Source organism: Nicotiana attenuata, unplaced genomic scaffold, assembly GCF_001879085.1.
Source record: "Nicotiana attenuata strain UT unplaced genomic scaffold, NIATTr2, whole genome shotgun sequence".
NCBI lineage: Eukaryota > Viridiplantae > Streptophyta > Magnoliopsida > Solanales > Solanaceae > Nicotiana > Nicotiana attenuata.
The window spans coordinates 167,837-225,560 of NW_017671976.1; the positions used below are offsets into that span (position 1 = coordinate 167,837).

The following is a 57,724-nucleotide window of genomic DNA, read 5'->3' on the forward strand; positions in this document are numbered from 1 at the left end:
ACAGACACGAAGCGACAGATAATTAAGAGAAGCATTAAATGCCTGCAGCAGGCGTGGTCAGAGCACTCGATGGCTTTTTCACCTGGCGTATGGCCATACGTCACGGGCATCACGTCACCGGTCATATCGTTTATTATCATTACTCTCTAATAAACGAGGGGACTATCTGTATTAGGTGATACCCTTTTTTGCTTGAGCCCGACCGGGTTGGGTCCGGACCGGAGCAAATCGGGGCCATCAAACCCGACCTGGATGCAAGGTAGAACGACGGCCACGTCTACAACCGAGGTCGAGTCATTTCGAGACCGTTACAGAGCTCGATAGGAGTCACCACCGGATGGAGAAACACACAAGGTCGAAAGCCGGACTCGTAACGGATAACCAAGCGTCGCCGGATATCTCGCCCAAACGTGATTTTCTCAACCACTTCAGGCCATTAAGGCGTAATTACAGGGATCCACGATGTAATCAATTGACCTACCTTATTTTTACCCTTAATCAGAATGTATAAAGGGGGATCTCTCTAAATTCTTGAGGATCATCAAGCACAATTGTTCTAAGCAATATTATATTCTGCGATTATTTACTTTAACAGCAATTGTTGAGTCTTTATCTTTATTTTCCTTAACCTAAAAACCTTTTGTATCTTTTAGTTCACGGATCCTTAAAACCCCATATAAATTCAATTGTTATCCGGATTCGAGGGTAAACAATTAGTATAATTTAATTTATAAAAGTAAACTTCATACGAATTTTTTGAGTTACCCAATAGTGTTTGTTATATGCAATCAAACAAAAATATATTTGTGACATAATTATGAAACAAAAAATATTCGATGATGTCTTAAATTAACTATTCTTTAACTTTATTGATGGGCTTTTTGACATGTTAATAATGGTAAACATTAATATTTTTGTAAGTTTCATAATAATTCTACCTGATAACTATTGTCGGCATAATTTATTTTAACTCATTGATTTATGACACTTCTACGACATTGTGTTATTTAGGCTACGGCGAATTTTTAAAGTAATGATAAAGAAGACAACAAAGAGGTGGATTATATATATTGAAGAAAGAAGGAAAACTGAAGTTTGAATTTTACAGTAAACTTGAAATAAATTATATAGCATATTTCTTTTTTTTCAAATTGTGACACACATAACTTTACTTCAACAAAATGAGAAATTTCATCCCTTGAGACAATTTTTGTATAATTATTTAAATCTTGTCGGAGATATCTAATCATAGTGAAGTAAAGTAATTACTTCCGGTTATACAAAAATTTGACGGGGATAAAAGATAGGTGGAGATAGAGCAAAAGAAAATCGTTGCCCTTTTGGCGCTATAAGATTGCAATAATTAAAACTATTTTAATTAATGTGATGTCATTCAATGACCAAGAAACTATAACGAAACGATAGAATAGCGAAAATTTGTTGAAACCAAAGGACATGTCTTCGTTGATATTTACGGTGTTGATTGCTGGAATGAATATTATCATGTTTTATGCACCTGTTCTTTTGGTAGGTAGATACTCGCATCGAATATTTATACCAAATAAAATAATTAAATTTATAAATCAATAATTATATTAAAATGTATAAAACTTAACCAAAATTAAATTTTAAAAGGTATTTATAAAGATATACCCCCTTAGTCCATTTTAATTGATTTTTTGTCCTTTTTTGTGGTTTATAATTTTTGATTTTTTTTCAGATATCAAGAAGGAAATTTTTTTTTCAAAGTTACCCTTGGAGTAAAGAGTTTCAGAGTATGTGTTATATTTTTAATGAACAAATTAAAGAGATAATAAAAGTTAATATGGTCAATTTTATTGTTAATTAATGTTAAAACGTGAATTCCTTAGTATGTGTGAAAACACCCAAAAATCAATTACAGTGGAGCAGAGGGAGTATATTTTGTATTCATTCGCTCGTTCTTTTGTATCTCCTTCATAAAGGGTTTCCCAATAATAGCCATGACAGTTACTTCACAAATAATTAAGGCTTAGCTGTTCGTATCACTATCTAGTCAACTAGAACAAGTATAACTTGACCCGATTAGAGCGGGCCATTTTTTGGTATATATACAGTTTCACAAATAAACTGACCAAGACCAAGTATTTTAGATGTCTCTTTATGATATTCGTGATAGAGAAAATATCAGTTCAAGTTGAGTGAATTTAAGATAATGTTACGGCATGTATCGGGATTAAAAAAATCCGTTTTCATCCCTGAAATAATATTTAAATTTAATCACTTAAAAACTACTCAAAATGTCAAGTTGCAAAGATTTTAATTCTAAATAATATTTAAATTTAATCACTTAAAAACTACTCAAAATGTCAAGTTGCAAAGATTTTAATTCTTTCTTTTTTTTTTCTTGTAAGTCCTGGTTGACTGTATCAGATAGTAAACCTTTGTAATTAAGCAGTTCTGAAACATTTTTACACCTATGATCTTTTTTTTACCTTCATATTATTGTTTGACTCAAAAGATACTAATTACTTTGTAAGCGAAAACAATCAAAATGAATCAAAGGTAAATCGTAATCGAATATAATTAGACCTAGAAATATGTATTATTGTTTCAACAACTTGGATATTCGAAAGAGAGTAAGAGAAAGCTTGTTGAGAGAGAGAGAGAGAGAGAAATAGAAAGAAAAGATAGCTTATTATTGAAAAAGGTCTCCCCTTTACAACATTGGGATTCTCCTTTATATAACAAGAGAACCCCCTCAAAAAATAATAAAATAATACAGGGATAGGTCACGTGCTTTCGAGGAGACGACGAGACTCAAGGGCATACTTTCGCTCTGACATTCTTAGGTCGTCCCCTCTACTTCGGCTTTGCTTAGTCGGGGGTCGTTGCTTACCATAGTGGGCAGAATTTGACCCCATACAGATAGTCCCTCCGTCCGTTGGTGACGTAACGAAGTGCGTCGCCGATGGACGGAACCATGATCCTTGTACTAGGAAAATTTTGACCATGTTTGGAGACGACGACGTGGGGGGGGGGGGATCGTTTGAATTTGTTGATCTATTGGCGCGCAATCCCTTCCCTGAGATGACGTCACCATATGCAGGCGTCATCATTACGCGTGTTCCCGAGAAAGTACAAAAGGTGTTCTGATGCTTGGTTTCCCGCGCCTGTTTGGGGTTTTGCCTCTTCGATTTCAACGCTACCCAACCCTATAAATAGGGAAAGGGTTCAACTTAACCTAACTTTAGATGATCTGCAAATGTTTTCCAACTATTTCATGAAAACGCTTTCTTTTTACGAAAAATCACCGCTTTCCTGAAAAAACACTTGTGGTTGCGTAGTACATCACTCCTTAATCGGAAACCATGACAAAACCTAAATGGGATAACGCTCCGGGGGTTCGTAATAATAAATCATCTGACATACCGCCTCCATCCGGCGGCGATAAGGGAGAGAAAGGGGAGGATCTCACCCCTCTTACCGTAGATAACGTGCTCCCGAAGCAACTCCTTATTAGGAGGGACTTTCAAAGGGATTCTCCCGAACAACCTTGGGAGAAATCTGAGTTAAAACAAACCGATTTAGATACTCTTCGTGCGTCGTATGATATACCCGCTCACGTGGAGATGGGTTTAGCAGGAGCGGACTACGCGAACACCCATAGACTGGGATACTGTACGTTTTATGAATATCCCTTTTTGATCGGCTACGGCCTCCCCATTTTTCCATTGGCGGAGGAACTTTGCCGTTACTACAACATGTGTCCCGCCCAGCTCACTCTGTATACCCTAAAGGTATGTAGGGTAATGTCTACATACGCGGAGCTGGTCGGGCTGGAGGTCTCCGTCCACAACCTATTGCAGCTATTCAGTGCCAGCTATCTGAGGGGCACCATGCTGCATCTAAAGAATCGTGGCTCGAAGGGGTTGGTTGTGCAAACTGACGATCGGGCTAACCGGGGCTATTGGCGTAGATACTTCTTCATCAAGATGGAGCACCTGGTGTCTAACCCCATCGGATTTCCTGAGAGGTGGAATTCGAGACGTAAGTATTACTATCCGTCGAGTCATTTATCGTACATGACTTTAGCGGTTCCGATTATACCATCCTTATGATTTTTCTGTTATTTTGCAGCTATAGCTCACGTCCCCCGGTTCATAATCGATATTAAGCAATGGGTGTCCGATTTGCTGCCTCTCGCGGAAGAGACCCGTACGTGGGCTGAATTCATTGAACGTTACGGTCCCGCAAGCCCTTCAGGTATTTCTTCGACTTTAATTAGTCGCTTTCGCAAACTTTATCGGCTAAATCACTTTTATTGCCAGGTCGAAGTGCTCCTAAGAGGAGGGCGACGGCATCCGCCTCCTCCCGATCAGATGTTGGTCAGACTATGCAGGAAATACTTTGTGCTTCTGTCAGGGAAGGGGTGACCGTAGCCTCTTTACAAGAGGCTGCTCCTGCGGAGGTGGCTATAAATGAGGCGGGGTCGTTGACATTGTCTCCGCAACCTGCGGACGAGCCTTCCGAGGGAGAGGAGCCTGAGGAGAGAAAAAGGAGGAGGCTCGTGATGGGTAAGGCGGTGGCGACTGGAGATGAAGAGGGTGACGCGCCTCGCCAAACAACTAGGCCCGTCTTTATGGCCGACGCCATCCGTTCGGGGAGGCCGGCCAACCAGATAAGTGCTAATGTTGGTACCAGCTCGGCTCGTGTTGCCGAGGGTAGCTCATCGCCCCTTGTTGGTGGCGACGCTGGGGGACCAACTGCTGAGGCCGCCCACGGGAATGTGGAAGAGGTGGTGGAAAACTCTGCACGCGTGGGGATGACAGCAGACGGATCCGGCCGCCGCATCGTGATTCCAGGGGCTTACAACTTGTTACAGCACAGCGAACGGGCTGCACTGGAGATGGCCTTATTGTGTGCTGCCCCTGAGCGCGAGATGTTGAGCGTTGTCAGCTATGCGGAGTTGTCACGGAGGGTCGCTGGCATGGCGTTACAGGTAACTTCTCTGTTCTTCCGTGTGTCGTGAAGTTGATTTTGATGCGTACTAACTTACTTGCATGTATATATTTTCTTCTTTAGACCCTGGTTTTGGAAGTGGAGAGGAGGCACCGTGAGGAGAAGAGAACAACCATTTTTGATAAGATGGTGAAGAAGTATAAACGGTATCGCTCCAAGCATCAAGCGGCGGCGGATCTTTTTCGGCAAGATCCACAATTCCAGGTGTTCCGGGAGGGCCTCGAACAGAGGGAGGCACAATTGAGCCGCAGGGCGGCGGAGCTGGAGAAAATGGATGAGGAGTTGGTGAAGGTTGTGGCTCGTAATAGCGAGCTGGAGGAGTTGGAGCTTAGCCGAGGAGTGGCGGCGGAGGTAGTCGATCTTCACCGTAGGGTGGTTGCTTTGACAGCCGAGCTCGAAGCTAAGGCGGCTGAGATCGATGTCCTTAGGCGTACTGCCCCGCCACGTCCCGGGACGCGACCCAAGATGCGCACGAGATATGGGTATATGCGGAGGCCAAATTGGACATGTATAAAAAACTTCTTGTTGCGGGACGTGCCTCCGAGGAGGAAGTTCGGGAGCAGTGGCGTGAGGCTCGTGCCGCTCGTGTAGCTTGTGGGTACAACTCCGACTCTCCTGATCGAGAGGGCTACACTTCGGAGGACGTCAACCGGCTCAAGTCCGGCCCATGGTTTAATGAGACTTACCGTCTCGGTGGCGATGGTCGAGAAGGAGAGCAAGCGGATGGCGATGGTAAATCTGGCGAGGCTCCTTAAGATTTGTATAGGTTTTGCCTTTTTTCTTTTTGGAATGTAATGGGAGTCCTCCATGGGACTAAATGTATATAATTTTTGTCATAGTGAAAGAATTATACTTTTGTTGCTATTCTTTTGTGTTGTTCTTTGTTTATACATATTTTGTCACCGTCGAGCTTGGCTGGCGCATCGGTTGTGACGGCTTTTGGCCCGCAGGACGTAACTTCGACTGTCGTTGAAGTGTTATTCGTCGTTGTCGATCGTGGTCGACGATCATTGGCGATGGCCTTTGGCCCATAGGGTGTAACTTCAACTGTCGTTGAAGTGTTACCTGTCGTCGTCGAGCGTGGTCGACGATTATTGGCGATGGCCTTTGGCCCATAGGATGTAACTTCAACTGTCGTTGAAGTGTTATCCGTCGTCGTCGAGCGTGGTCGACGATTATTGGCGATGGCCTTTGGCCCATAGGATGTAACTTCAACTGTTGTTGAAGCGTTATCCGTCGTCGTCAAGCGGGGTCGACGATCATTGGCGATGGACTTTGGCCAATAGGATGTAACTTCAACTGTTGTTGAAGAGTTATCCGTCATTGTTGAGCGAGGTCGACGATCATTGGCGTTGGCCTTTGGCCCATAGGATGTAACTTCAACTGTCGTTGAAGTGTTATCCGTCGTCGTTGAGTGGGGTCGACGATCATTGGCGATGGCCTTTGGCCCATAGGATGTAACTTCAACTGTCGTTGAAGTGTTATCCGTCGTCGTCGAGTGGGGTCGTCGATCATTGGCGATGGCCTTTGGCCCTTAGGATGTAACTTCAACTGTCGTTGAAGTGTTATCCGTTGTCGTCGTGTGGGGTCGACGATCATTGGCGATGGCCTTTGGCCATAGGATGGAGTTGGTGGCCTTAGCCGCTTACATAATGGAGTTGGTGGCCTTAGCCGCTTACATAATGGAGAAGGTGGCCTTAGCCGCTTACACAATGGAGTAGGTGGCCTTAGCCGCTTACATAATGGAGAAGGTGGCCTTAGCCGCTTACATAATGGAGTTGGTGGCCTTAGTCGCTTACATAATGGAGAAGGTGGCCTTAGCCGCTAACATAATGGAGAAGGTGGCCTTAGCCGCTTACATAATGGAGACTCAACTAGGCTAATCCCTTTATTATATCGGCCTGGAGAACGCGTCGACTGGCTGGTATGATAAACCTGTCTCCATACGCCCCTGGGTGTCCCCTTCGCCGCCTCGTTAAAAACCTCCCCGAGAAAACCCAATTGGGACAAAACTCAGGTAAGGGAAAAAGAGTACGACTCGGGAGACGCCCCTTAAAAATGGAAGTACTTGAGGTGGGCGATGTTCCAGTTGTTTTGGAGTATTTTTCCCTCCATTGTTTCCAACTGGAATGCTCATTTGCCTGCATCTGCTGTTATTTTATATGGCCCGCTCCAATTGGTGCCCAGTTTCCCTTCGCTTGGGTCTTTTGACGCCAAAGTTTTAGCTTTGAGGACGTAGTCGCCTACTTTGAGCGGTCGTATTTTAGCTTTTCTGTTGTAATACCTTTCGACCTGTTGCTTTTGAGCCGTCATTCTTATGTGGGCCATATCCCTTCGTTCTTCTGCCTCGTCGAAGTCTTGAAGCCTACCTATGTCGTTGTCTTCTCCGCTGGTATGTGAATATCTCAGGCTCGGTTCTCCGATTTCAACTGGTATAACCGCGTCGGTTCCGTAGACCAGTGAGTACGGTGTTTCTCCTGTGCTGGATTTGGGTGTTGTCCGGTATGCCCATAGTACCTCCGGTAGTAATTCGGGCCAGAGTCCTTTGGCTTCTTTGAGTTTCTTCTTCAGTATGTTTAATATTGTTTTGTTGGAGGATTCTGCTTGGGCGTTGGCGGCGGGGTGATATGGCGTGGAGAGTATCCGTTTGATGTGCCATTTGTCAAAGAACTCCGTTATCTTTTTGCCGATGAATTGGTGGCCGTTATCGCAACTGATTTCTTTGGGGATGCCGAAGCGGCATATGATGTTTTTCCATATGAAAGCGATGACTTCTTGTTCGCGTATTTGGACGTACACACCTGCTTCGACCCACTTGGAGAAATAGTCAGTCAAAACTAACAGAAATCGTACCTTTCCTCGTCCTGCTGGTAGGGGACCGATTATGTCCATCCCCCATTTGATGAAGGGCCAAGGTGATGTTACTGAGTGTAAGGGCTCTCCCGGTTGATGTATCATGGGGGCGTACTTTTGGCACTGCTAGCACCTACAAACGTACTCCGCTGCCTCCTTTTTCATTGTGGGCCAGTAGTACCCGGCTTGGATGATGCAACGGACGAGAGCGCGATTGCCGGTATGTGCGCCACAGTGGCCCTCGTGTACCTCTTCGAGTACTTGCCTTGTTTGGTGTGGCCCCAAGCACTTAGCGAGGGATCTGCCAAATGTTCTTTTGTAAAGATCGTGACTTATTAGGCAGTATCGGGCAGCTTGTACGCGGAGCTTTTTGGCTGCTTTTTTGTCGAGCGGGAGTGTCCCGTCCTGCAGATAGGAGATAAATTGGTTGCGCCAGTCCCAAGTTAGATTTAAAGAGAGTACCTCAGTGTGATCTATGGCTGAATGGAGGAGGGTGACTATGTTTCCCTTGTTGATGTTTTTGGTGGCTGCAGCCAATTTGGCTAGGCCGTCTGCTTCGATGTTCTGCGCCCTCGGGATTTGTTCCAGGCAGTATTCGTCGAATTCGGGCATCAACTTGTGAATTTCTGATTGATATTTCTGCAGTCTCTGTTCCTTGATCTGGTAAGTCCCGGTGACCTGGTTTACCACGAGTTAAGAATCGCAATGGAGGATGAGTCGTCGGGCTCCGTACTCGATGGCCAACTTCATACCTGCGATCACAGCCTCGTACTCGGCCTCGTATTTAGTCATCTCGGGGCATCATATGGACTGGCGAATTATTTCTCCCGTGGGGACCTCGAGTACGAGTCCCAGTCCCGATCCCGAGGCGTTGGAAGCGCCGTCAATGTAGAGGGTCCAGAGGTCGGTACTAGGAGTGGCACGAATGGCCTCTAGTTCCGCTTCCGGGAGAATGTCTGTACTAAAATCGGCGACAAAATCTGCAAGTACCTGCGACTTGATGGCGTTTCTCGGGTGATAGGATATGTCGTGCTCGCTGAGCTCTATGGCCCATCTGGCGAGCCTGCCCGATAGCTCGGGCTTGTGTAGGATGCTTCTCAGGGGGAAAGTCGTTATAACTTTTATTGGATGACACTGAAAGTAGGGTCTAAGCTTTCGTGAAGCTACGACCAGTGCCAGAGCCAGCCTCTCAAGGTGTGGATACTGTATTTCGGCGTCCACTAGGGTTTTCCTGATATAGTAAATAGGAGACTGCGTACCTTTGTTTTCACGGGCCAGGACTGCGCTGACGGCGACTTCGGAGACTGCCAGGTATACTAGCAAGGGTTCGCCAGGGTTTGCGTTAACTAGCAATGGTGGCGAAGACATGTATTCTTTCAATTATTTTAAAGCCTTGGCGCATTCCTTGTTCCATTGTATTCCGCGATCTTTTCTCAATACATTAAAAAATTTATGGCACCTGTCAGAGGATCGCGAGATGAACCTAGATAGGGCGGCTATTCGTCCTGTCAGCTTTTGTACCTGTTTTTTACCGTGCAAGGTCTCGGGTATTGCGTCCATTGCCTTAATCTGGTCAGGATTGACTTCGATACCTCGTTGTGATACGAGGAAACCCAAGAACTTTCCTGATGCTACGCCGAAGGCGCATTTTTCTGGGTTTAATTTCATCCCGTACTGTCGTAGTATCTCAAAGGCTTCTTTCAGATGGTCGAGGTGGTCTTCTTTGTTTGCCGACTTTACCAGCATATCGTCGATGTAGACCTCCATGGTCTTGCCAAGCTGTTCCTTGAACATTCTGGTAACTAGCCTCAATCGCCCCTGCGTTTTTTAGTCCGAAGGGCATCACCTTGTAGCAATACGTTCCCTGGTGGGTGATGAAAGTTGTCTTTTCTTGGTCCTCCTCGGCCATCATGATCTGGTTGTAGCCGGAGTAGGCATCTAGGAAGCTTAGCAGCTCATGTCCTGCTGTGGCGTCGATCAACTGGTCGATGTGAGGTAACGAGAACGAGTCCTTCGGGCATGCCTTGTTATGGTCTGTGAAATCTACGCACATCCTCCACTTCCCGTTTTTCTTTTTGACCATGACGACATTTGCAACCCATTGGGGATATTTTGATTCCCTTATGGACCCGTTGGTCAGTAGTTTATCTACCTCTTCGCTGACGGCCTCGTTGATTGCGGCGTTGAACTTTCTTCTAACTTGCCGCACGGGTGGATATAGTGGGTCGACGTTCAGTTTGTGGGTGGCAATGTCTCTTGGTATCCCCGGCATATCTGAATGAGAAAAAGCAAATAGATCTGCGTGGTTAGTTAAAAATTCATGGTATTTACTTGGGTCGCAGAGGTTGTGTCCGATGTAGGCTTTTTTTGAGTGGTCGGTGCTGTCCAGTTGTACTGGGTTGAGATCCTCGACCGTTGCTTTGCAGGCTTCTACGATGTCCGGATCTTTGATGGCTTCCGTTTTCGGGTCGACCTTAGTCCTCGACACGGCTGATTGCTATGCTTCCGCACTTGCTCCTTTCAACTGCTGGGTGTGTGAGTAGTCTTGAGCGATTCGGTAGCATTCTTGCGCGGTGCGCGGCTCGCCCCGAATGCTAAATATTCCCCAAGGGGTGGGGAACCTAACACTTGGTAGAAGCTTGAGGGGACTGCTCGCATGGCGTGTAACCACGGGCGTCCTGTGATGGCGTTGTAGGTTGTTTCTTGGTTCATAACGTGGAAAGTGGTTTCCAGCATAACTCCTCCTGCTAAAATCTGCCATGATACCTCCCTGGAGGTTCGTTCCACTGCATTGTTGAAACCTGTCAGTGTTATGCAACGCGGTATTATCCTATCTTCGAGCCTCATTTGCGCGAGGACCCTTGGATGGATAATACAGGCGCCGCTTCCGTCATCAACCATGATTCTCTTAACATCAGTGTCAGCAATACGTAAAGTTATGACCAAAGCATCATAATGAGGAAAAGACAAACCGTCGGCATCTCACTTATCGAAGGCGATACTTTCTTCGAAGTCATCATACCGTTCGTGGGCGATTGTTCGCTTCAATTTGTGCGAAGTGGTGAACTTTACATGGTTGATTGCTAAATCGTCGCCTCCTCCGACGATCATGTTGATGGTGCGTGCTGGCGAAGGCGGCTTTGGCGGCCCTTGAGGTTGATCCCGCCCTTGTGCGAATTTGATCTTTCCCTTATCGCTAAGTAGCTCCCTTAAGTATCCTTGGTTCAGCATTCTGACCACCTCCTGCCGTAGCCCTATGCAATCTTCAGTTTTGTGCCCTCGTTCTTGGTGGAACTCGCACAGGACATTTGACTTTCTCATGGCGGGGTCTGATTTCATCTTCTGCGGCCATTGTACCTTGGTGCCCAGCTTCTCCAGTGAGTACACTATTTCTGAGGGAGACACACAAAAGTTATGGGCGGATAATAAAGGGGGAATACCTCTTTCATTACGGTGTGGGGCGACATGTCGCTGCAGTGCTTCTGTGTGTCTAGGCGGTGGTGGATGCGAGGATCTGACGTAAGGCTGCTGCCTTTCTTTGTTGAAGCGCGAGGATTGTTCCCACCGGCCCTCGCTGCGTCGATCCCTCCTTGCTTCTGACTGTATTGTCGTGAGCCGCTGGGTTGGTCCGTTGAGGTCATCCTCGTCTGCTCGTACCTCGGACAGTAGGCTTTGTGGATCTCCTCCCATGTGGTGGGAGGATACTTCATGAGTCGGCTTAGTAGCTTTTTGGTTGCTCTCGAACCATCTCTGCTCAGCCCGTTTTGGAAAGCTGCGACCGCCATGCCTTCCGATACGTTTGGTAGGCTCATCCTTACTCTGTTGAATCTGGCCAGGAAGTCCCTGAGTCCCTCACCTGCGGTTTGTCGGACGGCGAAGATATCGTTGACCCTGGCCTCTGCTTTCTTAGCTCCTGCATGGGCGGTGGCGAACTTATCCGCCATTTCTTCGAATGTTGATATCGTTCTGGCTGGCAGCTGTGAGTACCATGTTAGACCCCCCCCCCCCCCCGGTCAACATTTCTCTGAACTTTTCAGCAGTACAGATGGTACTTGCTCCTTTGACAGATCATTACCCTTCACAGCGGTCACATAGTGGATCAGGTGATCTTCGGGGTCCGTCGTCCCGTCATAGATCCTTAAATAGGGTGGCATCTTGAATGTCTTTGGGATCGGGTGAGGTGCAGCTTCTTCGCTGTATGGCTGTTCGACGAACCTTCCCACGTCGCGCTTTGGTAGTAACTTAGGAGCGCCGGGAATTTTGTCTACTCTTTCGTGATGCTCTTTCATCTGATCCCGAAGTGCCTTGTTTTTCATTTCGCAATTTTCCTCCATTTTTTTTTAAGGATGGCTGCAAGTGTGCCATCGCTGGTCTGGCCATTGGTGTGGTTGTTGTTTGTACGTACAGTATCGTGTTCACTGGTGGTAGCGATGTCTGTCGTCAGCGGGTTCTTAATGTTGCTTTGGGGCGATATTTCGAGCAAGCTGCCTAGGGTGTTCGCCAGCCATTCTTCCAGTAGCTTCTTGACCACCGGGGTGGTGCTTCTTTGACTGCAGACGTGGAAGCCCCCTTTTCTTGCATGATCGTCAGATCTTCAGATGGGGAGGGTGATATTTCTCCCTCTTGAGTGTTACCAGGTGTTGTGCTCAAGATGTTTTCTCTGCCGGCCTCGTTGAGGGGGCCATGAGGTTGGTTGTGATGCCTGCTATTACTTTCAATCTTGCGTCATTTTTCGATTTCAGTAGGGTGTGAAGGAAGGTGGTTTATTTTTGATGTTCTAGGTGCAAACTATGATTTCGATTGCCGAAATCCCCACAGACGGCGCCAAATTGTTTGACTCAAAAGATACTAATTACTTTGTAAGCGAAAACAATCAAAATGAATCAAAGGTAAATCGTAATCGAATATAATTAGACCTAGAAATATTTATTATGCTTGTGATTGTTTCAACAACTTGGATATTCGAAAGAGAGTAAGAGAAAGCTTGTTGAGAGAGAGAGAGAAATAGAAAGAAAAGATAGCTTATTATTGAAAAAGATCTCCCCTTTACAACATTGGAATTTTCCTTTATATAACAAGAGAACCCCCTCAAAAAATAATAAAATAATACAGGGATAGGTCACGTGCTTTCGAGGAGACGACGAGACTCAAGGGCATACTTTCGCTCTGACATTCTTAGGTCGTCCCCTCTACTTCGGTTATTGCTTAGTCGGGGGTCGTTGTTTACCATAGTGGGCAGAATTTGACCCCATACAATTATAAGTTAAATTTTGCCATCGCATTTACAATTGTGTATAAGATTTTATTCATGTTTCTAGATGTAATAAAATTGGTCACACCTCCTAACTAGTGAATTTGACATAACAAAATTTTGTTAGAATCTGACTAAACTTCATGTATAATTTTGTATCAAACAAAATTATATATCTATACTAATATTATGATTTTATTTCCATTACTTTGGTCATTTGTAATGTGTGTGAAATGGAAATATATAGATATATATTCAAAGAGGCTCAAAAGGCGTTGAGTAAAAGGCAAGATTTGGAGTTAGTTGAGTCAAAGGCAAAAGGGTTTAATAATGAATATATGAATGAAGTCTTGTCAATACTGTATTTCTTAATCAGCATTGCAACTTGTAATTTGGGGTTCTTACATAAGTTGGTCCCACCAAAAGCTAGTCACATTCTTAATTAATCTTCCTCAAAATTCTTAGGTGGGAAACGTGTATTAATAGTGTTATATATGCTTGCCGTAATAATGTACCTAGTGCTCCATTTATTAGGTCTTATGGTTATTGGTAGTAATGGTTTCTGACTCCAATTAATATCTCTACAGTTTTGTGCTTATCTATTTATCCCTTCCTTCACTCCTAACCCCCCCCCCCCCCCCCCCTCAACCCCAAAAAGATAATTAAGTTAACTCGTTTTTTAATTGGGAAAATGATAATGTATGGTCGCTTTCCAAATAATAGCCGGAAAATAAATAAATAAATAAATGAATATATATATATATATATATATATATATATATAAAATTTTATACAATTTTTCGCTACGAATATAAATAGTTTCTGACGCGGGCTAAAAGTGAATAAAACCCTTTTTTAATTTTGTGTTTATAAACACAGTTCACTAACAAGTCATACGTTGTAGTATAGTAAGTCAATTCACTTGATAAGAAATCCCAAAATTGTTTTTAATGCTTGTGTCATTAAAAATAATTCTCAAGTGACATGACTGTATACATGAATTTTCTTCCCTTTATTACGAATGCTTAGAAATTTGATTTGATTAGCTGATGAATGTTGTGGTGCATAATGTAATCCGCTACTGTGTTAAAACACAAAATCAGAAAACTGTTAGAAGAATAAAAGAAATTGGAAAACAGTAAAGAATAAAAAATATTCCGAGTCCACAATTTGCTTGTGCGTCCTTAAGGAATTTTAACCCCCTCACACGTTGCCAAAGTAATGGATTAAATCCTCCCAGGATGAAATGGAATAAACCTTCCCGCAACAGTGGCAATACAAACTGCAGGATACCAACGAACTCAAAGAACGGAGCAAAATCACACTTACGAATTTGAGAGAGAGAGACTGCGAATTAGAATGCAGTATTTTCAGAAAGAAGGAAGTTTTGTAACTTTTTCAGTGTGTTAAAAACGAAGCCATGCCTCAGAATTTATAGGAAATTATTGGAAGAGGTGTGATGTTTGTTCTGGAAAAGGTGTCTGTTCAAAAGTTTGCGCGTCCTGCCGCGGTTACGCCAGGACCGCGGCCAGAGTGGCCTTCTGAATTCAGCAGTGTTCTGGCGCGGTCCTACCGCGGTCACGCCCGGACAGCGGCTAACTAACTGACATTTAATTAATTATTAAATAATTAATTAAATAAATTTTATCCAAAAATAATCTTATCGATCGATCATTTGACAAATCCAAATCCAAATCCAAAGCCAAAGCCAAAGCCGAAGCCGAAGCCGAAGCCGAGCCGAGCGAGCGACGACGACGGCGGCGCGAGGGTTCATTCTCTTCAACTCCTTTTAAGAGCTTTAAGAAGTGATTCTATATATATACACACAAATGTAGTTGTCCCTCACTAATGAGGGACAAAGTTCAAGACAAAAGCTCACTTCATTCAAATTTTCATTTCCCTCCATTTTATTTCTCACCATTTCAAATTCACACTTAGTCCAACAATCCCCCACATGAATGGGAATGGTTGTAACAAGAATGATCATAGATGAAAGCTGTGTGATTTGCAAGTAAGGATTAATTGCATCTGGATAAGTAGGTTTCCCTTTGAACTTTCCGTAGTGAACATATGTCGGATATACTCGGTCAATCGGTAGATTTGATATCTTTGAACCGTCGAACTTTAGTGTATACCTAGACAACCATATGTCACACAACCAACCCTTAACCGTCTTTTGGTTCTCATTGTTGTGTTCTTTTCAGCCATGAACACCGCCTGGTTTCATAAGTGCGTAGAGAATTGGCCTTACAAAATTCTCATTGAAGCGGCTTCCACTTCACACTTACATAGGTGATTCCTAAACGTGTAATCCTTTAGATTGACACTATTTGATAAATACCACATCAAACTTAGGTAATCACTAAAGAACGTGTAAAGTTCTATCCTTGTTACTAAACATTGTCTTCATCACGAGAAGGGACCAAAGATTTTACTTTGACAATGTTGAACCGGTCAATCACAACTTTGTTTGAGCTCCTTGAACCTAGATCTCGGAACATCCAAAATTCCAGGTAGAGTTACCGCCATGTTGACTTGTCCTCGGCCATAGTCCCATTCCCTTAGATGATTTCTCAACTCCCTCTCTAGTTAAGCCTTTTGTAAGCGGATCCGCCACATTATCCTTTGATCTTACATAATCAATAGTGATAATTCCACTAGAAAGTAGTTGTCTAACAGTGTTATGTCTTCGTCGTATATGACGAGGCTTTCCGTTATACATAACGCTCCCTGCCCGTCCTATTGCAGCCTCACTATCGCAATGTATGCAAATAGGAGCCAAAGGTTTTGGCCAGAACGGAATGTCTTCTAAGAAATTTCGAAGCCATTCAGCTTCTTCGCCGGCTTTATCCAAAGCTATAAACTCTGATTCCATTGTAGAGCGAGCGATGCACGTTTGTTTGGAAGACTTCCAAGATACTGCTCCTCCACCAACAGTAAAAACATATCCACTTGTGGACTTTGTTTCTGTTGAGCCGGTTATCCAATTTGCATCACTATATCCTTCGATAACCGCAGGATATTTATTGTAGTGCAAAGCGTAGTCTTAGGTATATTCCAAATATCCCAGAACTCGTTTCATTGCTACCCAGTGATGTTTGTTTGGATTACTTGTGAATCGACTAAGTTTACTTATTGCACAAGCTATATCAGGTCGTGTACAGTTCATGATGTACATTAAGCTTCCCAACACACGAGCATACTCCAATTGAGACGTACTTTCACCTTTATTCTTTATAAGATGATGATTCAAGTCAATTGGAGTTCTTGCACTTCTAAATTCCAAGTGTTTGAATTTTTCAAGTACCATTTTCACGTAATGTGATTGAGACAAAGCTAGACCCTGAGGAGTCCTCTGGATTTTAATTCCTAGAATTACATCGGCAACTCCTAAGTCTTTCATATCAAACTTACTAGCAAGCATACGCTTAGTAGCTTGAATGTCGGCAATGTCTTTGCTCATTATTAGCATATCATCAACATATAAGCAAATAATGACTATATGATTTGGAACGTTCTTAATGTAAACACATTTATCACATTCATTAATCTTAAAGCCATTTGACAACATTGTTTGGTCAAATTTCGCATGCCATTGCTTGGGTGCTTGTTTTAGTCCATAAAGGGACTTAACAAGTCGACACACCTTCTTTTCTTTTCCCGGAACCACAAACCCTTCGGGTTGGTTCATGTAAATTTCTTCCTCTAGATCACCATTTAAGAAGGCTGTTTTTACATCCATTTGATGGATTTGAAGACCATACAAGGCGGCTAACGCTATTAGCATCCGAATGGATGTAATTCTTGTTACCGGCGAGTATGTGTCAAAATATTCAAGACCTTCTCGCTGTCTAAATCCTTTGACAACAAGTCTTACCTTGTATTTGTCAATAGTACCATCGTCTTTCATTTTCTTCTAGAAAATCCATTTAGAACCCAATGCTTTGTTACCTGGAGGAAGATCAACCAATTCCCAGGTATGGTTGCTCAATATGGATTCTATTTCACAATTGACAGCTTCTTTCCAATATTGTGCTTCTGAGGAAGACATTGCTTCCTTGAAGGTACGAGGCTCATTTTCTAGCAGGAAAGTCAGAAAATCTGGACCGAATGAAGTAGATGTCCGTTGACGTTTACTTCTTCTCGGATTTTCCTCATTAGGCATACCATCTGTTATTTCCTCCCGAGGTCGTTTTGATTTTTGGTAGGTTCACTTCACTTTCCTTTTTATACGGATAAATAGTTTCAAAGAATTCAGCATTATCTGATTCTATTATCGTATTAACGTGAATCTCAGGATTTTCTGACTTATGAACCAAAAAACGATATGCCTTGCTATTGGTTACATATCCAATAAATACACAATCAACCGTTTTTGGACCTATCTTAACCCTTTTAGGTTTAGCAACTTGTACCTTAGCTAAACACCCCCACACTTTGAAGTATTTCAAGCTGGGCTTCCTTCCTTTCCATTTTTCATAGGGAATGGACTGTGTTTTACTATGAGGTACACGGTTGATTATTCGGTTAGCTGTAAGTATAGCTTCCCCCCACAAGTTCTGTGGTAAACCTGAACTTATCAACAACGCATTCATCATCTCTTTCAACGTTCGATTCTTTCTCTCCGTAATTCCATTATATTGTGGAGAGTAAGGGGCAGTTGTTTGGTGAGTAATGCCATTTTCCAAACAGACTTCTTCAAAAGGAGATTCATATTCGCCACCCCTATCACTTCTTATCATTTTGATCTTTTTGTTTAATTGTATTTCAACTTCACTCTTGTATTGCTTGAAAGCATCAATTGCCTCATTTTTACTATTAAGTAAATAAACATAGCAATATCTCGTGCTATCGTCAATAAAAGTAATAAAATACTTTTTCCCACCGCGAGATGGTGTTGACTTCATGTCGCAAATATCTGTGTGAATTAAGTCTAAAGGACTTGAATTCCTTTCAACGGACTTATAAGGATGCTTAGCATACTTTGATTCCACACATATTTGACATTTGGAATTAAGCAATCAAATTTTGGCAATACTTCTAAATTTATCATTTTTCGCAATGTTTTGAAGTTGACGTGACCTAAGCGTGAATGCCATAAAGTGTTTGACTCAAGTAAATAAGAAGAAGCATTAACTTTATTGATAGGAACTGCCATTACATTTAGCTTAAAAAGGCCCTCATTCAGGTAACCTTTTCCTACATACATATCATTCTTACTTAGTACAACACTATTAGAAACAAAAATACATTTGAATCCATTCTTGACAAGAAGTGAGGTAGACACAAGATTCTTGCGAATTCTGGAACATGGAGAACTTGGTTTAGAGTCACTATTTTTCCCGACGTCATCTTCAATGCAATCTTGCCAACTCCTTCAATTTTCGCTGTAGACGAATTTCCCATGAAAATTGTCTCGTCGGGTCCTACGGGGGCATAAGAAGAAAATAACTCCTTGTTAGCACAAACATGGCGGGTGGCTCCAGAATCTATCCACCATTCTTTAGGATTTCCTACCAAGTTGCATTCAGACAACATGGCACACAAGTCCTCCATTTCTTCAGCATTTTCAACCATGTTAGCTTGATTCTTCTTCTTCTTATCATTCTTTAGTGCACGACAATCCACTGCCTTATGCCCAGATTTTTCACAGTTGTGGCAATTACCCTTGAACTTTTTCTTGCTTGGATAATTCTTTGGTCCAGAAGCTTTCTTTCTCTTGTTATTTTGCGGCGCCTCCTCAACAATGTTAGCCCTTATTATTGTCGAGCTTCCACGTGACTTCTTTTCTGCATTTTTGTTGTCTTCTTCTATCCTCAAACGAACAATCAAGTCTTCTAGTGTCATTTCCTTCCGCTTGTGTTTTAGATAGTTCTTAAAGTCCTTTCACAACGGAGGTAACTTCTCAATGAAAGCAGCGACTTGAAAGGCCTCATTTATGACCATACCTTCAATAATAAATTTATAATTAATAAAAAGGCTTATTAATAAAATTATTGATTCGGGTCATACCTTCAGCAAGGAGGTCATGCACAATGACTTGTAATTCTTGGACTTGAGTTATGACCGACCTTGTGTCAATCATCTTGAAATCCAAAAACCTTGCAGCCACGAACTTCTTAAGTCCGGCATCCTCAGTCTTGTACTTTTTCTCAAGCGCATTCCATAACGCTTTTGAAGTTTCCATGACACTATAGACATTGTACAAGCAATCTTCCAAACAACTCAAAATGTAGTTTTTGCACAAGAAATCAGAACGCTTCCATGCTTCAGTTACAACAAATCGTTCATCATCCGGAGTGTCTTCAGCTAGGACCGGAGGATCCTCCTTGATGAATCGCTGCAAACTCAACGTAGTAAGATAAAAGAGCATCTTCATTTGCCAGCGTTTGAAGTCGATACCGGAAAACTTTCCGGGTTTTTCTGCTGGTGCCATAGCATGAGCAGGAGTTGAACGGCTTGACGAGGCAGCAACATTCGTAACAGTAGCACCCGTTCCCGCAACATTTCCATTAGTTTGGTTTTCATTCGTCATTTTTTCTGTAAAGTTGGAAACAAAACAGAACTTTGTTAAATCAGTGAAGTTTTGATATCTTCAAACTGAATACCAAACCAAACATACAACACGTAACAATGGTGAAGTTTTTATATACTTCAAACCCATACGTTTATTATTCCGGTAAAGTTTTGATATACTTTAAACCGGATAGAACAATTATTGGAGTAGAAAGCACGAAGGCTTTAGTCTCCAAACTAGTATACAAAACATAAATAACAGTTTAATATATATTTTAACACAGAAATGTTAGTACTAAAATTCCTTAAGCTTGTGATCCGCTACTGTGTTAAAACACAAAATCAAAAAAACTGTTAGAAGAATAAAAGAAACTGGAAAATAGTAAAGAATAAGAAATATTCCGAGTCCACAATTTGCTTGTACGTCCTTAAGGAATTTTAACCCCCTCACACGTTGTCAAGGTAATGGATTAAATCCTCCCAGGATCAAACGGAGTAAACCTTCCTGCAACAGTGGCAATACAAACTGCAGGATACCAACGAACGGAGCAAAATCACACTTACGAATTTGAGAGAGAGAGACTGCGAATTAGAATGCAGTATTTTCAGTAAGAAGGGAGTTTTGTAATTTTTCAGTGTGTTAAAAACGAAGCCATGCCTCAGAATTTATAGGCAATTATTGGAAGAGGTGTGATGTTTGTTCTGGAAAAGGTGTATGTTCAGAAGTTTGCGCGTCCTGCCGCGGTCCTACCGCGGTTACGCCAGGACCGCGGCCAGAGTGGCCTTCTGAATCTGCAGCAGTGTTCTGGCGCGGTCCTACCACGGTCACGCCCGGACAGCGGCCAACTAACTGACATTTAATTAATTATTAATTAATTAATTAAATAAATTTTGCCCAAAAATAATCTTATCTATCGATCATTTGACAAATCCAAAGCCAAAGCCAAAGCCGAAGCCGAGCCGAGCGAGCGAGAGACGACGGTGCGAGGGTTCATTCTCTTCAACTTCTTCTAAGAGCTTTAAGAAGTGAGTCTATATATATACACACAAATGTAATTGCCCCTCACCAATGAGGGACAAAGTTCAAGACAAAAGCTCACTTCATTCAAATTTTCATTTCCCTCAATTTTATTTTCCACCATTTCCAATTCACACTCTTAGACTTTAAAGACCAATGCTTAAAGTCTTTGAAGCCCAATGCTTTAAAGTCCAACAATCCCCCACATGAATGGGAATGGCTGTAACAAGAATGATCATACCGATTGCGGGATGTTGTAGTTCAGTGGTATGAAATTTGGGAATTGTCTAGAATTAGTTCAGGGCTCGAGAATTTCGGGTTTTCAGAATCGGAGGGATTCAGCACGGATGAGGGCGCCTCCTCCGCGATGCAGTCATTGCGGTAGAGCTCATTCCGGAAAAATATCGTTAGGGATCCAATGTATGTTATACCTGTGGAGACCCTAGTCATTACATGAGAGATTGTCCTATAAATGACAGAAGCGGGATGGTTTAGCCCACCAGATCTATAACAATCTCCTCTTCTTCAGTACGCCCTCTAGAGCGAGGCCCTCTGGCGTCAGCTGGTAGAGGTAGAGGCAGGGGTGGAGCATCTAGCTTCGACGGTAGTCGGAACCGCATGTATGCTTTGGCATGCTATTAGGACCTAAAGGCTACACTGGATGATGTGTCAGGTACTGTGACTAGGGGTAATGTTCGATCTTATTAACGCAAATTGCCAGTTAATATGATTAATATAAGAGTGATTTGGCATTACGTCTGAAGGGTTGAGGGAAACCAAGGCTAGCTTGAAAGCAAAGTAAGAACCCGGGGATAGTGGACTAAGGGAGGAAAGGGGAGTAACCTAGGACATTAAGAAGTTAGAACTCTGATAGCTCTAACGCCCAAGGGAGGAACCAACATATAGTATGCAAGATTTTGGGAAAGTTAGTATAATGGAATAGAAAGTTATGAACCCGGTTATTAAGATTACAACTAGTAGGTGTCAGCGCCTAGAAGGTAGATTAACAGAATCGTAGGTGACGAATGGATTAGGAAGTAGTTTTATGGAGGGACGATGTCCTGACTCCGCGAGAGCCTGATATTTGTTTCATTGAAGTATATCCCGAGAAGATATATACATTTATAAATGATGAGTATATTATGTACATCTTGCAAGTTTAAACTTTCGAGGATGAATGTTTTTGGGGGGGGGGGGAGGGAGGATGTTACATCCCGCATTTCGTACGTTAAAGTTTCGTCGTAAGTTAATCGACGTAGACTCGAGAATGAGATTATTTTGAGGTTATAAGCATTTATGCTATTTGTAACAAGTGATACGTAAGTGTTATAAAGGTCAGAGGGTTAACGAATCGAAGAAATTGAGTATAGCCGAAGTTTGATTTTATGATAAAATACGATCCAAGCTACAATACCCCGTATTTATAGATTAGTGCTATACAATATACCACACGACCATGATAGTAAAGTATATTATATTAATATATATAAAGTGTGCTAAAAGTGAATAGTATTTTAAGTAATTTGAGATTGTTCTTAATTATATGGATAATTGGGCAATTAATAATTTTTAGTGGGAGATTAATTAAAAGTTTGGATAAGGCATACAAGGCCCCAACGTGGCAGCCCTCCCTATTCCAGATTAACGACTCTTAAAGTCATGTAACTTGGTGACACCAAGGTGTATGATGAGTCATAATACCTAAGTGGCCTTGTTTACACGTCGGAGGAATAACACATAAGTTGTCTTTCGAGGAATAAAACATAAGTTGGCTTTGGATAATTTCCTTTGTCTTGGTTTCATTATTGGTAATGAACTTGTAGGAATTTTGGGAATACATGGCAGAAGAAGGCCGAAAGAAAATTGTTTGATGATGTAGAGTATAGAGTGAATATTAGTCGGATAAGAAATAATATGCTATGATATCAAGAATATCATAAGGATTTTTTCCTTCTTCGATCCGGCGTTACGTATTTTTCGCAAGGACATGTATTAGAGGGATTGTTAAGAGAACCGACTCAGGTATGTTAAGGCTAATCCTTCTTTCTTTGGGCATGATCCAAGTAAAGATACATAAACGTAACATTATTTCATAAATAGTTCTACTCTTAGTAACTAAGAAGGTCTATGCTATTCATTCATGTAAAATGATATTCAAGCATGTGTATCTAGTTCCCTATTGAGGTATTTGATAAAGATGTTAATGTTCATAATGGTATTATATGCATTATCATCTACGTCCGGTTGGGCAGTCATGCATTTACCACCGAGCTACGGCCGGTTGGGCAGTTACACATTTACCACCGAGCTACGGCCGGTCGGGCAGTCATGCATTTACCATCGCGCTACGGCCGGTCGGGCAGTTACCACTGATCATTTGGGCAGTTAACGTCATGAGAATGATATAATCAGAACTATTATATTGTAGTTTTGTTTATATATATGAGATGGGTCTTATTCTATATGTTATGGCCCTCAGCGGCAAGTCAGAGGTTATAAGTTGACTCTTATCCCTCCCTAAGATAGTATCTTACTATTACGTTTCATTTCTGCCTTACATACTCGGTACATTCTTCGTACTGACGTCCCTTTTCCTGTGGCGCTGTGTTTCATGCCACGCAGGTGTAGATAGGCGAGGTGAGGACCATCCACTGTAGGCTGCCTCCATATATAAGCTTTTGGTTGGTGAGCTCCACTTCTTTCTAGAGTATTGTTGGGTCACCTTCTATATATGTTATTTTGTTTTATGAGGATGTTGGGAACCCTATCCCGGCTTATATATTATGGTCATGTTTTCTTAGAGGTTTCGCAGACAGTGTAATGTGTATTATTTTAGGTATGACATGTCAATGACCTTGTCGACCCCTATGTATCTATATAAATCTTTTTGAATTAGTTATGTGAATTAAGTTCTCATATTGTTAATTATATATATATATAGATGTGGCCTATCATGGCCCGTGAAGAGCCTTATAGTAAAGAAGGATAAGGTACGTGACGCTCGGTTGAGTAGCACCGGGTGCCAGTCGTGGCCCTCCGATTTGGGTCGTGACACTATGCACTTTGCACATCTCTTAAGAAATAATAAATGAAGTGCATAATTTACTATGATACTCATATTAATTAATGCATATTTTTAATGGATTTGAGAAAATAATTTGAAATGAGTAATTAATATTGTGAGTATAACTGAAAAAAAAAATTGTCTTCTCTTGATATGCTAAAAGCGACAAGTAAAAGTAAAAATCTATTTTTAGAATACTAGACAAGTAAAACTGAACGGAGGGAGTACTTCTTAAGGGGTGTGTAAAATCAATACTAGTGGACAAGTAAAAGTGAACGGAATAAATAATTAAGTTATTGATTCATTAATATCATTGATGTTGGGCTTACTTGTGTATATTTTAATATTAATTTACTCGTATCTTTACCATTTTTTAGTTGTATTTCATATTGAATATATCCAATATTCTTCAATTATGAAAAATATACTAATTACGTGAATTTTGGTGAATTAGGAAAATTCTGGATCTAAATGGGAGAAAACTTTGGTTAAAGTTCTATGCATGACGTGACTTTGACAGTGATTATTTTTAAGTGAAGGATTGAATTGGGTGGAAATGTTCCAAGTAGCATGAATAAGCAACTAATAACGAGGTTTGAAGAGACTAAGTGGCATTTGAATTATGAAAGGCTTGGAACGTGAGGAATGCAAAAGTTAGGCGGCAGGCTCACTGGTTTGTGCGCCAGGTCCAGCGAGACGCGCCGGCCTGGACCTCCATTACGGGATTTTTCCTATTTTGTTAGGGATAAGATTTTTTCGGCCCTGCACTATCTCAATTTGTATAAAAGGGGTCCTAAACCTATTTTGGAGAGGGGGAGGACGTTTTTTAGAGCAACTTTTGACCTGGGGAGAGCACAGAGCTGCCGTGGAGGCCGGGTTTCATCTTTCTTCCACCAAACTTTGTAATTTTTATGTTTCTTTGTATGATTTGTTATTTGGCTACCATGTCTATGTGGAGCTAAACTTCACGTTCCAGGGTTGTGGTTCTTTCATGAATATTGTTATTCGAGTATTGATTTTGATTTCTTGATTTGTCGTATTAGTTTATTTATTCAATCCTGCACTTAATTATTTGATTGCTTGATCACCAATTGAATACTGTCTACGAATCTAGAATTGAACTCGAAAGTGAGAATTCTAGATTGCATATAGGATTGAGCAGAGCAAGTTCTTGAACCTGGGCATCGGGGAACAATTCGCGGTTAGGATAAACATATACCTAATTGCCTTACTTGGTTGATGTACATGAATTATAAATGCGTTCTTATTAGTTCTAACTTCATAGACATATAGGCGTTAGGTTAGCCTGAATAGACGAGTAAGAACTCGACAGATTCTTATGAGCAATATTAACCCTGTCAACCAATAAGCTAGATAAATTAGTCAGTCAATTCAATTAAAGAATACAATAGGATTGTTAGATAGACTATAACCCTAGATCATTTTCATTACATTGATATCATAAAAATCTGGCTTTTCCTTGTTCAGAGTTCACTATTTATTTTTCTTTATTTTAATTTTAGAATCAAATATTTCTAGGTTTATTTCTTGTTTAGATAATTAGGATAGTCTAATTTAGTTAATAGTTAATCACAAGTCCTCGTGGGTTCGACATCCGACTTTTAGTCACTTTATTACTTGACGGCCGCGTATACTTGCGTGTGCGTTTGGCCGCAACAATCATTAAATAGTGATTACCTTAGAGTTAGTCAAAATGCAGGGATGGACAAGGTCGTGGTGAAGCACATTTACCGGGAGCAGAATAGGGTGGCAGATGCCTTAGCCAAGGAAGCAATGAAGACAGTTTGTTTGAACAGATCTAGCATACTAGCAGTTCCTCCTATGTTTGCCAATGATGTATTTTGGGCAGACATCCTTGGAATTGATATTGTTAGGATTTTTGCGGGTTGTAATATGGAAACGATACTCCAAAACATTGCTACAGTAGGGGTCCTACAGTACCCTACCAATGACTTACACGTGTAACATCTTTATACGCTAGTTATATATAAATATCCTTTCAACCTAAAAAGAAATCAAAATGCAGGGACAGGTATAATTCTCATAGGGGTGTGAGACGGACAAATCGGACCAAGTCTGATCGGATTAAAACAAGTTAAACCAATTAAAATGTCTTGAATAACTCTGTCCAAATATCCATTGGAATGAAGTTAGTGTAATTTATGTTTTCTGTCTCTTGTTCTCCACTTTTCATATGATGGTTTCTGCGTTGCCCAAGACATTGTAGTTAGCGCGTTAGCTGGTGGAATAAATACATAGTCTTTTAGCAAACAATGAAGTAGTACATGGCAAATGGTGGAGAACAAAGAGAAAGATGGAGATCTTGAGGTGGAAACATGAACTCCAACTGTCCAACTCGACACCATATCTCTCTTCCTTTAACCAATGTATTCCTCAATTTGTTAAGAGAGAGTATTAGTTTTTTTTCCTTCATTTTGTATCATTTCTTTTCTGCTATTTTTTCACGTAATAAAAAAGAACCAGAAAAGGCAATTTAAAAATATTATTAAGAGTCGCTAATCGGAACTCGTGGTATTATGTTTCAAAGTTTAAGGGAACAATCACGGTAACACAAATTGGAAAAAATGACTCGTACAGATCTATACATCAAATCAATAAATGTATTATATTGAGTACGAATAATCATTTACTCATCTCAATTCATTCTAAACCAAAAGAAAATGTTATTTGAATAAACATCAGGTGCGATTTTTTTAATTTTTATTTTTCTTACAACACAAATCATTACTAGGGAATATAATAAAAGGCAAGTTACACATCTGACTGGTCAATATAAAAAATATATAGTGATTATATATAAAATTTCTATATTATTTAATATATAAAATATATATTTTCCTGGCTATTATTTTTTGGAGCGGTTATACATTATATTTTCCCCTTATATAGTTCGTCATATCATTAAGTAGGGGTGACCGAATCGGAAAATCGCACCAAACCGAAAAGTCAAGTCAAACCGATTAAAAAGACCAACCAGGTTTGGTTTGATTTGATTTGATTGAGTAAAAACCGAACCAGACCGACATATAAATATATAATTTTTATTTATACTTTTAAGATTTTATAGAATATTTTTAGAAAATATTTAAAAATATTTGGGATCCTCCCACGAGATGTAATATTTAGTAGACTTTGAAGTGCATCCAAATTTATTTACTTTAAATAATGAATTATATCATTACTTTTTTAGCAAGTGTTATTGAAATGCGTCAATCTCTTTGTTCTTCCATGTTCATTTGTCAAGATCAATTAAATTCAAATATATTTCTTGAATTGATATTTTGATAATTTTAAAATTAAATAGAACATATCACTATTAGGTTTCATATTGATTTTTATTTTCAATGACTAAATTTAGTTAACCTTGAAAGCGTACATCAACGAAAAATTATTGTTAGACGGCTAAGAAAATAACTATCATGTATTACTAAAAAAATCTCTCATAAGAATATTTAAATAGATCATACGTTTGGGAGTTTTTTTTCTTCCAATTTGTACTATACATATATTCACTTATCAAAGCTTTATCTATAACTTAACAAAGTAAGATTGAAACAATATTCATGTAACAAAAAAGCCAAAAAAACCAACAAAATCGAACCAATCCATACCGATACAGTTTGTTTGGTTTGATTTTGATAAAAACCAAAATAAACCGGTCCATGTACACGCCTATAATTAAGAGTGAAATTCGATTATGTAGAGGCCCATAAATTAAGAGTGATTATAGTCGAAGGTGTTGGATCCAATCCAAAACCGGTTAGAATAGCGCGGTATATAATCAGTTTTCGAACTGGTCATTCAAAAATAGCCAGTTTTTAGCAAGTCAATGAAAAATAGCCACTATTTTACTGCACCAGAGACCGGCCCAACATAATATACTGGAGTTCAGTGCACCTGTGTATGAACTCCAGCATATTATGCTGGACCGGTATACTTTGGTGGCTCCAGTATAATATACTGGAGACTGGAGCACCGGTGCTCCAAACTCCAGTATATTATGCTGGATCGGTATACTTGCTGGAACTCCAGTATATTATGCTGGAGTTCTAGTGTACTTATGCTGGAACTCCATCATATTATGCTGGAGTTCCAACATACTTATCTTGGAACTCCAGTATAATATGCTGGAGTTCAAGTATACTTATGCTGGCGTATTTTCCGGGTTTTAAATAGTGTTTTCGCTCAGATTTATCTTTACATGAAAAGTGGCTAAATATCGATTACTTTTGAAACTGGGCTATTTTTGAACGACCAGTTCTAAATCTGGCTATTTTTGAATTTCACCCCCAAAACCGAGGGCCGGGTGTTGGGCCGAGATATCCAATCCACTAAATTTCTCCAAATGATCCACACAGGCCCGCGAAGCTCCAGATGTTAACAAATAATAATGAGAAAAAAAAAGGAAAAAGAAAAACATTATCTGCCCAAGTTGACGAAGTATTTTATTTTTCCCTCTAAGATTCCACAACAAAGAGGACACACACAGTAACAAGTAAACCCAAAGCAAGCAGATCCAGATCCACCAGCTTCATTCTCAAGATCTCGATCTCACTTCCATTGATCTTTCGACCTCAGGTAGCTCCATAACCCGACCCGACAAAACCTTCATTGTTATTAGTGCATAAAGTTGGAGTCTTTAGTTTCTAAGTTTGTGCAGTAAATGTAGTAGGAGTATGTTCAGTTTCAAGCTCTGGTTCATTTCTAAACGTTATTGATATTCCGGCGATTAACTAAATTTTAAGCGTGTTCGCGTATATTTTGGAACTAATGTAGTGTGATTCTTTCTTGATATTCTGAAGATTCACTACAGTTTGAAGCCCCATGGAACAATTACATTTTAGTAGAAAAGCTGCAATTGAGCTTTACAGTTGAATTCCAATGATAAAGTATAGAGGGATTAGAATAGTATTTAGTTTATTAATTGTGATTCTGAAACAAGCATTTAGTTAAGTTGCAAGTTTTCCTTGTTTATTCAGAGAATCCTCTACCCTTTCTTGTTTCCTTTTTGGTAAATGATATTATGCAAATGATACGATATATAGTAAACTGGTTCATCAAGTTTTTCTTGGAATTTATACTATGTCAGAAGCTTACATTCCAATATCATAAAAGACATGTAGAAAGAGTTGGATCAGGCAGATCCAAGATTTTAAGTTACTGGGGGCAGGGTACTACTGCCCCATTACTACTTTATGGCTGGGTACCAAAATTAAAGTAAATAATTATGTATACAGCTACAAAGAACCAAGCTTGTTGTGCCTTCAGTACTACCAAGTATTAAAGTATCTTGGCATTGGGGAGTTAATGTTATCAAGTCACCAGTCACAAAATGTTAGCAAATTCATTTCCACTGCCGAGTACTTCAAGTATGCCAATTTGCACAAGATATAAGCAAAATTTTCATATAATGCATATTATTACTCCAATCTTTTCAGAAGACATCTTATACCATACATCGCTTTTCGCCTCATTTATATCTTAATTATACTGCTACTCATCAAATGAAACAACATATTTTGAACCTGCGATCATAACCTCATGATTAACTAGTACTAATGTTGGATATGCTTCAGTTATTACTACTCGTCACAATGTCAAGAAGGCCAACTTCATCTCGCCGTCTTGCAGATGCTGGGAGCATTCCATTTGTGGGCTCCTTTCACACCAAATCACGTCCTTCTCCTTTATTGTCCTTAGGACTTGTTGTGGTAAATGCCAATCTCTTCTGTTAGTATTACCCTTTAATAGTGTGCTTATTACTAATAAAGTTTGACTCTTTTTCATATGAAGGGTTTGGCTATGAAGAAAGTCTTAAGGAAATTAAAATTTCATGATAAAAGCAAAGTAAAAACAAAAGGAATCTGCATCATTTACAGTTTTTTTAAAGAATTCACTTCCTTGCAAGCAATTTTTTAAATTGTACCGTCAATTAAATGTTACCTATAGTAGTGCAATTGGAACTGGATTCCATTTTTAAATAAGCAAAATCATGAAAAACTGTCACACCCTCAAATTTGGTAGGAGAAGGGGCTTATTGTAGTTTTTCTTGGATAACTGAAGGGACTTATTATGGAGCAATGCAATTGCTGGGGAACTACTCATATTCATGCTTTTAAATTCTTATTGTCTTGCTAGCTCTTCCTTATGAGTATCCAATCAATTCATCCCCAAACCAGAGAAGCTAAAGCAGGACATGAAAGAGTAAGGTCAGAGAAGCCACTAAAACTGAGTGCTTGTCTTGCATGGTTTAGTGTAAAGCAATCTCGTTAGGAACTAACAAAAACTCTTCAAAGGCATACTTGGTTTAATTGGAATAGTGTTCTCAATCTCCTGTGCTTAATGTCATTTCAAAATAAATGCTATCTTACCTGTCGGTTAGTTGGAAATACATCTATTTTACTTAGATATATGTTATTCCACGTATATATCTTCGTTTCCAAACTCGTGAATCAGCGTGCTAATTTTATTCCATTCATGGACCTCGTTACCATAAAGGAGAGCCCATTTTTGTTATTGCTTAGGCAATATCCATTTCCTTTTGCGTGATACTTTTCTAAGTATTGATAAAATGTTGCTATTTGATGTTGTGCCAGTCTTGAATTTGTTAATTGTTGGATCTTATTACCAATCCTATAATAGCGATTAATTTGATCACTTCTTATGTAAATTTCAGGGTGCATTGCTGATCATTGGTTACGTATATCATGGTTCAGGTTCGTAGCCATATATTTCTTTATAATGATTGTATACTGACTAAGCAGTTGTTTATTATCACATAATCTTCTGATCATATGATTATGGATGAAAATGATCCCCTCTATCATCCTTTTCTGAGATAATTGCACATGGTTATTCTTTTATATGCCTTCTGAATTACAAATACTTTTTTGTTTTCTCTGGTAGGTGGAAGAAGTGCAGCAGATGCTTTTAGTAAACTTGAAGGTAACCATCTATGAATAGCTGAATCAAAATTTTGCATTTTCACTGGCATGACAAATTATGCCCCAGTTACTAGAACATTCTGTTTATATATCTAAGGGAAGTGATGTAAAAGACAGTAATTAGAGTATTCGTTGTCCAAAAAGAAAAAAGATCTATTCTTGTGAATGCTATAAGTCTTTAATTGCAAATAGATCCATAACATGGTATTTGTAAGAAAGGCTTGATTTCTCATGTAGATTATGTGTGCTTGGTGTAACAACAAAGAATTTGTCACTGGTAATCTTACTGGCTGTTGAGAAATTCTCAGCCAAATACTATTTGTTAGTCTTGCTGTTCCTTAATATTTTTTGTTCTTGCTGGCAAAGGAAAATTTCAGTTATTGGCTTGGATGTTTGGCCTTGAACTTTATATTGTTTTGTTTTGCATACAACTTCTTTAGGTGGTATGTCATGCACGGCTGAGCTTCACAGAGCATTACCTGTACTGAAGAAAGCATATGGGGATAACATGCGGAAAGTGTTGCATGTAGGCCCTGACACTTGTTCAGTGGTCTCTAAACTATTAAAAGAAGAGGATACCGAAGCTTGGGGCATTGAACCATATGATTTAGATGAAACTGATAGCAACTGCAAGCATCTTGTTCATAACGGGATTGTGCGAGTAGCCGATATTAAATTTCCTCTTCCCTACCGTTCAAAATCGTTCTCTCTTGTCATAGTGTCTGATGCAGTGGATTACTTGTCTCCAAGATACCTTAACAAGACTCTTCCAGAATTGGCAAGGGTGGCTTCTGATGGTTTAGTTATTTTATCTGGTAAATACAAAGTTTGGCCATTTCAATTTTCTTAAATAGTTCAGCTGATGTACATTTAGGAACTGGTGATGTAAACCTGAGATAGGATTACAGTGGGATACTATTTACTGTAAGCAAGCAGCTATTTTCGTGGATAACCGTATAATAGAAATCATTTGACATTTAGCTAAAATATTGAACTATTTTTTAGGCTATCCTGGCCAACAAAGGATTAAAGTGGCGGAGCTGTCAAAATTTGGTCGGCCGGTAAGTCAATGATCTTTTCATTGTGTTTGCTTAATTATATATTTATCCATATGTGGATTTGATATTCTCTACCTGCACTACGCTCCCAAGACCCCACTTGTGGGATTACACTTGGTTAGTTATTGCTGTTGTTGTTGCCGTAGATTTAATATTCATCAACAATAGGTCATCTTTGTTTAGACCAGAGCTAACCATTCCACTGTGCATATGTTAAGATCAGACCTAGTTCCTCTGTTCTGTGCCATGGATCGTGCCTTGTACAACTATCTAACAAGGTTTTCAAAAACTTGAGCTGCGTTGATGTTTCCTTGATAGTGAATATGGTTGGGAGTTTCTATTAGCTGAATGCATGAATCGAGATAAAGACAGTTTATATGCATGAGCTGGGTTGAAAGAACATTTTTTTTCTGTGGTGATAAGAGGGTGGAAACAGTAAGCTTGCGCGTATTATTTTTAATTGTTAGTATAGCGTTGTTATGTTGTTCATTAGTCATTTAGAGTTGAGAGTATGAACTGAAAGGGCTGTTATAGATTTGTACCAGTTGCTCCTACTTTTTAGATATTACGAGTTTCTAGTCTTCCAGAGAGAAAGAAACATGCTAAATTATAATTCAGAAAGCATATACGGAAAAGAAGACGGTTAAGGAAAGTGCCAGTTCCAGCTTGTGCTAATTAATTCACATCCACCCTTAGTTTCTGCTGGCTCTTAATCTCTTCTGCTATAATAATAAAAATTGCGGTCGAAGTGGATAATTAATTTGTGATTCTTGTGACAGCCTTGGCTTTTGATCACGTGGGATACCATATTTGTTGATAATTTATGCCCCAACTTGTTCTGGTCTCATTCTAGATTGTAATTTTGATTGGCTATTTTAACTGTTCGACCCTGTTCTCTTCTTTTAAAAAGCTTGAAACTTAACTTGCTTATCGTTCTCTCTGTATAGGCCAAATTGCGGAGCTCATCCTGGTGGATTAGATTTTTTATTCAGACCAGCTTAGAAGAGAATGAAGCTGCAACTAAGAAATTTGAACAAGCAGCAGCCAAGAGGTCTTATAAGCCAGCATGCCAAGTTTTCCACCTCAAACCACTTCTTCGTTGATAATATAAGACCTCTCTGTTAAAAAGATGCGAAGCGTCTTCAGCTGTATTAAGTGACATGCTCCAAGTTTGAAAAAGTTGACAAATTCTTTGGGAGGAAGTTGTTTCTGTAAGATAGGATTCATGAATATGTATAATAGGCTATAGGAGCTTGCTGTCAATTGGTATTGCTTCTTGTAGCTGCAAATATAGTTGTGGTTTAGCATTTCCAGATCAGAATTATTGTTTGAGAAAGAGTACTGTATAAGCTAAATCAAAAAGTAATTTATGATTCTTTTGTCATTGTGTGTACTTTATTTCTTCTGAAATTAATTTTGTTTAGAATTCTGAGTTTCTTACCGGCATTAAAATATGCGCTGCAATCTATGTGAAACAATGCTTATTTCTGTTATAATTTGTCTACCGGTAGTCGTTAATTTCTGTTTGGTTGTTGTGTCATTATTCATTCTGCGAATGATCACTAAGAGCTCTGTTTATACCTCAATGTAGTATTTTCTTAACAATCACTTCCTTATTCTACTAATCTTATTTTATTGCTGACGCACTGATTTGCTGCTGGGATAATTTGTTAGTTTTGGATTTTTACTTGGGAGGAACCCAACGCCCATATGCACTAAGAGATGCACTATGTTGATACAAATCGACAAAAGTCCTCCTCGATGGCAATGATCACGTCAACTATCACGACTTTCTCCGTCTTAGGCAATTCAAAGCGTGACATAACATAATTAACCAAAGAAAAAAATAGCAACACAAAGACAATATTTCTTATATGGGTGTATATTACATTATTTTACTACTATTAATAAAGAGGGAATAGAGGAGCTTCCGGTCACAGTGAAATGTCAAAAAACCCATGGCATTTTAATTTATTCCGTTATTTTTCCGGTCACAGTGAAATGTCAAAAAACCCATGGCATTTTAATTTTTTTCCGTTATTTGTCCTAATATGAATTGAGCTGCATTGGGTTATATTCAGGTAATGAACGGTACAATGGGAAATTCTAGTGCTTTGTGTTTCTGCGGGATAGCTATTCTCTCAAGTTTTTATCCTGATTTCGTCTCTTATTATCAGTTGCCATTGTATATTTTTGTAATAAAGGCAACTTTGCAGGCTCTTAGAAGTGTAAAAATTGTCATGACCTTTTGCCTTGCATGCACGTGATGTTAAGTGAGAGACTGCCAATATTTTTTTGGTCGCAAAATCTAAGTTTACTTGACAAATATAAATAAGACGCTTGCCGCATAATTACTCCCAAACTATTTATTATAGGATACGACTAACAAAACCAGTAACTGATTAGTAACCGAAGCTATAAAAATGGACCACCAGAAGGATCTGTATTTTTATCAGTACCCTGTACTACCACATAATAGAGCCTAGCATACACTTGTTCGCTCATCATGTTTTGTCACTAACAGCATCATCAAGTGCCATGACCCCAGGAAGCGGTATCCCCTCCAGAAGCTCCAAGGTGGCACGCACACCCTCCCGTTGAAATGTGGCTCATCACCCATCTTTTTAAGAGCCGCAACTGTTTCGGCACCTGCTATAACTCCAGTTCCAGTAAGTGCTTCCAGTTTTCTTGCAATAGTCTCCCTTCCAGAAGCAAATTTGTCCAACTCGGACACTTCCATATGATTGTTTTGGCGGTATCTATATATACCTGCGCAAAAAGACTTAACTGCAGCTGGTCCAATATCTAACTCCATCTTCTTAAATGGAATTTTAGCTGATGGAACAACCATAGATTTAGCATTAGCCGAAAACTTGTCTGCTATCACTACATCTTCAGGTAGCATTAGAGATACACGTTTTTTTTTTTTTTTTTTTGCCTTGGAAATAAGAGATAACGCTGGATCAATCATGAGATCCTCTACAAGTGAGAATCCAACAGAGAACCCTTGGGCCTTGTAGAATGTAAAGATCAGACCTCCGCCAAGGATTAACATATCAACCTTCTCTAACTATCAGACAAAACTTAATTAGTTGAAAGTTTTGAACCACCAACAATATAATGGCAGCAAATGGCTTCTTCGATTTTGCTACATCTTCAGAAAGATAGCAAAGTTCCTTTTACAAAAGGAGTCCAGCAACTGCTGGTTTCAAGTACCGAGGAACCCCTACTGTGGAAGCGTATGATCTGTGTGCAGTCTCCAAGGAATCATTGACATACAAATCTGCAAGAGACGCCATCTCTAATGCAAACTCGGGTTCATACATGACTTCTTCGCTATGGAATCTCAAATTTTCCAATAGCAAAACCCCTCCTGGTAGTATTTCACGAACCATCTTCTTAACGTCTGGACCAATGCAATCATTTGCCATCTTGACCTCAACTTCCAATAGCTGTGACAGTCTTGCAACAAGTGGCTTCAAGCTCTACTTTTGATTGTACTCTTGATTGATATATACTGGACGACCAAAACTAGAGGCAAGGATAACACGACATTGGTGTTCCATCAAATACTTAATGGTTGGAACAGCGGCTTGGATTTTGCTGTCATCGGCTATGCTTAAGTCGTCATTCAACTGAACGTTCAGATCAACTCTCAGGAATACTTTCTTTTCCATCAGATCTTCTTTTGAAAGAGATCTCACGCTCTCCTTCACCAATTTTTGACGAAAAAACTGAAAAACAAGTGGACCAGACGTGCTCAACGATAATATAGAGAGCAGACGGCCGAGCAAATAAAACTGAAAAACTCACCTTCCTCGGATATGGAGAGGAGCGACCCTGACGTTGATCGAAGAATCCCCTGTGCAACATGTTGATGATCAGTGACGCAACTGGAAGAAATATGCAGAAAAGGATATAGGCTGCTCAAAAGTAGAGGCGGTGCGGCAACACGTTTTAGGGTTTCCCGGAAATTTACATTGCGTATATATGTAAAATATTAGGTTTTAGAGGTACATAACATATATTGAATACCCTTTGATTTTTTTTTTTACTTATTTCAAGTTTGAACACCATTAAGGAAATTGTTGGCTTCGCGCTACTGCCTGCACTATCACTCAGTTCGAATCCACTGCCAATATGTTACTGTGCTAAGCTTGCATTAGCTTTTCCTTGAAATTTAGGAGTATATATATGTTTGATTTAAAAAAAAATGAACTAAATTAACCAAAAAAAGAGAAGAAAAGAAACTAAACTAAGAGACTTTGATAATTGATGGGAATTTAAGACCAATCCCTTGGTGAACTTTCCGAAGAAGAATTTAAAACTGAAATTTCTTAATATTTTAAAAATTAAGAAGCTATTTTCTATTCTTTTCGATATGGGTTTAAATATTCATACTACAAGCAAATTGTGTGGCATTTTCCAACGGCAGCCACATAAACCACCACTAGAATTATTAAAGTCAAAATTATATTTTAATAATAAAAAAATACTATAATTAATTTAGGTATTTTTCCTTCTAAATACATTTGGGAACATAATAAAAGTCAATCTGTAATCATGTGAAATAGAAGCGTATCTCCTTAGATGAAGAATTTTAAAACTCATGAATTCAGAGGCGGAGCCAGAATTTGAAGCTTATAGGTTCGGTGTTGCAATCCTTTTAAGTTACTGGGTTCTAAATTATATATATTTATACATATTCAATAGATTTTTTAAGAAAAGCATAAAGTATGAATAAAAGTTACTAAGTTCGGCAGAACCCGCATCCGGTACTGTAGCTACGCCACTGCTTGTGACTTTAAACTTGTGATTATATTTATGTGGTTATAAGAGCTTTGAAACCCACATTGTCAAACGTATCATAACATTTGTGACTATAAAATATTGCCATTAAGAGCAACATACTAAGTTTAAGCTAAATTACTTTCAAATGAAGAAAAAGATCATTCTATTTTGAACAAACTAAACAGAAAATGGAGTCATATAAATTAATGAAGAGCGTACATGTAAAATCAAAATAGAATAGGTGAAATGATAAATGTTACCTATTTGAGTATTATAAGATAAGAAGAAACCTACTAAAATAAAAGTAAGTTCTACCGTACATGTACAAGACCTACCTTGTTATATATGGTACAAGTTGGTTGCAAAAAATAAATATAGCAAATTAAATAAAAAAAGTATAACCAATAAATCTGACGTAGAGGGAAAAATATAAAAGTCAATTAGTAAATAAAAGTTACCTGACCTTACTAAATTGCTTCTTTTTACATGGCCAGCCAAAATAGTTTTATGTTTATTTAATACTGTTGATGATGTATACTATTCAATTAGAGTTCATCAACCACATTTATAGCCTGTTTGGTCAAGCTTTTTTTTGGCCAAAGTGTTTTTTTTTTTTTTGCCAAAAGCACTTTTGGCCAAAAATTGAGGTGTTTGGCCAAGCTTTTGGAAGGAAAAAAAGTGCTTTTGAGGAGAAGCAGAAGCAGTTTTGGAGAAGCAGAAAAAAGTAGCTTCTCTCCAAAGCACTTTTGAGAAAAATACACTTAGAAGCAGTTTTTTAAAGCTTGGCCAAACACTAGTTGCTGCTCAGAAGTGCTTTTCAAACTAATTAGCCAAACACAAACTGCTTCTCACCAAAAGTAGTTCTCTCCAAAGCACTTTTGAAAAAAAGTACTTCTCAAAATAAGCTGATTTTTAAAGCTTGGCCAAACGGGCTATTATTATGCAAACATTGAAATCGACTCAGGTATAATTTATCAACAATGAAACATGAGTACTACTTTTCTTTAAGTAAATTGTAAGATTTTAAGAAAATATAAAAGAGTAAATAGTAGGAGTAACGAATTGTGTTGGCAAAGTTCCGTTGTCGTTTAGGAGGTTAAAAAATATAAACATAGGCGCTCCTTACTCTTATTTCATTTTCTTTTTACAAAATCTATTGTTTTTAAAACAAACTACCTACTTTAAATGCGAGAAAATACTTTTCATTTCCCACATTTTGAACAAGCTTTGTATGACTTTCAAAGGGTAATAACTGATTTTTTTTTTATAACAAATACCATAAATGGAACCCATAAAGATTATATAACATATCTGCCTGAATTTAACTTCAAAAATTAACTAGACGGTTGGGCCTTCTGTCTTTGAACAAATAGAGCTCTTTTTTGAGTAAATAAAAGAAGCTCATTTTTATAAATTAAAGTGATCTTTCTTGTCCATCATAGTATATTCAAATTGTATAAAAATCAGGTAGAATTCTTTTTTGAGAAATAATTTTGGTTAGAGTAAACGACAGTCCAACATGACGTGAAAAAGAACAACAAGTATCCACCTTGCCCATAATGTTATATTCTGTATATGCATATTTAAATATCTTTAAAAGGTACATCCCTTCCTATTGAATGTAAGTGATATTTTAGCTAAATTAATTTTGGTAAAAATAGATGTTGCTTTGAAAAACCAAGGACAAGAGTGTGTGCTATCTGGTATCTGAGCAGAACTATTTTAATTAATGACTTGACATTTTAAATAAAAAATTATTTTGTCAATACATATAGTTAAATAAAAAAATTACTGATGCTAATAGCGCAATATTGTCGTGAAACAAGCTACCTTTAAACTTTAATTTTTAACTAACAGTTGGGACCAATAATACTATGGTAATTTTTTCTTTCACTGATTTTAGGCGATTCAAGATTAAGGATTTTTTTAGAGATGACCTCTAAGGTAAGAGTTCATTTATAATAAAAAATGTTTAGCATAGTGCATTGGGCCCATGCTGCTCATAGGCTACTCCTTACTAGTGTATGTATATATTTGAAAATTTTACCTCCTATAGCAAAAATTGATACCTTATTTATTTTAAATAAATACCTTTTAAAAAATTATATTCCATAGCTACCTTTTAATTTTTATAGGCAAATATCTATTTATGGTCACCTCCTACTCTTAAGCCATAAAATACTCATTGCATTATTTTTCTCTCTCATTCTTTCAGATTTTTTTCCACGCTCTCTCTCTCAACTCCAATCTTTCTCTATGAATACAACCACAATTCTCCCAAATACAGATCGAAACGGGAATGAGAGAGAAAAATTGAGGAAAGCATTGTAATGCCAGAAAATTGTTAGCTGCTCGGATCGAAACGTGAAGGTTCTAGGGTTCTGCGTCTTCCTCTTCTCTTCAGATTATATTTTACATTCTGGAATTTAGAAACAAAACTCTATATAAATCTCCGTCTTCCTCTTCTCTTCGTCGTTCTGGGTTCTGCCCAATTTGGGGTTTTCCGTCCCAATCCACAAGCGCCATTCAAATTCAATTGTAAAGAATAGGTTGTATGAAGCGCATGTGAGGGTATTATGGTAACAGGAATAGTGGCGTTTCGAATCAAAATCACGGCCCTCTCGACGATACGACATTAGGGTTGTCCTTGAACAAAGACGACGGGGTTTGGGCTGAGCAACTTGAATTTTCTGTTAATATATTTCAATGTATCTCGCTGTATTTCCATGTGTTTCATTGTATTCATTGTCTTTTTTTTTCATTGTATTTCAATGTATCTTGCTGTATTCCATGTATTTCATTGTATTCACTGTCTCGTTGTATTCCATGAATGTATTCATATATTTTTTGAATTATTATGTATTCAGATGTATATATGTATTCAAATTGCTCTATTTTTGTTGTATTTATCGGCTAGGAAAAATATTCAGCATATTTTTTCCTGAAGATTGCTATGTTTTTGGGGTATTTTTCGGTTGAGAATCTTTTTATAACTGGAGATACAAATTTTGTGTGTTATAATTGAGTTTGTTATGTTATATTAGGAGTCTATTATGTTAATTGATTCACTTTCCGTTTAAAAACAACTGTAATCCCCTATTTCATGCCGTGAATACAGTCGAATACACTCTAAAATATCTAAAAATATAGCTATGGAAGTAATATAGTAAATGCTAGCTACAACTACCTAATAACCACTAAACCATAGTGGTTTCTAAAAGTTTCTCAATATATTTCATACTTTGAACTATTGAAAAGAGAAAACAGACCACCAAAGGATGTGGTGCAGCAGATCTGACTGCTCTCCCTTAACCAGAGGTCTCAGGTTCGAGCCTTGGGTATGAAAAATCCTTGGTAGAGAGTGATTCCCCAGAATGGGGCCCTACACGGTGCAAATCTGGACATAGTCGGGCTCCAATGGGGATACTAGATACTGAGTGAAAAACCAAAAAAAAAAAAAAAGAAGAGAAAACAGAAAAAATAACTCACAAATGAGGTTGCTAGACGTTTTTTAGTTAAACAAAATATCACGTAAGTATGTTTTTCTTATGATCAATGTAAAAATGGTGTATACTTAAACATGAATCTATGTGAATTTATATAGTCACCACAAATAATTTGGATGTAAAGAGCAAGTGATTGAGAAATTAATTGCCAAATTTTTAAGGAACCGCCTAGAACAACATAAAAAGAAAAAGAAAAAAAAGAGACAAAAAATGTAGTAAAAATTGCATGGGGCGCGCTATTTGGTCGCCCCTTTTTAATTTATATCTGTTTTGTTTTTCCGTTTGCATTCGTACCAATTTTTTTTGTTAAAAACATTTTAAAAAGACGATTTATAAAAGACTATTAAATCGTAGAGGTCGAGCATTAAGGTCGTAGGTTAGGAGATAGTTGTGAATATTTCTTCGGCGCTTCAGATTGAGACTTGCCAGTTAGGATTTAGTCTTAGGATGTTAGTGGTTTCTACTGATGCCGATCTTTACCTACTTGTTATTGTTGTACTTTCCATCTATTTCGTGTTTTTATTTTATTTTTATATTGATGTTATTTTATTATGATTTTATTGATAGTACTAATATATCGTCTCTTGTCGTATTCTTGAGCTGAGGGTCTCCTGGAAACAGCCTCTGTACCCCTCAGGGTAGAGGTAAAGTCTGCGTACATACTACCCTCCCCAGACCCCACTAGTGGGAGTACACTGGGCCGTTGTTGTTGTTGTTGATTTATAAAAGACTATTGACAAACTGCAGGAAAAAACTTAAGCATGTTTGGGCTGAAGTTTTAGCAAATGAACTAAAAAACTTCAGCTTGTTTAGACTGAAGTTTCGGATAAAACTCAGGACAAAACTGTAGACTGCGTTATAAAACTTCAGCATGTTTTGGTATAAAGTTTTAGCAAATGAACTAAATAACTTCAGCATGCATTAGCAAAAATTCTTTAGAAAATTACATACTACAAGACAAAAACTTAAGCATGTTCAGTCTGAATTTTTAGCAAATGAACTAAAAAACTTAAGCACGTTTAGTCTAAAGTTTTAGCAAATGAACTAAATAACTTCAGCATGTTTAGTATGAAGTTTTAGCAGATGAACTAAAAAACTTAAGCATGTTTAGTCTGAAGTTTTAGCAAATGAACTAAAAAACTTAAGCATGTTTAATCTGAAGTTTTAGCAAATGAACTAAATAACTTCAGCATGTTTAGACTGAAGTTCGGATAAAACCCATGACAAAACTGTAAATTGCAGGATAAATAACTGCAGCATGCATTCGCATGAAGTTTTAGCTTCAATATGAAACAACTTCATGCTATAATAGCATGAAGTTTAGCTTCAACTTGGATGAGAGGAGGAGATTCTGAAGATGAATCTGGATAAGTTTCTGATTTTTTGATAAAGTTGCTGAGATGAGAGGAGGAGATCTTTTTTCGCGAATGAGTGCAGATCACGCGATTAATGCGTGATGCAGGTTTTATATTTTTGTAAGGCGTATAATTGTTATGTTATTACGGATTTTTTGTGAGATCAAATCAATAATTTTAAAAAATGTGGTACAATTTAAAAGGGGTATGGCTGCAAATCCCCAAAAATGTATGCGCCGGATCTGAAAATATTTGCAACTCGCGATGTCGTTACGACATAGAAAGAGCAAAAGGGCAGAGTGAAGTGATTCAGTGGAAGCCATGGCCAATCAATGGAAGAAACTGAAACAGCCTTCTTCTTCATCAATCTCTCCCTCTTGTCTCTTTCTCTCTCTACTCTCCCTAACTTCTCTCTTCCTCGCTTTCTCTCTCTTCAACACCTCATCTCGAAGCACTCTATCGAAGAGCAAATTGTCGTACTCCAAGTCGTGCAACTTCACTCACGGCCGATGGATTTACGATCAGAGCATCAAGTCCCCGCGCTACGACGACAGCTGTAAGGAGATCTACAAAGGATGGAGTTGCATTGGCAGTAAAAAATCCAATGCGCTTGACATTGTTAAGTGGCGCTGGAAACCCTATCAATGTGATCTCCCTCAATTCGATCCTCTCTTATTCCTTCACCGCTTCAAAAACACCAATATCGGTACTTCTCTTTCTCTCACTGTTATTTTTTTTTCCCTCTGAGCTGTGAAATGTAAGAAATTCCGCATCACAAAAGCTTGTGTAATTTATAATTTAAAATCATGAATATTGTCGATCCTCTTGTTTATCCGTTTAGCACGGAGCTGGTTTCAGGATTTAAGATAGTGGTGAACTTATTATATGTACAATTTTTTGAAAAAAAAAGGAATTTCTTTAAATTGTATGTGTGTTTGTATAATATAATATTGATAATGTATGTGTATAGTCTGGTCCTGAGAGGGTTAGTGCCTCCACAGCTTATATACTAGATTCACCTCTAGTTGATCACACTTTAATTTCTCTGTTATAGTTGATTCAAAATGTGATGATAGTTGATGACATGGATAATATTTAATGGCAACAAATTTTTTGAAACCTAAGTTTGTTTATTTTAGTTTCTGACAGTGGTCTAGTGGTACAGTTGAACTTATGGATGTTAAACAGTGCAGGGTTTGTCGGGGACTCCTTAAACAGGAACATGTTTGTTTCACTTTTCTGCACTTTGAAGCGGGTCTCAGGCGAGGTGAAAAAGTGGCGCCCTGCCGGGTCTGATCGTGGTTTTACCTTTCTGAAGTATAACCTTACTATCTCTTATCATCGGACAAATCTTTTGGCTCGTTACGGTAGGTAAGATTTGATGAAATAGTTATTTTCATTTCTGTTAATATAATTTTAATCAGATTGTTAGACTAGGCAAGGTTTGTTGGCATTTTATCATGCAGATAAGAGCTTAGGACCATAATCTAGAGTTTTTCTATGTGTGGACTTTCTTAATGGATACTTCAATAACTGTGTTAGTGTTATTTTCTTGCTTATTTCAATTTCTGCATGGCATGTGCCACTATTTTATCACAGATTTATAGTGAGGAATTGTACATTGTAGTATGCATAACTAACTGGATTGTTTGAAATGTAATTAATAAGGATGGTTTTGTTAGTTATACTCTATGCATGTTGTTAGCTAATTCAAAACATGATGTAGAAAAGAAAATTGCTGGTGGTGATCTTATGCCGGTGTGGCTTAAGACTAGGCTCTGAGTAATTTAAAAATTCTCATCCAATTCTCCTCCAAGTTTATTAGATGTGGTGGTGTGTTATGACTGATAATATCTTGCTCCTACATATCAATTTCCAAGGACTTAAGTAGGTTGTAAACTTTTACATTGTTCATGGTTTCATACACTCTGTTTTTATATGATGTAGGTGGTCAGCCAATGCCAATGGCGGGGTGCTGGAATCTCTTGGATATAAGGAGGGTTACAGAGTTGATGTTGATGTACCAGAAGGAACATGGGCGGAGGCGCCAAGTTTCCATGACATTCTCATCTTTAACACGGGTCACTGGTAAGGTCATTTTCCTGTGTAATCACTTCAGTGTAGCCTTCAGTATGAATGTTGATACAACTTTTTCAGTTCTGTGAAGGGTGAATTCATGGTCAATACTTGATGTTCAATTTTGCGTAGCATCTTTGGCTCTAAGTAATTCGTGTGCTTAATCTATGTTGATGGGATTAGCTTTAGTTGTTTTGGACCTTTTGGTCTGCCATTCTACCTGCTTCAGCCTAACTTCAAAAGGTGCCAAAACTCGGTTTATTCGTTCTCTTCTTTTATTATTACCAACGGGAAGGCAAAGCACATAGTAACTATTTCCTAAAGACCAGGGTAAATACCAGTTCAACAAAACAAATAAAGTTTTGTTTCCTGCATTTCGAATTGTAAAACTACCAAATAAGTAAACAAGTATCAAATTGTAAAACATCCCTTTGGATGGAATTTCTCAATTTTTGCAGCATGCACATGTGGATATTCCGATTGGCAGGGTATTGTGATCAAAATATCAAGGACAGCCTTCTAAACTATGGTAGAAAGCACAGATGTACGCAGTCCACCATTTATTAATAAAGAGACTTGATTTACTTATAAAAGAAAGTAATGAAGAGAGACAACCTCCTGATTAAATAAGAGCTAGAAAAATTGTTCAGTGCTACCTAGTGATCTTTGGTGATTATAATGGAAAGCAAAAAGAGTGAGTGAAGAATAGAGTGGAAGGAAAGAAGCAAGGAGCATACTGAGGGGTATGGTCACCTAATTAAATCCCAGATTTATTATATGCTCTCACAGGGCACATTCTGCTGTTGTCGCATCACTTTGGTATTTGCTGTTTCTTTACTGTTTTGTATCCTTTGATTGTGTTGAAATCCTCCTGGCGATCCATAATAGATTTTCCGTTTCAAATCAAAAGTGATTAACCTTCAATCTAGATATCTTTGGATTTCCATTAAATGACAACGTCGATTAGTCCAAATCAGCAGAATCAGTACATAGTTGAAGAACAACACCATATCAGTTGCACATATATTTAGTGGGGATTATAGTTGAAACCTCTTAGAAGTTGAAATAGTATATAGTAATTTGTATGGCTGAATGAGGCTTATCTCAGAAACTATAGGTGCTGAGATAACTAAATTTCGCACCTACAATTTGATACTTACTGAGTACAGCCTATAGTTTCTTAAGTTTATGTTGTATCTCAGTTACCTGTAATTTCTTAGTCTAGGTATCCCAGCACCTATAAGTTCTTATACAGCATTGTATCTTTAGTTTCTTAAAGTTGATGTTGTATCTATGGCCCTAGGAGATTAATTTTATCTGGCATCAGGATTCAGAGGCCCTGCTGTAATTTTGAGCTTGACATTCTGTTAGCTTCATTATTGCATCTTTAAGTAATTCGTTTCCTTCAATTAATTTTTTCTTACTGATAAGTGATTTTTTATCCCGCTTTCCATTTTTCTGTTAGGTGGTGGGCTCCTTCAAAGTTTGACCCAGTAAAGTCACCCATGCTTTTCTTTGAAAAGGGTAATCCTGTGGTGCCTCCAGTGTCTACCGAGAGTGGGCTTGATATGGTATTAAAACATATGGTACTGCTCTATCCTTCCCTTGTTTATTATGTATAAAGGATGGACAAATATCCTTTATAGACGTGCATTTGATATGCCTTGTGAGACATTGTTCTTGATACTGATGTGGACCAATGTTTAGAAAAGCATTTTTTCTAAGTTGGCCTCCAGGCACCATGTTGCCTAGAATCTTGAGACTCTCTGCCTTGGCCATTTGGGTTAACCTTTTGTTCTGATAGTATTTCATCATATTAATAATTTCATAGGGCCTTGCACATATCTTATAGTATGGATGCATTATTTCATAGGATTTATGCCTTATAAATGTTAATGTGTAGAACTTAATTCTCTTCAGCTCCGTTCAGAGGCTAAAACTTCAGTTGCTCGTATATGCTTCAGAAGTTTATATGTGCTACTTCTCTGACCTTCTTTGTTTGTTGTTTCTACTAGATATCTTATGTTGAAAAACGAATGCGACCGAGCACAACAGTGTTCATGCGAACCCAATCCCCGAGGCATTTTGAAGGAGGTGACTGGGACCAAGGTGGCTCTTGCCAGCGCTCACAGCCTCTCTCGCCTCAAGAAGTAACTCTCTCTCTCTTTTAATGAAGTCCATATTATCGAGTATCAAAACCGTGCATAGTTTTCCAGCATTCTTGGAATACATGTGCTGTTTGCCCTCTTCCTGTTATGATTACTTCCACCTACAACTTGGACACTTTCTCCACTTCCCCTATGCAGTAGCACTGAAAGTTAAGCCTTTGTGCTCTGTTTATTCTGCAGGTGGAGGAACTCTTTTCCCTTAAAAACAATGGAACTAATGTGGAGGTTCGCCTTGTGAACCAGCACCTATACAAGGCTTTTGAAGGCACTAGATTTCATAAGCTGGACATATCTCATATGAGTGAGTTTAGAGCGGATGCCCATCCATCTACAGCAGGTGGCAAGAAACATGATGATTGCATGCATTGGTGCTTACCAGGACTTACAGATACCTGGAATGACTTGTTTGTAGCATATTTAAGCAATATCAAAGACAGGACCTAAGTTATGATTATATAATTCTTTTCTGTTAATTTAATACATTTTTCTCCCCTGAAGGGAATTTTGTTAGAAGTTGGCTGTATTCAAATCTCCTCTGTACTAATTAGTTAGTATACTCCCAGTGAATTCCTACCCATCAGCTCTTTAAAAATACACAGTAGACAGCCACCAGCCCCTTCTCACAACTAGAAGGTAATTGTGAACCTGATACATTTTTGCTGGTAAGTTAACAAAAAGTTGTTCAGACTGCGGAAAGATGTTGATTTCTTTTCCTCTCTGTTGTGACCCAATTGGTCAACTGGTATAAAGTTGTTCAAGCATTCTATACCTCTTTATTACCCATTCCAAGAATGTTTTCTCATTAATTGATAAGGGTCTGGGAGACACTTTGAAGATGCATTATCAGCTGCCTCAGATTTGTAACTCCAGAGATAATTCAGGAAACAATGGTGGAAAATCACCCGCTGATGGCGTTGCTGAGTGTACCTTTTACCAGTCATGTAATCCCTTTCTAGTTTTTTTTTCTTTTTCAATTGTTTGAAAAACTCAAACAAGGTAGACGTGAAAGACAAAGCAGTCTAATTTTCCATGGTAATAATTAGGGGTTACTTTCCTCTTGCACGTTGCAACTGATGACTTTTGTGTTCAGAAGGCACTAATTTTCTCGGCCTTAGCGTAATATGCAGTTATATGCTAATTAATTCCAAAGTTTACAGCGTGACTTTGGCATATATAATTTTTGGTTCTTACCATTAAAAAATCATTTTTTCCCTTTGTATAGATTCAAATTACTCTCATAATAGCACATTGTGTGTAGGCTATAGTATAGCTTATCTACATTTGGTCTTTGCACAAAACTAATAAGTGTGTGATATATGTTTTTCACGAAAACTTTTGTCAAGTAATCGCTGTTAATGAATATTCTTTCATACCTCAATTTGTCAACTTCATCATGTTTCGCTTGGTATATCCCATGAAGTGTATCCTCATTCTTGTTTAAACTAATTCGTGCAAAACTACAAACTAAAAAAATCTCGATGGAAGAAAATAAGCATTTAAGCTATATACGCACCAAAAATATACAAAACATTACAATAGTATTGCAGTTTAACTAGTTTCTGCAGGTTAGTTATTATCTTGTTTTTTCATGTTATATTTACCATAGACAGGTGAATAAATTGTTCTTTTTATATAAAAAGAATCACATAGTATTTTACAAACATTAAACCTCAACAATAATGTATGTTCCTCATTCTCATTTGGTGGTAAAACGATGGGCTCCTTGCCTGTCTTTTTCAGTTGACCAAGGTTTACATTTTGCTTAGCAAATGAAATATGTATATTAGGCATGTGAACCTCTATCTTTGTCAAGTCATGCAGAACGTTAAATACAATTATCAATCCTATACTCTCATTTTTTTATGGTGCTAATTTCTCAAAAGCCCACATTCACGGGCTAACCATAAGTTTTCTTCCTCATTTTTTTCTCCTTTTTGTCAAGAAGTGCCTATAAATACCAAACAAACCATCTCATTTCTCCAACTCACAAACACAATCACCTTCTCCATTTCCACCAAATTTGCCTTCAAAAGCAAAGAAAAAGGAAATGGAGATCTCAAAAACAACTTTTATTGTGTTCATGGTTTTAGCCATGGCCCATTCTTCACTAGCCCAAAACGCTCCCAAAGATATCGTTATTGTCCACAACAAAGCCCGTGCAGAAGTTGGTGTCCCACTCCCACCATTAAAATGGAACGACACTCTTGCTTCCTATGCCCATGACTATGCCACCACAAAATTAGCTGAATGCAAATTAATACATTCTGATGGACCCTATGGTGAAAATCTTGCCATGGGCTACGGCGAATTTTCGGCGGTCGACGCTGTTAACCTGTGGGTAGGAGAGAAACCAAACTATGAATATGCAACAAATTCTTGCAAAAGTGGGATGTGTGGGCATTATACTCAAGTGATATGGCGTAACACACTTCAAGTTGGATGTGCGAGATTGAAATGCCAGAATGGTGAAGCTTGGTTTGTGTCATGTAACTATTATCCCCCTGGAAATTACATTGGAGAACGTCCTTATTGATTAATATAATTAAAATGGTTTTAATATATTAATTTCATTCCATGCAAGTATATATATATATATGTTACGTTCCAATTTTCAACATGTAATAGGGGAGATGGTCGTAGCTAGCCCTGCGATCGTCGATCAGTTTTTGTGAAAAACAAAAAGGAATATAAGGACTAATTTTGGATATATATAATGACGATCTAGATCCCTTATTAACTTTCGTGGGTTTTAAATAATAGGGACATGTTAGGATGGATTGATAACTATATATATACGGAATACACATACACTGCAAAATCATGCAACAAACTGGGATTCATGATAATACGTTATTCTATTGTCATCACGATGAGAGTCTAATTCTGGCTAATAATAAAAGGTCTCAACCTGAAAATAGCTTATGCTACAATATGAATAATATTATGTTCTGTTCCAATGTACTTCACCTAGAATTTAAACATTATCTTCTCTGAACTTACGTTTATATGATAGTAACTAATATTACTACTTTCATTTCAGGCGTAACCTTAATAATATTTGCTTATCAAACCATATGCATTATAAATATCTAATTACTATAATTAAGCGGTTTGAAAAAGGAGGATCAACTTCATGAACATCTTTCACCGTTAAATATAAAAAAAGAATTAATCCAATTAGCGGCCCATTACCCAATCATAGAAATTAAAAAGAGATTTTTACATTCCTATGCTACATAGGAAACCTTATTACCCTCAATGTTTAAGGTTTGACTTAATTACACTTAGTATACCAAATTACCAATTCTATACCATAATTAATTAAGGGTATAATTAATTGTACATTTTTTACTCCTTAATTAAAGAAATCTGCATGTTTCTCTCTCCTAACCCCTCAGTCCCACCCACGTTTTACCCATACCCATGTTCTTTTTACCATTTTCCATCTTCTGAAACCAAATTCTCCCTCTAAATTCACAGAAAAGTGAAGAAACCTTTCAACAAAGTTGGTTCCCCCATTTTACTCCAGTTGAAGTTCATCAATGAAGAACAACAAAGTTCATCAAAATTGAAGTCAAATCTTCAAAGTTCATACACACATTTACCTTCAGCTTCAAATTTTCTCAATGAAGAAGAACAAACCTTTAAAAAGAGACAAGAGAGCAGCAATTCCACCATTGACAGCCATTAAAAAGTTTTGAAGCTTTGAATTCAAATTTGGATTTTCAAAAACCATTATTTGTTTTGATTGGGTGTTGTTGAAAATAATTGGGAATATGTTTTGGAGTTTATATCTCAATTTTGAGGGGTTTTGGTGAAGATTAGACTTGGTTTTGACTGAAATTCAGATTGAAACTCGAAGAAGAAGAAGAAGACATATTGCAGAAATTGTAGATAAATTGTAGACTGTTTTTTGTAGAAGATTTTGCAGAAGTTTTAGTCGTTTTGGATTTGTGAAAACAGAAAACAATGCATCTACAATCAGAATACAAATAATCTACAATTTATCTACAAAATATCTACAAACTGGATACATTGAATTTTAATATCCCAATTCCCATTTCAATTGTAGCATAATTGGCATTTTCGACATAATTGCGTTTTTTGCAGAAGATTTGTAGAAGTTCTAGTCGTTTTTGATTTGTGAAAACAGAAAACACAGCACCTACAATTAGAATACAAATAATCTACAATTTATCTACAAAATATCTACAAACTGGGTACATTGAATTTTTATATCCCAATTCCCATCTAATTGTAGCATAATTGTGATTTTTGACATAATTACGTTTTATCAGAAGATTTGTAGAAGTTTTAGCCGTTTTTTATTTGTGAAAACAGAAAATAAAGCATCTACAATCAGAATACAAATAATCTACAATTTCTGCAATATGTCTTCTTCTTCTTCTTCTTCTTCTTCTTCTTCTTCTTCTTCTTCTTCTTCGAGTTTCAATCTGAATTTCAGTCAAAACCAAGTCTAATCTTCACCAAAACCCCTCAAAATTGAGATATAAACTCCAAACCATATTCCCGATTATTTTCAACAACACCCAATCCAAACAAATAATGATTTTCGAAAACCCAAATCTGAATTCAAGCTTTCAAGCTTTTTAATAGCTATCAATGGTGAAAAATATCTGGAAGAATATTTACTTCCATAATTGTAGCGCGCCTAAATAGGAATATCTGGAAGAATATGATTTGATCTGATTTACGCCAAATCTTTTTAGAATATTCTGTTCCTCAATTTTAGCTCGACAAATTAGGAAGATTCGGCTACTATTAATTAGTATTTAATGATTGGTATAATAACTGTAGAAAAAATGTGGAAAGGGCGGGTAAATTAGAAACTATGAACATTTTTGGTAATAAGGTTTCATATATGGTATAGGAAAGAAAAAATCTCAATTAAAAATAGCACGTGGATATATAATATATGTATAATCCATGTATATATAGTACGTGTATAACAAATGTGTGCAAATAGCAAAAGTTTTATAGTGTATAAGTTTAGTTTCCAGACAACCCAATCTTGCTGCTAAGGATAATGCAACAACGTTACTTGACTACAGAAACTTCCCAATTTTATCATTCCCAGAGACCTAATCCACAGAAACATAAGATACTAATAATATAGAACATCTAATTGCCTTACACATCAACTCTTGCTTTCATAAACACTGCAAAAAAAATAAAAATAAAGGAACAACGCAATAGCTATGCAATGGCGGACGCGGAATTTTTATTAAGGGGTTCAAAAATGAAAAAAGTTAGAAAATTAAAAGATTAAAAGTGATTGTATCTAGTGGGAATTGAACCAATTCCTCACAAAGTCTTTGAATCTCCTTGACCACTGAGCTATGCTTTTGGGATGTGATCAAGAGAATTCAAAACATATATATAATATATAGAGGTAAAAAATAAATTTTGCCTTATATATACAATGTGGTTTTGGCGAAGGGGGTTTGCCTGTTCGGGTAACCCCTTCCGCTCCCTAAATCTGCCCCTTCAGCTATGTATTGCCACTTCTCTCACACCCTAAAAACAATCTACGCACGTGAGAATCACGTGACAAAACAAAAAGCTTTGAAAATGAATAAATAATAATAACAATAAGAGAAAACTATTAAAAACATAGGTGCATTCGAACATAAGTATAGGGGTCTTTAGTGTAATTAATTAGAATGCATAATTGAATGCTTAAAATCGTACTTAGTGAGCAAAAAATGCGGATGATAGCAGATTTATAATTCACATTGAATGCTACTAATAAATCGCAATGGTTGAGAGCAACTTATTTTGTAATTTACGTGATGCGATTTATAAGTCGCAATTGTTGATTACGATTTATACGTCGCAATAGATAAATGCGATTTATAACTCACTCTTCAACTGCACTTTCGTAACTCTTGTTTGAACAAGAAATAGAGTCGCCAATACAAACACGCTTTCTCCTATCGTAACTGGCTAACCATTTTCCTCTGCACTTATGATGTATTCCTCCATTTTCGAAGGCGAATGAAGTAATATCGACTGGTTTTTAGCAGAGATAACCTACATTCAACCTCCAATCCCTTCACAAAACAGTCCAAAATGTTCTGATTTCAGGCAATTCCATTGTGTATTGAGTTATGAGCACGATATATGGCAAGGTTTCCGTATTTTGAAATATAGATTTTGCTCAATTTGAGTTGAACGTTTCCATATTTTTTTCTTTTCAAAATTCGAATAGGTTTCTGTTGATTATGATCTTGTGGTGTTAATAGTTGTTTTGAGTTTTCATATTGGTTTTGAATTTGTACTTTGTTCGGACAGTTAAATTGCCTTACTCGGATTATTACAGAGAACTGAAAATTTCAAAGTGCAAATAGTTGTTCATGGTTATGTTTCAAAGTGAAAAAATTCATCATTCCCCTATCCTGTATAATAGGCCAAATGGCCATGTGGCTACTTAATCTTGTATCAGTTTGTAAAACCGATACATGAATTTACATTTTTTCCATTTGAACACTCCAATTTAATGGAATGGATACGAATAAATACATCCAGCAAGGCGTATATATCAATTGCGGCCAAATGGCCCCGTGGATTATACAACCTGGACACATCTTCTCTCTTGTAAGAGTAATGCCCTATCTATCCTTAAGGCATTTACATCTATGGTCAAAGTTCACTTTCATTCCAATGTCCATACTTTTAGGTCATATAATGCCTTTGAATTAGGTAGTAGTACTAAAGCCATTGATTTCTTTAGTACTGACGGTGTCCTTCATCAAACAATCATTCCTCACACTCCACAACAAAATGGTGTTGTGGAGAGAAAATACAAACACCTTTTGGAGGTTGCCAGGGCTCTTCTATTTCAGTCTAAGCTTCCTGTCAAGTTTTGGGAAGAGTGCATACTTAGTGCTACTTACCTTATAAATAAAATGCCCTCACCTCTTCTGCTCAATCTCTCTCCTTATGAGAAATTACATGGGAATCCTCCTGCTTATGAACATTTAAAATCCTTTGGGTGTCTTCGCTTTGCAACATCTCCTAAGATGGACAAGGATAAATTTCAGTCAAGAGCCTTTTTCTGCTTATTTTTGGGTTACCCTTGTGGAAAGAAGGGCTACAAGTTATTGAATCTTTCTATTTTTCTGTTTTCTATTCTAGAGATGTAGTGTTTCATGAACATTTTTTTTTCCTTACAAATCAGCATCTTATTCTCCTCCTTCTTTCTTTTCTTCTTTTGAACACTCATTTACTGAATCACCATCTCCTGATTCTGCCACTCCTTCTGCTACTGAAGACTCTTCTCCTCCTACTTCCAATCATACCATGCCTCCTTTAGCACCTTCTCCTCCTCCTCCTCTAAGACTCTTCTCCTCCTACTTCCCGTCATACCATGCCTACTTTAACACCTTCTCCTCCTCCTCTAAGTCCTGCCATCTCCAATGTTCATTCTCCTAGCTTTTTAGTTTCTACTTCATCCCCTGAATTCCAATTACCTTTCTCATATATCTCCTCCTCTTAGGAAATCTCTTAGAACAATTATCAAACCTATCTACCTGAATGATTATGTCTGCAATTCTGCTTCTCTTCCTGTTCCCCCACCTGCTTCTTCCATGGTTCCTCCTAGTGACCATCATATGCATGAGCCTCAGTTTTATCAGTAGGCAGTATCAAACCCTGCATGTCAGGAGGCTATGCTACAAGAATTTAGGGTTCTTGAAGCAAACCAGACCTGGGACATTGTTCCTTTACTACCTAACAAGAAAGCCATTCCTTGCAAATGGGTCTATAAGATCAAACAAAAGTTCTGATGCCTCTATTGAAAGGTATAAGGCCAGGCTGGTTATTAGGAGTGATGCTCAAAGGGAAGGCATTGATTTCACTGAGACTTTCTCCCCTGTGGTCAAATTGACCACTATTAAATGACTCTGACCTTAGCTGTCAAGAGAGGTTGGACTGTTTTTGAACTTGATGTCAACAATACTTTTCTCCATGGTGACTTAAGTGAGGAGGTCTACATGAAGGTTCCTCCTGGACTTGATATTTCTTTTTCTTCCTCATCTCTACCACTGGTTTGCAGACTTAAGAAGTCCCTCTATGGCCTCAGACAGTGGTTTTCAAAACTTTCTGAAGCCCTGTTATCTAGAGGTTACATTTCAAGTCTTAATGATTATTCTCTCTTCCCCAAATCAACCTCTAATTCTCTGGTGGTCCTTGCTGTGTATGTGGATGAAATCCTCTTAGCTGGGGATGATGTATCTGAATTGAACTCATTAAAGTTCTTCTTGGATTCTCAATTCAAGATCAAGGACCTGGGTACAGTACACTATTTTTTGGGGTTAGAAGTTTCTCAACATCCTCAAGGCTATCTTATGACTCAACAGAAGTATGCCAATGATCTCCTTGCTGAATTTAATTGCCAACATTTCTCACCTGTTCTCACTCCCTTGAATTCTTCCTCCAAACTGGTATTGGACTTGGGAGAACCACTAATTGATCCCAGCACCTACAGAAGATTGATAGGTAAACTCAACTTCCTTCAACATACCAGGCCATATATTTCTTTTTCTGTACAACACTTGAGTCAATTTCTTCAGAAGCCTCAAGTGCCCCACATGCAGGCTGCTCTGCATGTCCTAAGGTACCTTCTAAATGATCCAGCTCAGGGTATTCTACTGCACAGTAGTTTTGATTTCTCTGTTCTTTGTTATTCTGACTCTGATTGGGCTGCCTGTGATGTCTCTCGCAAATCTATCTCTGGTTTCTGTATAACTCTTGGTGGCAGTCCTATTTCATGGAAAAGCAAGAAGCAGCCCACTATATCCTTGTCTTCAGCTGAAGCTGAGTACAGGACCTTGAGGAAGACTGTAGCTGAAATCTCTTGGTTAGTTAGACTTTTGGGTGATCTTGGTCTGCCTATTCACAGCCCTGTCCCCATTCACTATGACAGTCAAGCAGCATTACATATAGCCAAGAACCCTGTTTTCATGAACGTACTAAACACATAGAGATTGATTGTCATTATGTACATGAATGCCTGAATTCTGGCCTTATTTCCTTGCATTTTTTCCCCAGCTCTGCCCAGCTCGCAGACATCATGACTAAAGCTTTGCCTGGACAGCCTCACTATGGTATTCTTCACAAGCTTGGTGTGCTTTCACCCTCCAGCTTGAGGGGAGGGGGGGGGGGTTAACCTGCCCAATGCAATGGCCCAACAGGGCAGCCCATCAAGACAGTGCATCCCGTATTTTTATGTAAATAGTTTTATCATTCTTTCATTTTTGGACTTTACATATATTGAGATATTTTGTAATAACACGGCAAAACATTCTAGACAATAATAAATGAATTCCTCTTTCTCTCTTTCTTCAGAAGCTCTTCAGAAACTCTAGGGTTTTCTCTTTTCCTTTTCTGCTCAACAATGAAGTTTGATGATGTTAACATAATCTTGTATCAGTTTGTAAAACCGATACATGAAGTTACACTTTTCCCATTTGAACACTCCAACTTAACGGAATGGGTACTAATAAATACATCCAGCAAGACGTGTATATCAATTGCACTGATATGTACAACATGTCATATGCTAGGGTATTTATTACTTGACATGTGTTATTTGTGGGTCCCATTTAAATATTAAATCAGCAAAAAAGAAGAAAAGGAAAAACACCTCACACTTACCCTATAACCGTACCCAACAATCCCTCTTCTTCTCCGTTCACCCACCTCCCTTCCTTTCCTTACTCTTCTTCGTTTTTCTCCTGTCTCTTTTTCTTCATTGTTCTTATCCTTTTTATTTCTAAATTAAATTCACAACACCATTATGGTCATTATTAGACCATAACAAAAAATTAATTAATTTTGAAATTTCACAAAAAAATCAATAGAAATCCATAATTTTAAAATAGTGGAGGTCGCCCAATACCATTGCAAATATCTGCCCTTTTTAACTGCTATTTTGGGAAAGATGAATTCAGACCAACGACAAAACTCAGGCTATCTTCTACCCGCCGGTGTTTGAGGGAGGTTAGGACGGAAAAGGTGGGTGGAGACTGTCGCGCCCCCTTTTTTCCTCCTCGCGGAGAACGTCCGGGTTTCGACATTTCATGGGGAAACAACTCTTTTCCTTTTGGGAATTGGGGAATTTGAAGAGTTGCCACCTAACGGATTAAGGTGCGTTAGGGTACCTAGAGTAATTAACTCATGAAACTAGTTCTCATTACCAGAGATTAGGGTAAGGGCTCGAAATAACCTTGAGGGGAAAGTGTTAGGCACCCCTCGCGGTCCACAACGGTGGGTCCCGGCCGAACTTATATGAATCAGTCATTTTGAACAAATAAACAGTTCACCACATATTTGCAAATAAGGGCATATTTTTTTTATATTCTAAATACAGAGACGATTCAGGTAATGGGAGCAAGAGAGAAACTTGAACAATTTGCACATGTATAAGTAAAGAGAAGAAATTTTATAAAATTTAAACACATATGGAATTGGGAAAAGGGGTCCTAGGTTGGTTAGCCTACAGGATCATACCCACACAATGCCCGGTAATCACTCCTCAATGAGGGGCTACACGTGGCATTAGTGCATAGTCATCATATCCTTAGTACCCAATTCCCTCCCCTTTGGTCATGGCCTAAAGCGTTCTAGCAACCTTGAGAGATATCCTATGCATGCACTACCGTCCCTTCCTTGTGGCCCTGGTGGTATTTAGAACCTCTAATTCAGGTAGTTCTAGACCATCCTAATGCACTTAAAGGAGAAAAATCTAGGCGTCAAACAAAACAATTAGGACTGCACTGAAAGGAGAACAATTAAAGGCTCACATTTACCTCCACAAACAGAGCAAACAAGTGCACGTCTTAAACACAGTTTCAGGTATTTAAAAGAAGCCCTAGAACAGGATATCTAGGTGAGCAGAGAATATGCAGTATTGAGTTAGGACCAAAGTGTGAAAGGCCTATTCAGTTTGCCTACTGATTTTAGACCTGTTGAATATGAGCAGTCTCAAATAACAAGGCGGAGTTTTATTGGTTTGCAGAATTTTAGTCGCCCTACAGGCTTTCCTAGGCGTGCAATAGTGATGTCTTATGAGCATGATATCTAATCACTGATCAGGAATGCAGTAAAACATTAAGCAATTTTAAAATGGCAATCTGAGTCCTATAGGCATGCTTTCTAGTGATGTTGATTGAGTAGGATAATTAATCCGATTCAGAACTTACAGGCGTGAGTTAAAGTTGGACTGATTTTAGATCCTATAGGCATGGTTTCTATTAAAACATAAGGCGAAACAAGCAGAATTTATTTGACCAAAGCGAAATCTCTGTAGGCATGATTTCTATTAAGGCTGATTTAGACCCTATAGGCATGATTTCTACTTGTGAAAGTAAAGCAGGCAAGAATTTATTTGAACCAAAGCAGATCCTATAGGCATATTATCTAACAAACACATCAAAATAAACCCTATAGGCATGTTATCTACCCAACCTTACCCATAATATACAACTACCTCCCTTTTCACCAGTCACCCTAATGTTAGTTTACAATTAATTATTACAGACCAAGAACTGAATAAATTACATAAAATACAATATACATTAAACTATAGGGAGCCTGAAGCAGGCCCAAAGTAGTTTCCAAGCCTTCAGTAGCTTTAAGCACTCAAAGTTTCATAGCCAATTTCATGTCTAGGTGTGTCAGAGTTCCCTAAGGATCTCGGGCAGTGCTCACACCCAGACCTTTCCAAATGAACTGATTTATGTGCAGTGTGGAAGGGCCAGCCCTGATATGCCAGAGTTCAGAGAGATCTCAAGGGTCTCAAGGCAGTACACATACCAGAGGGGCAAGACTTAGTAATCTAAGAGTAATGTGAGAGTGCATAATGATTTGAAAGAGTTTGGTAAACAGTAGCAAATGGGCCTTAGGGGGGTAAAAGATTTTCTGAAATCAATACTAGTTAGGGTGGAAAACAGTTTGAGAAAACATGAAGAACATTTTGAGATCAGAGAGCAAGTCACAGAACACACAGTTTCAGAAACATTTTTGGGCAAACAGACTTCACATAAGGAGAAAGGGGGT

General features: G+C 38.3%; 4 protein-coding genes and 1 pseudogene across 5 annotated transcripts; 4 read left to right on the forward strand and 1 right to left on the reverse strand.

Annotated features, from left to right (window-relative positions):
- The first annotated feature begins 28,175 nt into the window (after positions 1-28,175).
- On the forward strand, positions 28,176-33,173 carry LOC109211139 (uncharacterized protein At3g49720-like). Its single transcript, XM_019374638.1, has 7 exons — positions 28,176-28,323; positions 29,322-29,456; positions 30,422-30,461; positions 30,652-30,690; positions 31,130-31,504; positions 31,695-31,750; positions 32,695-33,173. Exons 2-7 carry the CDS (start codon positions 29,340-29,342, stop codon positions 32,848-32,850), a joined length of 783 nt encoding a protein of 260 aa, XP_019230183.1. The 5' UTR covers positions 28,176-28,323; positions 29,322-29,339; the 3' UTR covers positions 32,851-33,173.
- Positions 33,174-34,251: 1,078 nt separating this feature from the next.
- On the reverse strand, positions 34,252-39,064 carry LOC109211136 (annotated as a pseudogene).
- A 2,553-nt stretch (positions 39,065-41,617) lies between these two features.
- LOC109211140 (protein trichome birefringence-like 13) lies at positions 41,618-46,699 on the forward strand. Of its 2 annotated transcripts, none has more exons than XM_019374639.1 (6): positions 41,618-42,105; positions 42,593-42,770; positions 43,347-43,487; positions 44,941-45,061; positions 45,491-45,625; positions 45,824-46,699. In XM_019374639.1, the coding sequence occupies exons 1-6, from the start codon at positions 41,721-41,723 to the stop codon at positions 46,085-46,087; spliced, it is 1,224 nt and encodes a 407-aa protein (XP_019230184.1). In that variant the 5' UTR covers positions 41,618-41,720; the 3' UTR covers positions 46,088-46,699. The 2 variants fall into 2 exon arrangements, with proteins under 2 accessions (XP_019230184.1, XP_019230185.1); XM_019374640.1 differs by having other exon boundaries at positions 42,017-42,105; positions 42,588-42,770.
- Positions 46,700-47,615: 916 nt separating this feature from the next.
- LOC109211138 (pathogenesis-related leaf protein 4-like) lies at positions 47,616-48,348 on the forward strand. The gene has a single exon (XM_019374637.1). The coding sequence runs from the start codon at positions 47,691-47,693 to the stop codon at positions 48,174-48,176; it is 486 nt and encodes a 161-aa protein (XP_019230182.1). The 5' UTR covers positions 47,616-47,690; the 3' UTR covers positions 48,177-48,348.
- A 5,214-nt stretch (positions 48,349-53,562) lies between these two features.
- LOC109211137 (uncharacterized mitochondrial protein AtMg00810-like) lies at positions 53,563-54,648 on the forward strand. Its single transcript, XM_019374636.1, has one exon. It carries the CDS (start codon positions 53,563-53,565, stop codon positions 54,646-54,648), a length of 1,086 nt encoding a protein of 361 aa, XP_019230181.1.
- Positions 54,649-57,724: the final 3,076 nt, after the last annotated feature.

Coding starts and splice junctions, on each gene's coding strand:
- LOC109211139 (XM_019374638.1), top strand. CDS start 29,340: ATGTCAAGAAGGCCAACTTCATCTCGCCGTCTTGCAGATGCTGGGAGC. Junction 29,457..30,421: donor TGTCCTTAGGACTTGTTGTG/GTAAATGCCAAT, acceptor TGTAAATTTCAG/GGTGCATTGCTGATCATTGG. Junction 31,505..31,694: donor TGGTTTAGTTATTTTATCTG/GTAAATACAAAG, acceptor ACTATTTTTTAG/GCTATCCTGGCCAACAAAGG.
- LOC109211140 (XM_019374639.1), top strand. CDS start 41,721: ATGGCCAATCAATGGAAGAAACTGAAACAGCCTTCTTCTTCATCAATC. Junction 45,062..45,490: donor ATATGGTATTAAAACATATG/GTACTGCTCTAT, acceptor TGTTTCTACTAG/ATATCTTATGTTGAAAAACG. Junction 45,626..45,823: donor AGCCTCTCTCGCCTCAAGAA/GTAACTCTCTCT, acceptor TTTATTCTGCAG/GTGGAGGAACTCTTTTCCCT.
- LOC109211138 (XM_019374637.1), top strand. CDS start 47,691: ATGGAGATCTCAAAAACAACTTTTATTGTGTTCATGGTTTTAGCCATG.
- LOC109211137 (XM_019374636.1), top strand. CDS start 53,563: ATGACTCTGACCTTAGCTGTCAAGAGAGGTTGGACTGTTTTTGAACTT.